We start from the raw sequence: 72089 nt of genomic DNA on the forward strand, positions 1-72089 counted from the left end.
CCAAAAAATTCAAAATTTCTAGCAACTTCCGGTTTTTTGTTTTCGGCGAATAAAGTATATGGGCCTATAAAACATAATGTATCACCTAGAGGACAACCTGATCGTTCATAATCACAATCATACAAACGCCTACCATAAACAGGAGCGCGGCAATTGACCAAAAACATTTCAATTTTACAGTTTACACTTTAGCGCCTAACCAAGGTGAATTAAAAGGATTCAGCTGTTTGTTTGTGGTAGATGCACTTGTGCACTTTACGTAGAAATGTCAATGGCTTATATTTGTTGAACAGAGGAGCGGCAATCGAAAACCCAAAAAATTCAAAATTCCTTCCATGTTCCGGTTTTTTGTTTTCGGCGAATAAACTATATGGGCCAATAAAACATAATGTATCACCTAGAGGACAACCTGATCGTTCATAATCACAATCATACAAACGCCTATCATAAACAGGAGCGCGGCAATTGACCAAAAACATTTCAATTTTACATTTTACACTTTAGCGCCTAACCAGGGTGAATTAGAAGGATTAAGCGTTTGATTGTGGTAGATGCACTTGTGCACTTTACGTAGAAATGTCAATGGCTTATATATGTTGAACAGAGGAGCCGCAATCAAAAACCCAAAAAATTCAAAATTTCTAGCAACTTCCGGTTTTTTGTTTTCGGCGAATAAAGTATATGGGCCTATAAAACATAATGTATCACCTAGAGGACAACCTGATCGTTCATAATCACAATCATACAAACGCCTACCATAAACAGGAGCGCGGCAATTGACCAAAAACATTTCAATTTTACATTTTACACTTTAGCGCCTAACCAGGGTGAATTAAAAGGATTAAGCGTTTGATTGCGGTAGATGCACTTGTGCTCTTTACGTAAAGATGTCAATGGCTTATATATGTTGAACAGAGGAGCGGCAATCGGAAACCCAAAAAATTCAAAATTCCTACCATGTTCCGGTTTTTTGTTTTCGGCGAATAAACTATATGGGCCAATAAAACATAATGTATCACCTAGAGGACAGCCTGATCGTTCATAATCAAAATCATACAAACGCCTATCATAAACAGGAGCGCGGCAATTGACCAAAAACATTTCAATTTTACAGTTTACACTTTAGCGCCTAACCAGGGTGAATTAAAAGGATTAAGCGTTTGATTGTGGTAGATGCACTTGTGCACTTTACGTAGAAATGTCAATGGCTTATATATGTTGAACAGAGGAGCGGCAATCGAAAACCCAAAAAATTCAAAATTTCTAGCAACTTCCGGTTTTTTGTTTTCGGCGAATAAAGTATATGGGCCTATAAAACATAATGTATCACCTAGAGGACAACCTGATCGTTCATAATCACAACCATACACCCGCCTACCATAAACAGGAGCGCGGCAACTGACCAAAAACATTTCAATTTTACATTTTACACTTTAGCGCCTAACCAGGGTGAATTAAAAGGATTAAGCTGTTTGTTTGTGGTAGATGCACTTGTGCACTTTACGTAGAAATGTCAATGGCTTATATTTGTTGAACAGAGGAGCGGCAATCGAAAACCCAAAAAATTCAAAATTCCTATCAACTTCCGGTTTTTTGTTTTCGGCGAATAAAGTATATGGGCCTATAAAACATAATGTATCACCTAGAGGACAACCTGATCGTTCATAATCACAATCATACAAACGCCTATCATAAATAGGAGCGCGGCAATTGACCAAAAACATTTCAGTTTTATATTTTACACTTTAGCGCCTAACCAGGGTGAATTAGAAGGATTAAGCGTTTGATTGTGGTAGATGCACTTGTGCACTTTACGTAGAGATGTCAATGGCTTATATGTGTTGAACAGAAGAGTGGCAATCGAAAACCCAAAAAATTCAAAATTCCTAGCAACTTCCGGTTTCTTGTTTTCGGCGAATAAAGTATATGGGCCTATAAAACATAATGTATCACCTGGAGGACAACCTGATCGTTCATAATCACAACCATACACCCGCCTACCATAAACGGGAGCGCGACAATTGACCAAAAACATTTCAATTTTACATTTTACACTTTAGCGCCTAACCAGGGTGAATTAAAAGGATTAAGCTGTTTGTTTGTGATAGATGCACTTGTGCACTTTACGTAGAAATGTCAATGGCTTATATTTGTTGAACAGAGGAGCGGCAATCGAAAACCCAAAAAATTCAAAATTCCTATCAACTTCCGGTTTTTTGTTTTCGGCGAATAAACTATATGGGCCTATAAAACATAATGTATCACCTAGAGGACAACCTGATCGTTCATAATCACAACCATACACCCGCCTACCATAAACAGGGGCGCGGCAATTGACCAAAAACATTTCAATTTTACATTTTACACTTTAGCGCCTAACCAGGGTGAATTAAAAGGATTAAGCTGTTTGTTTGTGGTAGATGCACTTGCGCACTTTACGTAAAGATGTCAATGGCTTATATATGTTGAACAGAGGAGCGGCAATCGAAAACCCAAAAAATTCAAAATTTCTACCATGTTCCGATTTTTTGTTTTCGGCGAATAAACTATATGGGCCAATAAAACATAATGTATCACCTAGAGGACAACCTGATCGTTCATAATCACAATCATACAAACGCCTATCATAAATAGGAGCGCGGCAACTGACCAAAAACATTTCAATTTTATATTTTACACTTTAGCGCCTAACCAGGGTGAATTAGAAGGATTAAGCGTTTGATTGTGGTAGAAGCACTTGTGCACTTTACGTAGAGATGTCAATGGCTTATATGTGTTGAACAGAAGAGCGGCAATCGAAAACCCAAAAAATTCAAAATTCCTAGCAACTTCCGGTTTCTTGTTTTCGGCGAATAAAGTATATGGGCCTATAAAACATAATGTATCACCTGGAGGACAACCTGATCGTTCATAATCACAACCATACACCCGCCTACCATAAACAGGAGCGCGGCAATTGACCAAAAACATTTCAATTTTACATTTTACACTTTAGCGCCTAACCAGGGTGAATTAAAAGGATTAAGCTGTTTGTTTGTGGTAGATGCACTTGTGCACTTTACGTAAAGATGTCAATGGCTTATATATGTTGAACAGAGGAGCGGCAATCGAAAACCCAAAAAATTCAAAATTCCTACCATGTTCCGGTTTTTTGTTTTCGGCGAATAAACTATATGGGCCAATAAAACATAATGTATGACCTAGAGGACAACCTGATCGTTCATAATCACAATCATACAAACGCCTATCATAAACAGGAGCGCGGCAATTGACCAAAAACATTTCAATTTTACAGTTTACACTTTAGCGCCTAACCAGGGTGAATTAAAAGGATTAAGCGTTTGATTGTGGTAGATGCACTTGTGCACTTTACGTAGAAATGTCAATGGCTTATATATGTTGAACAGAGGAGCGGCAATCGAAAACCCAAAAAATTCAAAATTTCTAGCAACTTCCGGTTTCTTGTTTTCGGCGAATAAAGTATATGGGCCTATAAAACATAATGTATCACCTGGAGGACAACCTGATCGTTCATAATCACAACCATACACCCGCCTACCATAAACGGGAGCGCGACAATTGACCAAAAACATTTCAATTTTACATTTTACACTTTAGCGCCTAACCAGGGTGAATTAGAAGGATTAAGCGTTTGATTGTGGTAGATGCACTTGTGCACTTTACGTAGAGATGTCAATGGCTTATATGTGTTGAACAGAAGAGTGGCAATCGAAAACCCAAAAAATTCAAAATTCCTAGCAACTTCCGGTTTCTTGTTTTCGGCGAATAAAGTATATGGGCCTATAAAACATAATGTATCACCTGGAGGACAACCTGATCGTTCATAATCACAACCATACACCCGCCTACCATAAACGGGAGCGCGACAATTGACCAAAAACATTTCAATTTTACATTTTACACTTTAGCGCCTAACCAGGGTGAATTAAAAGGATTAAGCTGTTTGTTTGTGATAGATGCACTTGTGCACTTTACGTAGAAATGTCAATGGCTTATATTTGTTGAACAGAGGAGCGGCAATCGAAAACCCAAAAAATTCAAAATTCCTATCAACTTCCGGTTTTTTGTTTTCGGCGAATAAACTATATGGGCCTATAAAACATAATGTATCACCTAGAGGACAACCTGATCGTTCATAATCACAACCATACACCCGCCTACCATAAACAGGGGCGCGGCAATTGACCAAAAACATTTCAATTTTACATTTTACACTTTAGCGCCTAACCAGGGTGAATTAAAAGGATTAAGCTGTTTGTTTGTGGTAGATGCACTTGCGCACTTTACGTAAAGATGTCAATGGCTTATATATGTTGAACAGAGGAGCGGCAATCGAAAACCCAAAAAATTCAAAATTCCTACCATGTTCCGATTTTTTGTTTTCGGCGAATAAACTATATGGGCCAATAAAACATAATGTATCACCTAGAGGACAACCTGATCGTTCATAATCACAATCATACAAACGCCTATCATAAATAGGAGCGCGGCAACTGACCAAAAACATTTCAATTTTATATTTTACACTTTAGCGCCTAACCAGGGTGAATTAGAAGGATTAAGCGTTTGATTGTGGTAGAAGCACTTGTGCACTTTACGTAGAGATGTCAATGGCTTATATGTGTTGAACAGAAGAGCGGCAATCGAAAACCCAAAAAATTCAAAATTCCTAGCAACTTCCGGTTTCTTGTTTTCGGCGAATAAAGTATATGGGCCTATAAAACATAATGTATCACCTGGAGGACAACCTGATCGTTCATAATCACAACCATACACCCGCCTACCATAAACAGGAGCGCGGCAATTGACCAAAAACATTTCAATTTTACATTTTACACTTTAGCGCCTAACCAGGGTGAATTAAAAGGATTAAGCTGTTTGTTTGTGGTAGATGCACTTGTGCACTTTACGTAAAGATGTCAATGGCTTATATATGTTGAACAGAGGAGCGGCAATCGAAAACCCAAAAAATTCAAAATTCCTACCATGTTCCGGTTTTTTGTTTTCGGCGAATAAACTATATGGGCCAATAAAACATAATGTATGACCTAGAGGACAACCTGATCGTTCATAATCACAATCATACAAACGCCTATCATAAACAGGAGCGCGGCAATTGACCAAAAACATTTCAATTTTACAGTTTACACTTTAGCGCCTAACCAGGGTGAATTAAAAGGATTAAGCGTTTGATTGTGGTAGATGCACTTGTGCACTTTACGTAGAAATGTCAATGGCTTATATATGTTGAACAGAGGAGCGGCAATCGAAAACCCAAAAAATTCAAAATTTCTAGCAACTTCCGGTTTTTTGTTTTCGGCGAATAAAGTATATGGGCCTATAAAACATAATGTATCACCTAGAGGACAACCTGATCGTTCATAATCACAACCATACACCCGCCTACCATAAACAGGAGCGCGGCAACTGACCAAAAACATTTCAATTTTACATTTTACACTTTAGCGCCTAACCAGGGTGAATTAAAAGGATTAAGCTGTTTGTTTGTGGTAGATGCACTTGTGCACTTTACGTAGAAATGTCAATGGCTTATATTTGTTGAACAGAGGAGCGGCAATCGAAAACCCAAAAAATTCAAAATTCCTATCAACTTCCGGTTTTTTGTTTTCGGCGAATAAAGTATATGGGCCTATAAAACATAATGTATCACCTAGAGGACAACCTGATCGTTCATAATCACAACCATACACCCGCCTACCATAAACAGGAGCGCGGCAACTGACCAAAAACATTTCAATTTTACATTTTACACTTTAGCGCCTAACCAGGGTGAATTAAAAGGATTAAGCGTTTGATTGTGGTAGATGCACTTGTGCACTTTACGTAGAAATGTCAATGGCTTATATTTGTTGAACAGAGGAGCGGCAATCGAAAACCCAAAAAATTCAAAATTCCTATCAACTTCCGGTTTTTTGTTTTCGGCGAATAAAGTATATGGGCCTATAAAACATAATGTATCACCTAGAGGACAACCTGATCGTTCATAATCACAACCATACACCCGCCTACCATAAACAGGAGCGCGGCAATTGACCAAAAACATTTCAATTCTACATTTTACACTTTAGCGCCTAACCAGGGTGAATTAAAAGGATTAAGCTGTTTGTTTGTGGTAGATGCACTTGCGCACTTTACGTAAAGATGTCAATGGCTTATATATGTTGAACAGAGGAGCGGCAATCGAAAACCCAAAAAATTCAAAATTCCTACCATGTGCCGATTTTTTGTTTTCGGCGAATAAACTATATGGGCCAATAAAACATAATGTATCACCTAGAGGACAACCTGATCGTTCATAATCACAATCATACAAACGCCTATCATAAATAGGAGCGCGGCAATTGACCAAAAACATTTCAATTTTATATTTTACACTTTAGCGCCTAACCAGGGTGAATTAGAAGGATTAAGCGTTTGATTGTGGTAGATGCACTTGTGCACTTTACGTAGAGATGTCAATGGCTTATATGTGTTGAACAGAAGAGCGGCAATCGAAAACCCAAAAAATTCAAAATTCCTAGCAACTTCCGGTTTCTTGTTTTCGGCGAATAAAGTATATGGGCCTATAAAACATAATGTATCACCTGGAGGACAACCTGATCGTTCATAATCACAACCATACACCCGCCTACCATAAACGGGAGCGCGACAATTGACCAAAAACATTTCAATTTTACATTTTACACTTTAGCGCCTAACCAGGCTGAATTAAAAGGATTAAGCTGTTTGTTTGTGGTAGATGCACTTGTGCACTTTACGTAAAGATGTCAATGGCTTATATATGTTGAACAGAGGAGCGGCAATCGAAAACCCAAAAAATTCAAAATTCCTACCATGTTCCGGTTTTTTGTTTTCGGCGAATAAACTATATGGGCCAATAAAACATAATGTATCACCTAGAGGACAACCTGATCGTTCATAATCACAATCATACAAACGCCTATCATAAACAGGAGCGCGGCAATTGACCAAAAACATTTCAATTTTACAGTTTACACGTTAGCGCCTAACCAGGGTGAATTAAAAGGATTAAGCGTTTGATTGTGGTAGATGCACTTGTGCACTTTACGTAGAAATGTCAATGGCTTATATATGTTGAACAGAGGAGCGGCAATCGAAAACCCAAAAAATTCAAAATTTCTAGCAACTTCCGGTTTTTTGTTTTCGGCGAATAAAGTATATGGGCCTATAAAACATAATGTATCACCTAGAGGACAACCTGATCGTTCATAATCACAACCATACACCCGCCTACCATAAACAGGAGCGCGGCAACTGACCAAAAACATTTCAGTTTTACATTTTACACTTTAGCGCCTAACCAGGGTGAATTAAAAGGATTAAGCTGTTTGTTTGTGGTAGATGCACTTGTGCACTTTACGTAGAAATGTCAATGGCTTATATTTGTTGAACAGAGGAGCGGCAATCGAAAACCCAAAAAATTCAAAATTCCTATCAACTTCCGGTTTTTTGTTTTCGGCGAATAAAGTATATGGGCCTATAAAACATAATGTATCACCTAGAGGACAACCTGATCGTTCATAATCACAACCATACACCCGCCTACCATAAACAGGAGCGCGGCAATTGACCAAAAACATTTCAATTCTACATTTTACACTTTAGCGCCTAAACAGGGTGAATTAAAAGGATTAAGCTGTTTGTTTGTGGTAGATGCACTTGCGCACTTTACGTAAAGATGTCAATGGCTTATATATGTTGAACAGAGGAGCGGCAATCGAAAACCCAAAAAATTCAAAATTCCTACCATGTTCCGATTTTTTGTTTTCGGCGAATAAACTATATGGGCCAATAAAACATAATGTATCACCTAGAGGACAACCTGATCGTTCATAATCACAATCATACAAACGCCTATCATAAATAGGAGCGCGGCAATTGACCAAAAACATTTCAATTTTATATTTTACACTTTAGCGCATAACCAGGGTGAATTAGAAGGATTAAGCGTTTGATTGTGGTAGATGCACTTGTGCACTTTACGTAGAGATGTCAATGGCTTATATGTGTTGAACAGAAGAGCGGCAATCGAAAACCCAAAAAATTCAAAATTCCTAGCAACTTCCGGTTTCTTGTTTTCGGCGAATAAAGTATATGGGCCTATAAAACATAATGTATCACCTGGAGGACAACCTGATCGTTCATAATCACAACCATACACCCGCCTACCATAAACGGGAGCGCGGCAATTGACCAAAAACATTTCAATTTTCCATTTTGCACTTTAGCGCCTAACCAGGGTGAATTAAAAGGATTAAGCTGTTTGTTTGTGGTAGATGCACTTGTGCACTTTACGTAGAAATGTTAATGGCTTATATGTGTTGAACAGAGAAGCGGCAATCGAAAACCCAAAAAATTCAAAATTCCTATCAACTTCCGGTTTTTTGTTTTCGGCGAATAAAGTATATGGGCCTATAAAACATAATGTATCACCTAGAGGACAACCTGATCGTTCATAATCACAACCATACACCCGCCTATCATAAACAGGAGCGCGGCAATTGACCAAAAACATTTCAATTTTCCATTTTGCACTTTAGCGCCTAACCAGGGTGAATTAAAAGGATTAAGCTGTTTGTTTGTGGTAGATGCACTTGTGCACTTAATGTAAAGATGTCAATGGCTTATATATGTTGAACAGAGGAGCGGCAATCGAAAACCCAAAAAATTCAAAATTCCTACCATGTTCCGGTTTTTTGTTTTCGGCGAATAAACTATATGGGCCAATAAAGCATAATGTATCACCTAGAGGACAACCTGATCGTTCATAATCACAATCATACAAACGCCTATCATAAACAGGAGCGCGGCAATTGACCAAAAACATTTCAATTTTACATTTTACACTTTAGCGCCTAACCAGGGTGAATTAAAAGGATTAAGCGTTTGATAGTGGTAGATGCACTTGTGCACTTTACGTAGAAATGTCAATGGCTTATATGTGTTGAACAGAGGAGCGGCAATCGAAAACCCAAAAAATTCAAAATTCCTAGCAACTTCCGGTTTTTTGTTTTCGGCGAATAAAGTATATGGGCCTATAAAACATAATGTATCACCTAGAGGACAACCTGATCGTTCAAAATCACAACCATACACACGCCTACCATAAACAGGAGCGCGGCAATTGACCAAAATCATTTCAATTTTACATTTAACACTTTAGCGCCTAACCAGGGTGAATTAAAAGGATTAAGCTGTTTGTTTGTGGTAGATGCACTTGTGCACTTTACGTAGAAATGTCAATGGCTTATATGTGTTGAACAGAGGAGCGGCAATCGAAAACCCAAAAAATTCAAAATTCCTATCAACTTCCGGTTTTTTGTTTTCGGCGAATAAAGTATATGGGCCTATAAAACATAATGTATCACCTAGAGGACAACCTGATCGTTCATAATCACAACCATACACCCGCCTACCATAAACAGGAGCGCGGCAATTGACCAAAAACATTTCAATTTTACATTTTACACTTTAGCGCCTAACCAGGCTGAATTAAAAGGATTAAGCTGTTTGTTTGTGGTAGATGCACTTTTGCACTTTACGTAGAAATGTCAATGGCTTATATATGTTGAACAGAGGAGCGGCAATCGAAAACCCAAAAAATTCAAAATTCCTAGCAACTTCCGGTTTTTTGTTTTCGGCGAATAAAGTATATGGGCCTATAAAACATAATGTATCACCTAGAGGACAACCTGATCGTTCATAATCACAATCATACAAACGCCTACCATAATCAGGAGTGCGGAAATTGACCAAAAACATTTCAATTTTACATTTTACACGTTAGCGCCTAACCAGGGTGAATTAGAAGGATTAAGCTGTTTGTTTGTGGTAGATGCACTTGTGCACTTTACGTAAAGATGTCAATGGCTTATATATGTTGAACAGAGGAGCGGCAATCGAAAACCCAAAAAATTCAAAATTCCTTCCATGTTCCGGTTTTTTGTTTTCGGCGAATAAACTATATGGGCCAATAAAACATAATGTATCACCTAGAGGACAACCTGATCGTTCATAATCACAATCATACAAACGCCTACCATAATCAGGAGCGCGGCAATTGACCAAAAACATTTCAATTTTACATTTTACACGTTAGCGCCTAACCAGGGTGAATTAGAAGGATTAAGCGTTTGATTGTGGTAGATGCACTTGTGCACTTTACGTAAAGATGTCAATGGCTTATATATGTTGAACAGAGGAGCGGCAATCGAAAACCCAAAAAATTCAAAATTCCTTCCAAGTTCCGGTTTTTTGTTTTCGGCGAATAAACTATATGGGCCAATAAAACATAATGTATCACCTAGAGGACAACCTGATCGTTCATAATCACAATCATACAAACGCCTATCATAATCAGGAGCGCGGCAATTGACCAAAAACATTTCAATTTTACATTTTACACTTTAGCGCCTAACCAGGGTGAATTAGAAGGATTAAGCGTTTGATTGTGGTAGATGCACTTGTGCACTTTACGTAGAAATGTCAATGGCTTATATATGTTGAACAGAGGAGCGGCAATCGAAAACCCAAAAAATTCAAAATTTCTAGCAACTTCCGGTTTTTTGTTTTCGGCGAATAAAGTATATGGGCCTATAAAACATAATGTATCACCTAGAGGACAACCTGATCGTTCATAATCACAATCATACAAACGCCTACCATAAACAGGAGCGCGGCAATTGACCAAAAACATTTCAATTTTACATTTTACACTTTAGCGCCTAACCAGGGTGAATTAAAAGGATTAAGCGTTTGATTGCGGTAGATGCACATGTGCACTTTACGTAAAGATGTCAATGGCTTATATATGTTGAACAGAGGAGCGGCAATCGAAAACCCAAAACATTCAAAATTCCTACCATGTTCCGGTTTTTGTTTTCGGCGAATAAACTATATGGGCCAATAAAACATAATGTATCACCTAGAGGACAACCTGATCGTTTATAATCACAATCATACAAACGCCTATCATAAACAGGAGCGCGGCAACTGACCAAAAACATTTCAATTTTACATTTTACACTTTAGCGCCTAACCAGGGTGAATTAAAAGGATTAAGCTGTTTGTTTGTGGTAGATGCACTTGTGCACTTTACGTAGAAATGTCAATGGCTTATATTTGTTGAACAGAGGAGCGGCAATCGAAAACCCAAAAAATTCAAAATTCCTATCAACTTCCGGTTTTTTGTTTTCGGCGAATAAAGTATATGGGCCTATAAAAAATAATGTATCACCTAGAGGACAACCTGATCGTTCATAATCACAACCATACACCCGCCTACCATAAACAGGAGCGCGGCAATTGACCAAAAACATTTCAATTTTACATTTTACACTTTAGCGCCTAACCAGGGTGAATTAAAAGGATTAAGCTGTTTGTTTGTGGTAGATGCACTTGTGCACTTTACGTAAAGATGTCAATGGCTTATATGTGTTGAACAGAAGAGCGGCAATCGAAAACCCAAAAAATTCAAAATTCCTAGCAACTTCCGGTTTTTTGTTTTCGGCGAATAAAGTATATGGGCCTATAAAACATAATGTATCACCTGGAGGACAACCTGATCGTTCATAATCACAACCATACACCCGCCTACCATAAACAGGAGCGCGGCAACTGACCAAAAACATTTCAATTTTACATTTTACACTTTAGCGCCTAACCAGGGTGAATTAAAAGGATTAAGCTGTTTGTTTGTGGTAGATGCACTTGTGCACTTTACGTAAAGATGTCAATGGCTTATATATGTTGAACAGAGGAGCGGCAATCGAAAACCCAAAAAATTCAAAATTCCTACCATGTTCCGATTTTTTGTTTTCGGCGAATAAACTGTATGGGCCAATAAAACATAATGTATCACCTAGAGGACAACCTGATCGTTTATAATCACAATCATACAAACGCCTATCATAAACAGGAGCGCGGCAGTTGACCAAAAACATTTCAATTTTACAGTTTACACTTTAGCGCCTAACCAGGGTGAATTAAAAGGATTAAGCGTTTGATTGTGGTAGATGCACTTGTGCACTTTACGTAGAGATGTCAATGGCTTATATATGTTGAACAGAGGAGCGGCAATCGAAAACCCAAAAAATTCAAAATTCCTACCATGTTCCGGTTTTTTGTTTTCGGCGAATAAAGTATATGGGCCTATAAAACATAATGTATCACCTGGAGGACAACCTGATCGTTCATAATCACAACCATACACCCGCCTACCATAAACAGGAGCGCGGCAACTGACCAAAAACATTTCAATTTTACATTTTACACTTTAGCGCCTAACCAGGGTGAATTAAAAGGATTAAGCTGTTTGTTTGTGGTAGATGCACTTGTGCACTTTACGTAAAGATGTCAATGGCTTATATGTGTTGAACAGAAGAGCGGCAATCGAAAACCCAAAAAATTCAAAATTCCTAGCAACTTCCGGTTTTTTGTTTTCGGCGAATAAAGTATATGGGCCTATAAAACATAATGTATCACCTGGAGGACAACCTGATCGTTCATAATCACAACCATACACCCGCCTACCATAAACAGGAGCGCGGCAACTGACCAAAAACATTTCAATTTTACATTTTACACTTTAGCGCCTAACCAGGGTGAATTAAAAGGATTAAGCTGTTTGTTTGTGGTAGATGCACTTGTGCACTTTACGTAAAGATGTCAATGGCTTATATATGTTGAACAGAGGAGCGGCAATCGAAAACCCAAAACATTCAAAATTCCTACCATGTTCCGGTTTTTGTTTTCGGCGAATAAACTATATGGGCCAATAAAACATAATGTATCACCTAGAGGACAACCTGATCGTTTATAATCACAATCATACAAACGCCTATCATAAACAGGAGCGCGGCAGTTGACCAAAAACATTTCAATTTTACAGTTTACACTTTAGCGCCTAACCAATGTGAATTAAAACGATTAAGCGTTTGATTGTGGTAGATGCACTTGTGCACTTTACGTAGAGATGTCAATGGCTTATATATGTTGAACAGAGGAGCGGCAATCGAAATCCCAAAAAATTCAAAATTCCTACCATGTTCCGGTTTTTTGTTTTCGGCGAATAAAGTATATGGGCCTATAAAACATAATGTATCACCTGGAGGACAACCTGATCGTTCATAATCACAACCATACACCCGCCTACCATAAACAGGAGCGCGACAATTGACCAAAAACATTTCAATTTTACATTTTACACTTTAGCGCCTAACCAGGGTGAATTAGAAGGATTAAGCGTTTGATTGTGGTAGATGCACTTGTGCACTTTACGTAGAGATGTCAATGGCTTATATGTGTTGAACAGAAGAGTGGCAATCGAAAACCCAAAAAATTCAAAATTCCTAGCAACTTCCGGTTTCTTGTTTTCGGCGAATAAAGTATATGGGCCTATAAAACATAATGTATCACCTAGAGGACAACCTGATCGTTTATAATCACAATCATACACCCGCCTACCATAAACGGGAGCGCGACAATTGACCAAAAACATTTCAATTTTACATTTTACACTTTAGCGCCTAACCAGGGTGAATTAGAAGGATTAAGCGTTTGATTGTGGTAGATGCACTTGTGCACTTTACGTAGAGATGTCAATGGCTTATATGTGTTGAACAGAAGAGTGGCAATCGAAAACCCAAAAAATTCAAAATTCCTAGCAACTTCCGGTTTCTTGTTTTCGGCGAATAAAGTATATGGGCCTATAAAACATAATGTATCACCTGGAGGACAACCTGATCGTTCATAATCACAACCATACACCCGCCTACCATAAACGGGAGCGCGACAATTGACCAAAAACATTTCAATTTTACATTTTACACTTTAGCGCCTAACCAGGGTGAATTAAAAGGATTAAGCTGTTTGTTTGTGGTAGATGCACTTGTGCACTTTACGTAAAGATGTCAATGGCTTATATATGTTGAACAGAGGAGCGGCAATCGAAAACCCAAAAAATTCAAAATTCCTACCATGTTCCGGTTTTTTGTTTTCGGCGAATAAACTATATGGGCCAATAAAACATAATGTATCACCTAGAGGACAACCTGATCGTTCATAATCACAATCATACAAACGCCTATCATACACAGAAGCGCGGCAACTGACCAAAAACATTTCAGTTTTACATTTTACACTTTAGCGCCTAACCAGGGTGAATTAAAAGGATTAAGCTGTTTGTTTGTGGTAGATGCACTTGTGCACTTTACGTAAAGATGTCAATGGCTTATATATGTTGAACAGAGGAGCGGCAATCGAAAACCCAAAACATTCAAAATTCCTACCATGTTCCGGTTTTTGTTTTCGGCGAATAAACTATATGGGCCAATAAAACATAATGTATCACCTAGAGGACAACCTGATCGTTTATAATCACAATCATACAAACGCCTATCATAAACAGGAGCGCGGCAGTTGACCAAAAACATTTCAATTTTACAGTTTACACTTTAGCGCCTAACCAATGTGAATTAAAACGATTAAGCGTTTGATTGTGGTAGATGCACTTGTGCACTTTACGTAGAGATGTCAATGGCTTATATATGTTGAACAGAGGAGCGGCAATCGAAATCCCAAAAAATTCAAAATTCCTACCATGTTCCGGTTTTTGTTTTCGGCGAATAAACTATATGGGCCAATAAAACATAATGTATCACCTAGAGGACAACCTGATCGTTTATAATCACAATCATACACCCGCCTACCATAAACGGGAGCGCGACAATTGACCAAAAACATTTCAATTTTACATTTTACACTTTAGCGCCTAACCAGGGTGAATTAGAAGGATTAAGCGTTTGATTGTGGTAGATGCACTTGTGCACTTTACGTAGAGATGTCAATGGCTTATATGTGTTGAACAGAAGAGTGGCAATCGAAAACCCAAAAAATTCAAAATTCCTAGCAACTTCCGGTTTCTTGTTTTCGGCGAATAAAGTATATGGGCCTATAAAACATAATGTATCACCTGGAGGACAACCTGATCGTTCATAATCACAACCATACACCCGCCTACCATAAACGGGAGCGCGACAATTGACCAAAAACATTTCAATTTTACATTTTACACTTTAGCGCCTAACCAGGGTGAATTAAAAGGATTAAGCTGTTTGTTTGTGATAGATGCACTTGTGCACTTTACGTAGAAATGTCAATGGCTTATATTTGTTGAACAGAGGAGCGGCAATCGAAAACCCAAAAAATTCAAAATTCCTATCAACTTCCGGTTTTTTGTTTTCGGCGAATAAACTATATGGGCCTATAAAACATAATGTATCACCTAGAGGACAACCTGATCGTTCATATTCACAACCATACACCCGCCTACCATAAACAGGGGCGCGGCAATTGACCAAAAACATTTCAATTTTACATTTTACACTTTAGCGCCTAACCAGGGTGAATTAAAAGGATTAAGCTGTTTGTTTGTGGTAGATGCACTTGCGCACTTTACGTAAAGATGTCAATGGCTTATATATGTTGAACAGAGGAGCGGCAATCGAAAACCCAAAAAATTCAAAATTCCTACCATGTTCCGATTTTTTGTTTTCGGCGAATAAACTATATGGGCCAATAAAACATAATGTATCACCTAGAGGACAACCTGATCGTTCATAATCACAATCATACAAACGCCTATCATAAATAGGAGCGCGGCAACTGACCAAAAACATTTCAATTTTATATTTTACACTTTAGCGCCTAACCAGGGTGAATTAGAAGGATTAAGCGTTTGATTGTGGTAGAAGCACTTGTGCACTTTACGTAGAGATGTCAATGGCTTATATGTGTTGAACAGAAGAGCGGCAATCGAAAACCCAAAAAATTCAAAATTCCTAGCAACTTCCGGTTTCTTGTTTTCGGCGAATAAAGTATATGGGCCTATAAAACATAATGTATCACCTGGAGGACAACCTGATCGTTCATAATCACAACCATACACCCGCCTACCATAAACAGGAGCGCGGCAATTGACCAAAAACATTTCAATTTTACATTTTACACTTTAGCGCCTAACCAGGGTGAATTAAAAGGATTAAGCTGTTTGTTTGTGGTAGATGCACTTGTGCACTTTACGTAAAGATGTCAATGGCTTATATATGTTGAACAGAGGAGCGGCAATCGAAAACCCAAAAAATTCAAAATTCCTACCATGTTCCGGTTTTTTGTTTTCGGCGAATAAACTATATGGGCCAATAAAACATAATGTATGACCTAGAGGACAACCTGATCGTTCATAATCACAATCATACAAACGCCTATCATAAACAGGAGCGCGGCAATTGACCAAAAACATTTCAATTTTACAGTTTACACTTTAGCGCCTAACCAGGGTGAATTAAAAGGATTAAGCGTTTGATTGTGGTAGATGCACTTGTGCACTTTACGTAGAAATGTCAATGGCTTATATATGTTGAACAGAGGAGCGGCAATCGAAAACCCAAAAAATTCAAAATTTCTAGCAACTTCCGGTTTTTTGTTTTCGGCGAATAAAGTATATGGGCCTATAAAACATAATGTATCACCTAGAGGACAACCTGATCGTTCATAATCACAACCATACACCCGCCTACCATAAACAGGAGCGCGGCAACTGACCAAAAACATTTCAATTTTACATTTTACACTTTAGCGCCTAACCAGGGTGAATTAAAAGGATTAAGCTGTTTGTTTGTGGTAGATGCACTTGTGCACTTTACGTAGAAATGTCAATGGCTTATATTTGTTGAACAGAGGAGCGGCAATCGAAAACCCAAAAAATTCAAAATTCCTATCAACTTCCGGTTTTTTGTTTTCGGCGAATAAAGTATATGGGCCTATAAAACATAATGTATCACCTAGAGGACAACCTGATCGTTCATAATCACAACCATACACCCGCCTACCATAAACAGGAGCGCGGCAACTGACCAAAAACATTTCAATTTTACATTTTACACTTTAGCGCCTAACCAGGGTGAATTAAAAGGATTAAGCGTTTGATTGTGGTAGATGCACTTGTGCACTTTACGTAGAAATGTCAATGGCTTATATTTGTTGAACAGAGGAGCGGCAATCGAAAACCCAAAAAATTCAAAATTCCTATCAACTTCCGGTTTTTTGTTTTCGGCGAATAAAGTATATGGGCCTATAAAACATAATGTATCACCTAGAGGACAACCTGATCGTTCATAATCACAACCATACACCCGCCTACCATAAACAGGAGCGCGGCAATTGACCAAAAACATTTCAATTCTACATTTTACACTTTAGCGCCTAACCAGGGTGAATTAAAAGGATTAAGCTGTTTGTTTGTGGTAGATGCACTTGCGCACTTTACGTAAAGATGTCAATGGCTTATATATGTTGAACAGAGGAGCGGCAATCGAAAACCCAAAAAATTCAAAATTCCTACCATGTGCCGATTTTTTGTTTTCGGCGAATAAACTATATGGGCCAATAAAACATAATGTATCACCTAGAGGACAACCTGATCGTTCATAATCACAATCATACAAACGCCTATCATAAATAGGAGCGCGGCAATTGACCAAAAACATTTCAATTTTATATTTTACACTTTAGCGCCTAACCAGGGTGAATTAGAAGGATTAAGCGTTTGATTGTGGTAGATGCACTTGTGCACTTTACGTAGAGATGTCAATGGCTTATATGTGTTGAACAGAAGAGCGGCAATCGAAAACCCAAAAAATTCAAAATTCCTAGCAACTTCCGGTTTCTTGTTTTCGGCGAATAAAGTATATGGGCCTATAAAACATAATGTATCACCTGGAGGACAACCTGATCGTTCATAATCACAACCATACACCCGCCTACCATAAACGGGAGCGCGACAATTGACCAAAAACATTTCAATTTTACATTTTACACTTTAGCGCCTAACCAGGCTGAATTAAAAGGATTAAGCTGTTTGTTTGTGGTAGATGCACTTGTGCACTTTACGTAAAGATGTCAATGGCTTATATATGTTGAACAGAGGAGCGGCAATCGAAAACCCAAAAAATTCAAAATTCCTACCATGTTCCGGTTTTTTGTTTTCGGCGAATAAACTATATGGGCCAATAAAACATAATGTATCACCTAGAGGACAACCTGATCGTTCATAATCACAATCATACAAACGCCTATCATAAACAGGAGCGCGGCAATTGACCAAAAACATTTCAATTTTACAGTTTACACGTTAGCGCCTAACCAGGGTGAATTAAAAGGATTAAGCGTTTGATTGTGGTAGATGCACTTGTGCACTTTACGTAGAAATGTCAATGGCTTATATATGTTGAACAGAGGAGCGGCAATCGAAAACCCAAAAAATTCAAAATTTCTAGCAACTTCCGGTTTTTTGTTTTCGGCGAATAAAGTATATGGGCCTATAAAACATAATGTATCACCTAGAGGACAACCTGATCGTTCATAATCACAACCATACACCCGCCTACCATAAACAGGAGCGCGGCAACTGACCAAAAACATTTCAGTTTTACATTTTACACTTTAGCGCCTAACCAGGGTGAATTAAAAGGATTAAGCTGTTTGTTTGTGGTAGATGCACTTGTGCACTTTACGTAGAAATGTCAATGGCTTATATTTGTTGAACAGAGGAGCGGCAATCGAAAACCCAAAAAATTCAAAATTCCTATCAACTTCCGGTTTTTTGTTTTCGGCGAATAAAGTATATGGGCCTATAAAACATAATGTATCACCTAGAGGACAACCTGATCGTTCATAATCACAACCATACACCCGCCTACCATAAACAGGAGCGCGGCAATTGACCAAAAACATTTCAATTCTACATTTTACACTTTAGCGCCTAAACAGGGTGAATTAAAAGGATTAAGCTGTTTGTTTGTGGTAGATGCACTTGCGCACTTTACGTAAAGATGTCAATGGCTTATATATGTTGAACAGAGGAGCGGCAATCGAAAACCCAAAAAATTCAAAATTCCTACCATGTTCCGATTTTTTGTTTTCGGCGAATAAACTATATGGGCCAATAAAACATAATGTATCACCTAGAGGACAACCTGATCGTTCATAATCACAATCATACAAACGCCTATCATAAATAGGAGCGCGGCAATTGACCAAAAACATTTCAATTTTATATTTTACACTTTAGCGCATAACCAGGGTGAATTAGAAGGATTAAGCGTTTGATTGTGGTAGATGCACTTGTGCACTTTACGTAGAGATGTCAATGGCTTATATGTGTTGAACAGAAGAGCGGCAATCGAAAACCCAAAAAATTCAAAATTCCTAGCAACTTCCGGTTTCTTGTTTTCGGCGAATAAAGTATATGGGCCTATAAAACATAATGTATCACCTGGAGGACAACCTGATCGTTCATAATCACAACCATACACCCGCCTACCATAAACGGGAGCGCGGCAATTGACCAAAAACATTTCAATTTTCCATTTTGCACTTTAGCGCCTAACCAGGGTGAATTAAAAGGATTAAGCTGTTTGTTTGTGGTAGATGCACTTGTGCACTTTACGTAGAAATGTTAATGGCTTATATGTGTTGAACAGAGAAGCGGCAATCGAAAACCCAAAAAATTCAAAATTCCTATCAACTTCCGGTTTTTTGTTTTCGGCGAATAAAGTATATGGGCCTATAAAACATAATGTATCACCTAGAGGACAACCTGATCGTTCATAATCACAACCATACACCCGCCTATCATAAACAGGAGCGCGGCAATTGACCAAAAACATTTCAATTTTCCATTTTGCACTTTAGCGCCTAACCAGGGTGAATTAAAAGGATTAAGCTGTTTGTTTGTGGTAGATGCACTTGTGCACTTAATGTAAAGATGTCAATGGCTTATATATGTTGAACAGAGGAGCGGCAATCGAAAACCCAAAAAATTCAAAATTCCTACCATGTTCCGGTTTTTTGTTTTCGGCGAATAAACTATATGGGCCAATAAAGCATAATGTATCACCTAGAGGACAACCTGATCGTTCATAATCACAATCATACAAACGCCTATCATAAACAGGAGCGCGGCAATTGACCAAAAACATTTCAATTTTACATTTTACACTTTAGCGCCTAACCAGGGTGAATTAAAAGGATTAAGCGTTTGATAGTGGTAGATGCACTTGTGCACTTTACGTAGAAATGTCAATGGCTTATATGTGTTGAACAGAGGAGCGGCAATCGAAAACCCAAAAAATTCAAAATTCCTAGCAACTTCCGGTTTTTTGTTTTCGGCGAATAAAGTATATGGGCCTATAAAACATAATGTATCACCTAGAGGACAACCTGATCGTTCAAAATCACAACCATACACACGCCTACCATAAACAGGAGCGCGGCAATTGACCAAAATCATTTCAATTTTACATTTAACACTTTAGCGCCTAACCAGGGTGAATTAAAAGGATTAAGCTGTTTGTTTGTGGTAGATGCACTTGTGCACTTTACGTAGAAATGTCAATGGCTTATATGTGTTGAACAGAGGAGCGGCAATCGAAAACCCAAAAAATTCAAAATTCCTATCAACTTCCGGTTTTTTGTTTTCGGCGAATAAAGTATATGGGCCTATAAAACATAATGTATCACCTAGAGGACAACCTGATCGTTCATAATCACAACCATACACCCGCCTACCATAAACAGGAGCGCGGCAATTGACCAAAAACATTTCAATTTTACATTTTACACTTTAGCGCCTAACCAGGCTGAATTAAAAGGATTAAGCTGTTTGTTTGTGGTAGATGCACTTTTGCACTTTACGTAGAAATGTCAATGGCTTATATATGTTGAACAGAGGAGCGGCAATCGAAAACCCAAAAAATTCAAAATTCCTAGCAACTTCCGGTTTTTTGTTTTCGGCGAATAAAGTATATGGGCCTATAAAACATAATGTATCACCTAGAGGACAACCTGATCGTTCATAATCACAATCATACAAACGCCTACCATAATCAGGAGTGCGGAAATTGACCAAAAACATTTCAATTTTACATTTTACACGTTAGCGCCTAACCAGGGTGAATTAGAAGGATTAAGCTGTTTGTTTGTGGTAGATGCACTTGTGCACTTTACGTAAAGATGTCAATGGCTTATATATGTTGAACAGAGGAGCGGCAATCGAAAACCCAAAAAATTCAAAATTCCTTCCATGTTCCGGTTTTTTGTTTTCGGCGAATAAACTATATGGGCCAATAAAACATAATGTATCACCTAGAGGACAACCTGATCGTTCATAATCACAATCATACAAACGCCTACCATAATCAGGAGCGCGGCAATTGACCAAAAACATTTCAATTTTACATTTTACACGTTAGCGCCTAACCAGGGTGAATTAGAAGGATTAAGCGTTTGATTGTGGTAGATGCACTTGTGCACTTTACGTAAAGATGTCAATGGCTTATATATGTTGAACAGAGGAGCGGCAATCGAAAACCCAAAAAATTCAAAATTCCTTCCAAGTTCCGGTTTTTTGTTTTCGGCGAATAAACTATATGGGCCAATAAAACATAATGTATCACCTAGAGGACAACCTGATCGTTCATAATCACAATCATACAAACGCCTATCATAATCAGGAGCGCGGCAATTGACCAAAAACATTTCAATTTTACATTTTACACTTTAGCGCCTAACCAGGGTGAATTAGAAGGATTAAGCGTTTGATTGTGGTAGATGCACTTGTGCACTTTACGTAGAAATGTCAATGGCTTATATATGTTGAACAGAGGAGCGGCAATCGAAAACCCAAAAAATTCAAAATTTCTAGCAACTTCCGGTTTTTTGTTTTCGGCGAATAAAGTATATGGGCCTATAAAACATAATGTATCACCTAGAGGACAACCTGATCGTTCATAATCACAATCATACAAACGCCTACCATAAACAGGAGCGCGGCAATTGACCAAAAACATTTCAATTTTACATTTTACACTTTAGCGCCTAACCAGGGTGAATTAAAAGGATTAAGCGTTTGATTGCGGTAGATGCACATGTGCACTTTACGTAAAGATGTCAATGGCTTATATATGTTGAACAGAGGAGCGGCAATCGAAAACCCAAAACATTCAAAATTCCTACCATGTTCCGGTTTTTGTTTTCGGCGAATAAACTATATGGGCCAATAAAACATAATGTATCACCTAGAGGACAACCTTGATCGTTTATAATCACAATCATACAAACGCCTATCATAAACAGGAGCGCGGCAACTGACCAAAAACATTTCAATTTTACATTTTACACTTTAGCGCCTAACCAGGGTGAATTAAAAGGATTAAGCTGTTTGTTTGTGGTAGATGCACTTGTGCACTTTACGTAGAAATGTCAATGGCTTATATTTGTTGAACAGAGGAGCGGCAATCGAAAACCCAAAAAATTCAAAATTCCTATCAACTTCCGGTTTTTTGTTTTCGGCGAATAAAGTATATGGGCCTATAAAAAATAATGTATCACCTAGAGGACAACCTGATCGTTCATAATCACAACCATACACCCGCCTACCATAAACAGGAGCGCGGCAATTGACCAAAAACATTTCAATTTTACATTTTACACTTTAGCGCCTAACCAGGGTGAATTAAAAGGATTAAGCTGTTTGTTTGTGGTAGATGCACTTGTGCACTTTACGTAAAGATGTCAATGGCTTATATGTGTTGAACAGAAGAGCGGCAATCGAAAACCCAAAAAATTCAAAATTCCTAGCAACTTCCGGTTTTTTGTTTTCGGCGAATAAAGTATATGGGCCTATAAAACATAATGTATCACCTGGAGGACAACCTGATCGTTCATAATCACAACCATACACCCGCCTACCATAAACAGGAGCGCGGCAACTGACCAAAAACATTTCAATTTTACATTTTACACTTTAGCGCCTAACCAGGGTGAATTAAAAGGATTAAGCTGTTTGTTTGTGGTAGATGCACTTGTGCACTTTACGTAAAGATGTCAATGGCTTATATATGTTGAACAGAGGAGCGGCAATCGAAAACCCAAAAAATTCAAAATTCCTACCATGTTCCGATTTTTTGTTTTCGGCGAATAAACTGTATGGGCCAATAAAACATAATGTATCACCTAGAGGACAACCTGATCGTTTATAATCACAATCATACAAACGCCTATCATAAACAGGAGCGCGGCAGTTGACCAAAAACATTTCAATTTTACAGTTTACACTTTAGCGCCTAACCAGGGTGAATTAAAAGGATTAAGCGTTTGATTGTGGTAGATGCACTTGTGCACTTTACGTAGAGATGTCAATGGCTTATATATGTTGAACAGAGGAGCGGCAATCGAAAACCCAAAAAATTCAAAATTCCTACCATGTTCCGGTTTTTTGTTTTCGGCGAATAAAGTATATGGGCCTATAAAACATAATGTATCACCTGGAGGACAACCTGATCGTTCATAATCACAACCATACACCCGCCTACCATAAACAGGAGCGCGGCAACTGACCAAAAACATTTCAATTTTACATTTTACACTTTAGCGCCTAACCAGGGTGAATTAAAAGGATTAAGCTGTTTGTTTGTGGTAGATGCACTTGTGCACTTTACGTAAAGATGTCAATGGCTTATATGTGTTGAACAGAAGAGCGGCAATCGAAAACCCAAAAAATTCAAAATTCCTAGCAACTTCCGGTTTTTTGTTTTCGGCGAATAAAGTATATGGGCCTATAAAACATAATGTATCACCTGGAGGACAACCTGATCGTTCATAATCACAACCATACACCCGCCTACCATAAACAGGAGCGCGGCAACTGACCAAAAACATTTCAATTTTACATTTTACACTTTAGCGCCTAACCAGGGTGAATTAAAAGGATTAAGCTGTTTGTTTGTGGTAGATGCACTTGTGCACTTTACGTAAAGATGTCAATGGCTTATATATGTTGAACAGAGGAGCGGCAATCGAAAACCCAAAACATTCAAAATTCCTACCATGTTCCGGTTTTTGTTTTCGGCGAATAAACTATATGGGCCAATAAAACATAATGTATCACCTAGAGGACAACCTGATCGTTTATAATCACAATCATACAAACGCCTATCATAAACAGGAGCGCGGCAGTTGACCAAAAACATTTCAATTTTACAGTTTACACTTTAGCGCCTAACCAATGTGAATTAAAACGATTAAGCGTTTGATTGTGGTAGATGCACTTGTGCACTTTACGTAGAGATGTCAATGGCTTATATATGTTGAACAGAGGAGCGGCAATCGAAATCCCAAAAAATTCAAAATTCCTACCATGTTCCGGTTTTTTGTTTTCGGCGAATAAAGTATATGGGCCTATAAAACATAATGTATCACCTGGAGGACAACCTGATCGTTCATAATCACAACCATACACCCGCCTACCATAAACAGGAGCGCGGCAACTGACCAAAAACATTTCAATTTTACATTTTACACTTTAGCGCCTAACCAGGGTGAATTAAAAGGATTAAGCTGTTTGTTTGTGGTAGATGCACTTGTGCACTTTACGTAAAGATGTCAATGGCTTATATGTGTTGAACAGAAGAGCGGCAATCGAAAACCCAAAAATTTCAAAATTCCTATCAACTTCCGGTTTTTTGTTTTCGGCGAATAAAGTATATGGGCCTATAAAACATAATGTATCACCTAGAGGACAACCTGATCGTTCATAATCACAACCATACACCCGCCTACCATAAACAGGAGCGCGGCAACTGACCAAAAACATTTCAATTTTACATTTTACACTTTAGCGCCTAACCAGGGTGAATTAAAAGGATTAAGCTGTTTGTTTGTGGTAGATGCACTTGTGCACTTTACGTAGAAATGTCAATGGCTTATATTTGTTGAACAGAGGAGCGGCAATCGAAAACCCAAAAAATTCAAAATTCCTATCAACTTCCGGTTTTTTGTTTTCGGCGAATAAAGTATATGGGCCTATAAAACATAATGTATCACCTAGAGGACAACCTGATCGTTCATAATCACAATCATACAAACGCCTATCATAAACAGGAGCGCGGCAATTGACCAAAAACATTTCAATTTTACAGTTTACACTTTAGCGCCTAACCAAGGTGAATTAAAAGGATTAAGCGTTTGATTGAGGTAGATGCACTTGTGCACTTTACGTAAAGATGTCAATGGCTTATATATGTTGAACAGAGGAGCGGCAATCGAAAACCCAAAAAATTCAAAATTCCTACCATGTTCCGATTTTTTGTTTTCGGCGAATAAACTATATGGGCCAATAAAACATAATGTATCACCTAGAGGACAACCTGATCGTTCATAATCACAATCATACAAACGCCTATCATAAATAGGAGCGCGGCAATTGACCAAAAACATTTCAGTTTTATATTTTACACTTTAGCGCCTAACCAGGGTGAATTAGAAGGATTAAGCGTTTGATTGTGGTAGATGCACTTGTGCACTTTACGTAGAGATGTCAATGGCTTATATGTGTTGAACAGAAGAGCGGCAATCGAAAACCCAAAAAATTCAAAATTCCTAGCAACTTCCGGTTTCTTGTTTTCGGCGAATAAAGTATATGGGCCTATAAAACATAATGTATCACCTGGAGGACAACCTGATCGTTCATAATCACAACCATACACCCGCCTACCATAAACGGGAGCGCGACAATTGACCAAAAACATTTCAATTTTACATTTTACACTTTAGCGCCTAACCAGGGTGAATTAAAAGGATTAAGCTGTTTGTTTGTGGTAGATGCACTTGTGCACTTTACGTAAAGATGTCAATGGCTTATATATGTTGAACAGAGGAGCGGCAATCGAAAACCCAAAAAATTCAAAATTCCTTCCAAGTTCCGGTTTTTTGTTTTCGGCGAATAAACTATATGGGCCAATAAAACATAATGTATCACCTAGAGGACAACCTGATCGTTCATAATCACAATCATACAAACGCCTATCATAATCAGGAGCGCGGCAATTGACCAAAAACATTTCAATTTTACATTTTACACTTTAGCGCCTAACCAGGGTGAATTAGAAGGATTAAGCTGTTTGTTTGTGGTAGATGCACTTGTGCACTTTACGTAGAAATGTCAATGGCTTATATTTGTTGAACAGAGGAGCGGCAATCGAAAACCCAAAAAATTCAAAATTCCTATCAACTTCCGGTTTTTTGTTTTCGGCGAATAAAGTATATGGGCCTATAAAACATAATGTATCACCTAGAGGACAACCTGATCGTTCATAATCACAATCATACAAACGCCTATCATAAACAGGAGCGCGGCAATTGACCAAAAACATTTCAATTTTACAGTTTACACTTTAGCGCCTAACCAAGGTGAATTAAAAGGATTAAGCGTTTGATTGAGGTAGATGCACTTGTGCACTTTACGTAAAGATGTCAATGGCTTATATATGTTGAACAGAGGAGCGGCAATCGAAAACCCAAAAAATTCAAAATTCCTACCATGTTCCGATTTTTTGTTTTCGGCGAATAAACTATATGGGCCAATAAAACATAATGTATCACCTAGAGGACAACCTGATCGTTCATAATCACAATCATACAAACGCCTATCATAAATAGGAGCGCGGCAATTGACCAAAAACATTTCAGTTTTATATTTTACACTTTAGCGCCTAACCAGGGTGAATTAGAAGGATTAAGCGTTTGATTGTGGTAGATGCACTTGTGCACTTTACGTAGAGATGTCAATGGCTTATATGTGTTGAACAGAAGAGCGGCAATCGAAAACCCAAAAAATTCAAAATTCCTAGCAACTTCCGGTTTCTTGTTTTCGGCGAATAAAGTATATGGGCCTATAAAACATAATGTATCACCTGGAGGACAACCTGATCGTTCATAATCACAACCATACACCCGCCTACCATAAACGGGAGCGCGACAATTGACCAAAAACATTTCAATTTTACATTTTACACTTTAGCGCCTAACCAGGGTGAATTAAAAGGATTAAGCTGTTTGTTTGTGGTAGATGCACTTGTGCACTTTACGTAAAGATGTCAATGGCTTATATATGTTGAACAGAGGAGCGGCAATCGAAAACCCAAAAAATTCAAAATTCCTTCCAAGTTCCGGTTTTTTGTTTTCGGCGAATAAACTATATGGGCCAATAAAACATAATGTATCACCTAGAGGACAACCTGATCGTTCATAATCACAATCATACAAACGCCTATCATAATCAGGAGCGCGGCAATTGACCAAAAACATTTCAATTTTACATTTTACACTTTAGCGCCTAACCAGGGTGAATTAGAAGGATTAAGCGTTTGATTGTGGTAGATGCACTTGTGCACTTTACGTAGAAATGTCAATGGCTTATATATGTTGAACAGAGGAGCGGCAATCGAAAACCCAAAAAATTCAAAATTTCTAGCAACTTCCGGTTTTTTGTTTTCGGCGAATAAAGTATATGGGCCTATAAAACATAATGTATCACCTAGAGGACAACCTGATCGTTCATAATCACAATCATACAAACGCCTACCATAAACAGGAGCGCGGCAATTGACCAAAAACATTTCAATTTTACATTTTACACTTTAGCGCCTAACCAGGGTGAATTAAAAGGATTAAGCGTTTGATTGCGGTAGATGCACATGTGCACTTTACGTAAAGATGTCAATGGCTTATATATGTTGAACAGAGGAGCGGCAATCGAAAACCCAAAACATTCAAAATTCCTACCATGTTCCGGTTTTTGTTTTCGGCGAATAAACTATATGGGCCAATAAAACATAATGTATCACCTAGAGGACAACCTGATCGTTTATAATCACAATCATACAAACGCCTATCATAAACAGGAGCGCGGCAACTGACCAAAAACATTTCAATTTTACATTTTACACTTTAGCGCCTAACCAGGGTGAATTAAAAGGATTAAGCTGTTTGTTTGTGGTAGATGCACTTGTGCACTTTACGTAGAAATGTCAATGGCTTATATTTGTTGAACAGAGGAGCGGCAATCGAAAACCCAAAAAATTCAAAATTCCTATCAACTTCCGGTTTTTTGTTTTCGGCGAATAAAGTATATGGGCCTATAAAAAATAATGTATCACCTAGAGGACAACCTGATCGTTCATAATCACAACCATACACCCGCCTACCATAAACAGGAGCGCGGCAATTGACCAAAAACATTTCAATTTTACATTTTACACTTTAGCGCCTAACCAGGGTGAATTAAAAGGATTAAGCTGTTTGTTTGTGGTAGATGCACTTGTGCACTTTACGTAAAGATGTCAATGGCTTATATGTGTTGAACAGAAGAGCGGCAATCGAAAACCCAAAAAATTCAAAATTCCTAGCAACTTCCGGTTTTTTGTTTTCGGCGAATAAAGTATATGGGCCTATAAAACATAATGTATCACCTGGAGGACAACCTGATCGTTCATAATCACAACCATACACCCGCCTACCATAAACAGGAGCGCGGCAACTGACCAAAAACATTTCAATTTTACATTTTACACTTTAGCGCCTAACCAGGGTGAATTAAAAGGATTAAGCTGTTTGTTTGTGGTAGATGCACTTGTGCACTTTACGTAAAGATGTCAATGGCTTATATATGTTGAACAGAGGAGCGGCAATCGAAAACCCAAAAAATTCAAAATTCCTACCATGTTCCGATTTTTTGTTTTCGGCGAATAAACTGTATGGGCCAATAAAACATAATGTATCACCTAGAGGACAACCTGATCGTTTATAATCACAATCATACAAACGCCTATCATAAACAGGAGCGCGGCAGTTGACCAAAAACATTTCAATTTTACAGTTTACACTTTAGCGCCTAACCAGGGTGAATTAAAAGGATTAAGCGTTTGATTGTGGTAGATGCACTTGTGCACTTTACGTAGAGATGTCAATGGCTTATATATGTTGAACAGAGGAGCGGCAATCGAAAACCCAAAAAATTCAAAATTCCTACCATGTTCCGGTTTTTTGTTTTCGGCGAATAAAGTATATGGGCCTATAAAACATAATGTATCACCTGGAGGACAACCTGATCGTTCATAATCACAACCATACACCCGCCTACCATAAACAGGAGCGCGGCAACTGACCAAAAACATTTCAATTTTACATTTTACACTTTAGCGCCTAACCAGGGTGAATTAAAAGGATTAAGCTGTTTGTTTGTGGTAGATGCACTTGTGCACTTTACGTAAAGATGTCAATGGCTTATATGTGTTGAACAGAAGAGCGGCAATCGAAAACCCAAAAAATTCAAAATTCCTAGCAACTTCCGGTTTTTTGTTTTCGGCGAATAAAGTATATGGGCCTATAAAACATAATGTATCACCTGGAGGACAACCTGATCGTTCCTAATCACAACCATACACCCGCCTACCATAAACAGGAGCGCGGCAACTGACCAAAAACATTTCAATTTTACATTTTACACTTTAGCGCCTAACCAGGGTGAATTAAAAGGATTAAGCTGTTTGTTTGTGGTAGATGCACTTGTGCACTTTACGTAAAGATGTCAATGGCTTATATATGTTGAACAGAGGAGCGGCAATCGAAAACCCAAAACATTCAAAATTCCTACCATGTTCCGGTTTTTGTTTTCGGCGAATAAACTATATGGGCCAATAAAACATAATGTATCACCTAGAGGACAACCTGATCGTTTATAATCACAATCATACAAACGCCTATCATAAACAGGAGCGCGGCAGTTGACCAAAAACATTTCAATTTTACAGTTTACACTTTAGCGCCTAACCAGGGTGAATTAAAACGATTAAGCGTTTGATTGTGGTAGATGCACTTGTGCACTTTACGTAGAGATGTCAATGGCTTATATATGTTGAACAGAGGAGCGGCAATCGAAAACCCAAAAAATTCAAAATTCCTACCATGTTCCGGTTTTTTGTTTTCGGCGAATAAAGTATATGGGCCTATAAAACATAATGTATCACCTGGAGGACAACCTGATCGTTCATAATCACAACCATACACCCGCCTACCATAAACAGGAGCGCGGCAACTGACCAAAAACATTTCAATTTTACATTTTACACTTTAGCGCCTAACCAGGGTGAATTAAAAGGATTAAGCTGTTTGTTTGTGGTAGATGCACTTGTGCACTTTACGTAAAGATGTCAATGGCTTATATGTGTTGAACAGAAGAGCGGCAATCGAAAACCCAAAAAATTCAAAATTCCTATCAACTTCCGGTTTTTTGTTTTCGGCGAATAAAGTATATGGGCCTATAAAACATAATGTATCACCTAGAGGACAACCTGATCGTTCATAATCACAACCATACACCCGCCTACCATAAACAGGAGCGCGGCAACTGACCAAAAACATTTCAATTTTACATTTTACACTTTAGCGCCTAACCAGGGTGAATTAAAAGGATTAAGCTGTTTGTTTGTGGTAGATGCACTTGTGCACTTTACGTAGAAATGTCAATGGCTTATATTTGTTGAACAGAGGAGCGGCAATCGAAAACCCAAAAAATTCAAAATTCCTATCAACTTCCGGTTTTTTGTTTTCGGCGAATAAAGTATATGGGCCTATAAAACATAATGTATCACCTAGAGGACAACCTGATCGTTCATAATCACAATCATACAAACGCCTATCATAAACAGGAGCGCGGCAATTGACCAAAAACATTTCAATTTTACAGTTTACACTTTAGCGCCTAACCAAGGTGAATTAAAAGGATTAAGCGTTTGATTGAGGTAGATGCACTTGTGCACTTTACGTAAAGATGTCAATGGCTTATATATGTTGAACAGAGGAGCGGCAATCGAAAACCCAAAAAATTCAAAATTCCTATCAACTTCCGGTTTTTTGTTTTCGGCGAATAAACTATATGGGCCTATAAAACATAATGTATCACCTAGAGGACAACCTGATCGTTCATAATCACAATCATACAAACGCCTATCATAAATAGGAGCGCGGCAATTGACCAAAAACATTTCAGTTTTATATTTTACACTTTAGCGCCTAACCAGGGTGAATTAGAAGGATTAAGCGTTTGATTGTGGTAGATGCACTTGTGCACTTTACGTAGAGATGTCAATGGCTTATATGTGTTGAACAGAAGAGCGGCAATCGAAAACCCAAAAAATTCAAAATTCCTAGCAACTTCCGGTTTCTTGTTTTCGGCGAATAAAGTATATGGGCCTATAAAACATAATGTATCACCTGGAGGACAACCTGATCGTTCATAATCACAACCATACACCCGCCTACCATAAACGGGAGCGCGACAATTGACCAAAAACATTTCAATTTTACATTTTACACTTTAGCGCCTAACCAGGGTGAATTAAAAGGATTAAGCTGTTTGTTTGTGATAGATGCACTTGTGCACTTTACGTAGAAATGTCAATGGCTTATATTTGTTGAACAGAGGAGCGGCAATCGAAAACCCAAAAAATTCAAAATTCCTATCAACTTCCGGTTTTTTGTTTTCGGCGAATAAACTATATGGGCCTATAAAACATAATGTATCACCTAGAGGACAACCTGATCGTTCATAATCACAACCATACACCCGCCTACCATAAACAGGAGCGCGGCAATTGACCAAAAACATTTCAATTTTACATTTTACACTTTAGCGCCTAACCAGGGTGAATTAAAAGGATTAAGCTGTTTGTTTGTGGTAGATGCACTTGCGCACTTTACGTAAAGATGTCAATGGCTTATATATGTTGAACAGAGGAGCGGCAATCGAAAACCCAAAAAATTCAAAATTCCTACCATGTTCCGATTTTTTGTTTTCGGCGAATAAACTATATGGGCCAATAAAACATAATGTATCACCTAGAGGACAACCTGATCGTTCATAATCACAATCATACAAACGCCTATCATAAATAGGAGCGCGGCAATTGACCAAAAACATTTCAATTTTACATTTTACACTTTAGCGCCTAACCAGGGTGAATTAAAAGGATTAAGCTGTTTGTTTGTGGTAGATGCACTTGTGCACTTTACGTAAAGATGTCAATGGCTTATATGTGTTGAACAGAAGAGCGGCAATCGAAAACCCAAAAAATTCAAAATTCCTAGCAACTTCCGGTTTTTTGTTTTCGGCGAATAAAGTATATGGGCCTATAAAACATAATGTATCACCTAGAGGACAACCTGATCGTTCATAATCACAATCATACAAACGCCTATCATAATCAGGAGCGCGGCAATTGACCAAAAACATTTCAATTTTACATTTTACACTTTAGCGCCTAACCAGGGTGAATTAGAAGGATTAAGCGTTTGATTGTGGTAGATGCACTTGTGCACTTTACGTAGAAATGTCAATGGCTTATATATGTTGAACAGAGGAGCGGCAATCGAAAACCCAAAAAATTCAAAATTTCTAGCAACTTCCGGTTTTTTGTTTTCGGCGAATAAAGTATATGGGCCTATAAAACATAATGTATCACCTAGAGGACAACCTGATCGTTCATAATCACAATCATACAAACGCCTACCATAAACAGGAGCGCGGCAATTGACCAAAAACATTTCAATTTTACATTTTACACTTTAGCGCCTAACCAGGGTGAATTAAAAGGATTAAGCGTTTGATTGCGGTAGATGCACATGTGCACTTTACGTAAAGATGTCAATGGCTTATATATGTTGAACAGAGGAGCGGCAATCGAAAACCCAAAACATTCAAAATTCCTACCATGTTCCGGTTTTTGTTTTCGGCGAATAAACTATATGGGCCAATAAAACATAATGTATCACCTAGAGGACAACCTGATCGTTTATAATCACAATCATACACCCGCCTATCATAAACAAGAGCGCGGCAACTGACCAAAAACATTTCAATTTTACATTTTACACTTTAGCGCCTAACCAGGGTGAATTAAAAGGATTAAGCTGTTTGTTTGTGGTAGATGCACTTGTGCACTTTACGTAGAAATGTCAATGGCTTATATTTGTTGAACAGAGGAGCGGCAATCGAAAACCCAAAAAATTCAAAATTCCTATCAACTTCCGGTTTTTTGTTTTCGGCGAATAAAGTATATGGGCCTATAAAAAATAATGTATCACCTAGAGGACAACCTGATCGTTCATAATCACAACCATACACCCGCCTACCATAAACAGGAGCGCGGCAATTGACCAAAAACATTTCAATTTTACATTTTACACTTTAGCGCCTAACCAGGGTGAATTAAAAGGATTAAGCTGTTTGTTTGTGGTAGATGCACTTGTGCACTTTACGTAAAGATGTCAATGGCTTATATGTGTTGAACAGAAGAGCGGCAATCGAAAACCCAAAAAATTCAAAATTCCTAGCAACTTCCGGTTTTTTGTTTTCGGCGAATAAAGTATATGGGCCTATAAAACATAATGTATCACCTGGAGGACAACCTGATCGTTCATAATCACAACCATACACCCGCCTACCATAAACAGGAGCGCGGCAACTGACCAAAAACATTTCAATTTTACATTTTACACTTTAGCGCCTAACCAGGGTGAATTAAAAGGATTAAGCTATTTGTTTGTGGTAGATGCACTTGTGCACTTTACGTAAAGATGTCAATGGCTTATATATGTTGAACAGAGGAGCGGCAATCGAAAACCCAAAAAATTCAAAATTCCTACCATGTTCCGATTTTTTGTTTTCGGCGAATAAACTGTATGGGCCAATAAAACATAATGTATCACCTAGAGGACAACCTGATCGTTTATAATCACAATCATACAAACGCCTATCATAAACAGGAGCGCGGCAGTTGACCAAAAACATTTCAATTTTACAGTTTACACTTTAGCGCCTAACCAGGGTGAATTAAAAGGATTAAGCGTTTGATTGTGGTAGATGCACTTGTGCACTTTACGTAGAGATGTCAATGGCTTATATATGTTGAACAGAGGAGCGGCAATCGAAAACCCAAAAAATTCAAAATTCCTACCATGTTCCGGTTTTTTGTTTTCGGCGAATAAAGTATATGGGCCTATAAAACATAATGTATCACCTGGAGGACAACCTGATCGTTCATAATCACAACCATACACCCGCCTACCATAAACAGGAGCGCGGCAACTGACCAAAAACATTTCAATTTTACATTTTACACTTTAGCGCCTAACCAGGGTGAATTAAAAGGATTAAGCTGTTTGTTTGTGGTAGATGCACTTCTGCACTTTACGTAAAGATGTCAATGGCTTATATGTGTTGAACAGAAGAGCGGCAATCGAAAACCCAAAAAATTCAAAATTCCTAGCAACTTCCGGTTTTTTGTTTTCGGCGAATAAAGTATATGGGCCTATAAAACATAATGTATCACCTGGAGGACAACCTGATCGTTCATAATCACAACCATACACCCGCCTACCATAAACAGGAGCGCGGCAACTGACCAAAAACATTTCAATTTTACATTTTACACTTTAGCGCCTAACCAGGGTGAATTAAAAGGATTAAGCTGTTTGTTTGTGGTAGATGCACTTGTGCACTTTACGTAGAAATGTCAATGGCTTATATGTGTTGAACAGAGGAGCGGCAATCGAAAACCCAAAAAATTCAAAATTCCTATCAACTTCCGGTTTTTTGTTTTCGGCGAATAAAGTATATGGGCCTATAAAACATAATGTATCACCTAGAGGACAACCTGATCGTTCATAATCACAATCATACAAACGCCTATCATAAACAGGAGCGCGGCAATTGACCAAAAACATTTCAATTTTACAGTTTACACTTTAGCGCCTAACCAAGGTGAATTAAAAGGATTAAGCGTTTGATTGTGGTAGATGCACTTGTGCACTTTACGTAAAGATGTCAATGGCTTATATATGTTGAACAGAGGAGCGACAATCGAAAACCCAAAAAATTCAAAATTCCTACCATGTTCCGATTTTTTGTTTTCGGCGAATAAACTGTATGGGCCAATAAAACATAATGTATCACCTAGAGGACAACCTGATCGTTTATAATCACAATCATACAAACGCCTATCATAAACAGGAGCGCGGCAGTTGACCAAAAACATTTCAATTTTACAGTTTACACTTTAGCGCCTAACCAGGGTGAATTAAAAGGATTAAGCGTTTGATTGTGGTAGATGCACTTGTGCACTTTACGTAGAGATGTCAATGGCTTATATATGTTGAACAGAGGAGCGGCAATCGAAAACCCAAAAAATTCAAAATTCCTACCATGTTCCGGTTTTTTGTTTTCGGCGAATAAAGTATATGGGCCTATAAAACATAATGTATCACCTGGAGGACAACCTGAACGTTCATAATCACAACCATACACCCGCCTACCATAAACAGGAGCGCGGCAACTGACCAAAAACATTTCAATTTTACATTTTACACTTTAGCGCCTAACCAGGGTGAATTAAAAGGATTAAGCTGTTTGTTTGTGGTAGATGCACTTGTGCACTTTACGTAAAGATGTCAATGGCTTATATGTGTTGAACAGAAGAGCGGCAATCGAAAACCCAAAAAATTCAAAATTCCTAGCAACTTCCGGTTTTTTGTTTTCGGCGAATAAAGTATATGGGCCTATAAAACATAATGTATCACCTGGAGGACAACCTGATCGTTCATAATCACAACCATACACCCGCCTACCATAAACAGGAGCGCGGCAACTGACCAAAAACATTTCAATTTTACATTTTACACTTTAGCGCCTAACCAGGGTGAATTAAAAGGATTAAGCTGTTTGTTTGTGGTAGATGCACTTGTGCACTTTACGTAGAAATGTCAATGGCTTATATGTGTTGAACAGAGGAGCGGCAATCGAAAACCCAAAAAATTCAAAATTCCTATCAACTTCCGGTTTTTTGTTTTCGGCGAATAAAGTATATGGGCCTATAAAACATAATGTATCACCTAGAGGACAACCTGATCGTTCATAATCACAATCATACAAACGCCTATCATAAACAGGAGCGCGGCAATTGACCAAAAACATTTCAATTTTACAGTTTACACTTTAGCGCCTAACCAAGGTGAATTAAAAGGATTAAGCGTTTGATTGTGGTAGATGCACTTGTGCACTTTACGTAAAGATGTCAATGGCTTATATATGTTGAACAGAGGAGCGGCAATCGAAAACCCAAAAAATTCAAAATTCCTACCATGTTCCGATTTTTTGTTTTCGGCGAATAAACTATATGGGCCAATAAAACATAATGTATCACCTAGAGGACAACCTGATCGTTCATAATCACAATCATACAAACGCCTATCATAAATAGGAGCGCGGCAATTGACCAAAAACATTTCAGTTTTATATTTTACACTTTAGCGCCTAACCAGGGTGAATTAGAAGGATTAAGCGTTTGATTGTGGTAGATGCACTTGTGCACTTTACGTAGAGATGACAATGGCTTATATGTGTTGAACAGAAGAGCGGCAATCGAAAACCCAAAAAATTCAAAATTCCTAGCAACTTCCGGTTTCTTGTTTTCGGCGAATAAAGTATATGGGCCTATAAAACATAATGTATCACCTGGAGGACAACCTGATCGTTCATAATCACAACCATACACCCGCCTACCATAAACGGGAGCGCGACAATTGACCAAAAACATTTCAATTTTACATTTTACACTTTAGCGCCTAACCAGGGTGAATTAAAAGGATTAAGCTGTTTGTTTGTGATAGATGCACTTGTGCACTTTACGTAGAAATGTCAATGGCTTATATTTGTTGAACAGAGGAGCGGCAATCGAAAACCCAAAAAATTCAAAATTCCTATCAACTTCCGGTTTTTTGTTTTCGGCGAATAAACTATATGGGCCTATAAAACATAATGTATCACCTAGAGGACAACCTGATCGTTCATAATCACAACCATACACCCGCCTACCATAAACAGGAGCGCGGCAATTGACCAAAAACATTTCAATTTTACATTTTACACTTTAGCGCCTAACCAGGGTGAATTAAAAGGATTAAGCTGTTTGTTTGTGGTAGATGCACTTGCGCACTTTACGTAAAGATGTCAATGGCTTATATATGTTGAACAGAGGAGCGGCAATCGAAAACCCAAAAAATTCAAAATTCCTACCATGTTCCGATTTTTTGTTTTCGGCGAATAAACTATATGGGCCAATAAAACATAATGTATCACCTAGAGGACAACCTGATCGTTCATAATCACAATCATACAAACGCCTATCATAAATAGGAGCGCGGCAATTGACCAAAAACATTTCAATTTTATATTTTACACTTTAGTGCCTAACCAGGGTGAATTAGAAGGATTAAGCGTTTGATTGTGGTAGATGCACTTGTGCACTTTACGTAGAGATGTCAATGGCTTATATATGTTGAACAGAGGAGCGGCAATCGAAAACCCAAAAAATTCAAAATTCCTACCATGTTCCGGTTTTTTGTTTTCGGCGAATAAAGTATATGGGCCTATAAAACATAATGTATCACCTGGAGGACAACCTGATCGTTCATAATCACAACCATACACCCGCCTACCATAAACAGGAGCGCGGCAATTGACCAAAAACATTTCAATTTTACATTTTACACTTTAGCGCCTAACCAGGGTGAATTAAAAGGATTAAGCGTTTGATTGCGGTAGATGCACTTGTGCACTTTACGTAAAGATGTCAATGGCTTATATATGTTGAACAGAGGAGCGGCAATCGAAAACCCAAAAAATTCAAAATTCCTACCATGTTCCGGTTTTTTGTTTTCGGCGAATAAACTATATGGGCCAATAAAACATAATGTATCACCTAGAGGACAACCTGATCGTTCATAATCACAATCATACAAACGCCTATCATAAACAGGAGCGCGGCAATTGACCAAAAACATTTCAATTTTACAGTTTACACTTTAGCGCCTAACCAGGGTGAAATAAAAGGATTAAGCGTTTGATTGTGGTAGATGCATTTGTGCACTTTACGTAGAAATGTCAATGGCTTATATATGTTGAACAGAGGAGCGGCAATCGAAAACCCAAAAAATTCAAAATTTCTAGCAACTTCCGGTTTTTTGTTTTCGGCGAATAAAGTATATGGGCCTATAAAACATAATGTATCACCTAGAGGACAACCTGATCTTTCATAATCACAATCATACACCCGCCTACCATAAACAGGAGCGCGGCAACTGACCAAAAACATTTCAATTTTACATTTTACACTTTAGCGCCTAACCAGGGTGAATTAAAAGGATTAAGCTGTTTGTTTGTGGTAGATGCACTTGTGCACTTTACGTAGAAATGTCAATGGCTTATATTTGTTGAACAGAGGAGCGGCAATCGAAAACCCAAAAAATTCAAAATTCCTATCAACTTCCGGTTTTTTGTTTTCGGCGAATAAAGTATATGGGCCTATAAAACATAATGTATCACCTAGAGGACAACCTGATCGTTCATAATCACAACCATACACCCGCCTACCATAAACAGGAGCGCGGCAATTGACCAAAAACATTTCAATTTTACATTTTACACTTTAGCGCCTAACCAGGGTGAATTAAAAGGATTAAGCTGTTTGTTTGTGGTAGATGCACTTGCGCACTTTACGTAAAGATGTCAATGGCTTATATATGTTGAACAGAGGAGCGGCAATCGAAAACCCAAAAAATTCAAAATTCCTACCATGTTCCGATTTTTTGTTTTCGGCGAATAAACTATATGGGCCAATAAAACATAATGTATCACCTAGAGGACAACCTGATCGTTCATAATCACAATCATACAAACGCCTATCATAAATAGGAGCGCGGCAATTGACCAAAAACATTTCAATTTTATATTTTACACTTTAGCGCCTAACCAGGGTGAATTAGAAGGATTAAGCGTTTGATTGTGGTAGATGCACTTGTGCACTTTACGTAGAGATGTCAATGGCTTATATATGTTGAACAGAGGAGCGGCAATCGAAAACCCAAAAAATTCAAAATTTCTAGCAACTTCCGGTTTCTTGTTTTCGGCGAATAAAGTATATGGGCCTATAAAACATAATGTATCACCTGGAGGACAACCTGATCGTTCATAATCACAACCATACACCCGCCTACCATAAACGGGAGCGCGACAATTGACCAAAAACATTTCAATTTTACATTTTACACTTTAGCGCCTAACCAGGGTGAATTAAAAGGATTAAGCTGTTTGTTTGTGATAGATGCACTTGTGCACTTTACGTAGAAATGTCAATGGCTTATATTTGTTGAACAGAGGAGCGGCAATCGAAAACCCAAAAAATTCAAAATTCCTATCAACTTCCGGTTTTTTGTTTTCGGCGAATAAACTATATGGGCCTATAAAACATAATGTATCACCTAGAGGACAACCTGATCGTTCATAATCACAACCATACACCCGCCTACCATAAACAGGAGCGCGGCAATTGACCAAAAACATTTCAATTTTACATTTTACACTTTAGCGCCTAACCAGGGTGAATTAAAAGGATTAAGCTGTTTGTTTGTGGTAGATGCACTTGCGCACTTTACGTAAAGATGTCAATGGCTTATATATGTTGAACAGAGGAGCGGCAATCGAAAACCCAAAAAATTCAAAATTCCTACCATGTTCCGATTTTTTGTTTTCGGCGAATAAACTATATGGGCCAATAAAACATAATGTATCACCTAGAGGACAACCTGATCGTTCATAATCACAATCATACAAACGCCTATCATAAATAGGAGCGCGGCAATTGACCAAAAACATTTCAATTTTATATTTTACACTTTAGTGCCTAACCAGGGTGAATTAGAAGGATTAAGCGTTTGATTGTGGTAGATGCACTTGTGCACTTTACGTAGAGATGTCAATGGCTTATATATGTTGAACAGAGGAGCGGCAATCGAAAACCCAAAAAATTCAAAATTCCTACCATGTTCCGGTTTTTTGTTTTCGGCGAATAAAGTATATGGGCCTATAAAACATAATGTATCACCTGGAGGACAACCTGATCGTTCATAATCACAACCATACACCCGCCTACCATAAACAGGAGCGCGGCAATTGACCAAAAACATTTCAATTTTACATTTTACACTTTAGCGCCTAACCAGGGTGAATTAAAAGGATTAAGCGTTTGATTGCGGTAGATGCACTTGTGCACTTTACGTAAAGATGTCAATGGCTTATATATGTTGAACAGAGGAGCGGCAATCGAAAACCCAAAAAATTCAAAATTCCTACCATGTTCCGGTTTTTTGTTTTCGGCGAATAAACTATATGGGCCAATAAAACATAATGTATCACCTAGAGGACAACCTGATCGTTCATAATCACAATCATACAAACGCCTATCATAAACAGGAGCGCGGCAATTGACCAAAAACATTTCAATTTTACAGTTTACACTTTAGCGCCTAACCAGGGTGAAATAAAAGGATTAAGCGTTTGATTGTGGTAGATGCATTTGTGCACTTTACGTAGAAATGTCAATGGCTTATATATGTTGAACAGAGGAGCGGCAATCGAAAACCCAAAAAATTCAAAATTTCTAGCAACTTCCGGTTTTTTGTTTTCGGCGAATAAAGTATATGGGCCTATAAAACATAATGTATCACCTAGAGGACAACCTGATCTTTCATAATCACAATCATACACCCGCCTACCATAAACAGGAGCGCGGCAACTGACCAAAAACATTTCAATTTTACATTTTACACTTTAGCGCCTAACCAGGGTGAATTAAAAGGATTAAGCTGTTTGTTTGTGGTAGATGCACTTGTGCACTTTACGTAGAAATGTCAATGGCTTATATTTGTTGAACAGAGGAGCGGCAATCGAAAACCCAAAAAATTCAAAATTCCTATCAACTTCCGGTTTTTTGTTTTCGGCGAATAAAGTATATGGGCCTATAAAACATAATGTATCACCTAGAGGACAACCTGATCGTTCATAATCACAACCATACACCCGCCTACCATAAACAGGAGCGCGGCAATTGACCAAAAACATTTCAATTTTACATTTTACACTTTAGCGCCTAACCAGGGTGAATTAAAAGGATTAAGCTGTTTGTTTGTGGTAGATGCACTTGCGCACTTTACGTAAAGATGTCAATGGCTTATATATGTTGAACAGAGGAGCGGCAATCGAAAACCCAAAAAATTCAAAATTCCTACCATGTTCCGATTTTTTGTTTTCGGCGAATAAACTATATGGGCCAATAAAACATAATGTATCACCTAGAGGACAACCTGATCGTTCATAATCACAATCATACAAACGCCTATCATAAATAGGAGCGCGGCAATTGACCAAAAACATTTCAATTTTATATTTTACACTTTAGCGCCTAACCAGGGTGAATTAGAAGGATTAAGCGTTTGATTGTGGTAGATGCACTTGTGCACTTTACGTAGAGATGTCAATGGCTTATATATGTTGAACAGAGGAGCGGCAATCGAAAACCCAAAAAATTCAAAATTCCTACCATGTTCCGGTTTTTTGTTTTCGGCGAATAAAGTATATGGGCCTATAAAACATAATGTATCACCTGGAGGACAACCTGATCGTTCATAATCACAACCATACACCCGCCTACCATAAACAGGAGCGCGGCAATTGACCAAAAACATTTCAATTTTACATTTTACACTTTAGCGCCTAACCAGGGTGAATTAAAAGGATTAAGCGTTTGATTGCGGTAGATGCACTTGTGCACTTTACGTAAAGATGTCAATGGCTTATATATGTTGAACAGAGGAGCGGCAATCGAAAACCCAAAAAATTCAAAATTCCTACCATGTTCCGGTTTTTTGTTTTCGGCGAATAAACTATATGGGCCAATAAAACATAATGTATCACCTAGAGGACAACCTGATCGTTCATAATCACAATCATACAAACGCCTATCATAAACAGGAGCGCGGCAATTGACCAAAAACTTTTCAATTTTACAGTTTACACTTTAGCGCCTAACCAGGGTGAAATAAAAGGATTAAGCGTTTGATTGTGGTAGATGCATTTGTGCACTTTACGTAGAAATGTCAATGGCTTATATATGTTGAACAGAGGAGCGGCAATCGAAAACCCAAAAAATTCAAAATTTCTAGCAACTTCCGGTTTTTTGTTTTCGGCGAATAAAGTATATGGGCCTATAAAACATAATGTATCACCTAGAGGACAACCTGATCGTTCATAATCACAATCATACACCCGCCTACCATAAACAGGAGCGCGGCAACTGACCAAAAATATTTCAATTTTACATTTTACACTTTAGCGCCTAACCAGGGTGAATTAAAAGGATTAAGCTGTTTGTTTGTGGTAGATGCACTTGTGCACTTTACGTAGAAATGTCAATGGCTTATATTTGTTGAACAGAGGAGCGGCAATCGAAAACCCAAAAAATTCAAAATTCCTATCAACTTCCGGTTTTTTGTTTTCGGCGAATAAAGTATATGGGCCTATAAAACATAATGTATCACCTAGAGGACAACCTGATCGTTCATAATCACAACCATACACCCGCCTACCATAAACAGGAGCGCGGCAATTGACCAAAAACATTTCAATTTTACATTTTACACTTTAGCGCCTAACCAGGGTGAATTAAAAGGATTAAGCGTTTGATTGCGGTAGATGCACTTGTGCACTTTACGTAAAGATGTCAATGGCTTATATATGTTGAACAGAGGAGCGGCAATCGAAAACCCAAAAAATTCAAAATTCCTACCATGTTCCGGTTTTTTGTTTTCGGCGAATAAAGTATATGGGCCTATAAAACATAATGTATCACCTGGAGGACAACCTGATCGTTCATAATCACAACCATACACCCGCCTACCATAAACAGGAGCGCGGCAATTGACCAAAAACATTTCAATTTTACATTTTACACTTTAGCGCCTAACCAGGGTGAATTAAAAGGATTAAGCGTTTGATTGCGGTAGATGCACTTGTGCACTTTACGTAAAGATGTCAATGGCTTATATATGTTGAACAGAGGAGCGGCAATCGAAAACCCAAAAAATTCAAAATTCCTACCATGTTCCGGTTTTTTGTTTTCGGCGAATAAACTATATGGGCCAATAAAACATAATGTATCACCTAGAGGACAACCTGATCGTTCATAATCACAATCATACAAACGCCTATCATAAACAGGAGCGCGGCAATTGACCAAAAACTTTTCAATTTTACAGTTTACACTTTAGCGCCTAACCAGGGTGAAATAAAAGGATTAAGCGTTTGATTGTGGTAGATGCATTTGTGCACTTTACGTAGAAATGTCAATGGCTTATATATGTTGAACAGAGGAGCGGCAATCGAAAACCCAAAAAATTCAAAATTTCTAGCAACTTCCGGTTTTTTGTTTTCGGCGAATAAAGTATATGGGCCTATAAAACATAATGTATCACCTAGAGGACAACCTGATCGTTCATAATCACAATCATACACCCGCCTACCATAAACAGGAGCGCGGCAACTGACCAAAAATATTTCAATTTTACATTTTACACTTTAGCGCCTAACCAGGGTGAATTAAAAGGATTAAGCTGTTTGTTTGTGGTAGATGCACTTGTGCACTTTACGTAGAAATGTCAATGGCTTATATTTGTTGAACAGAGGAGCGGCAATCGAAAACCCAAAAAATTCAAAATTCCTATCAACTTCCGGTTTTTTGTTTTCGGCGAATAAAGTATATGGGCCTATAAAACATAATGTATCACCTAGAGGACAACCTGATCGTTCATAATCACAACCATACACCCGCCTACCATAAACAGGAGCGCGGCAATTGACCAAAAACATTTCAATTTTACATTTTACACTTTAGCGCCTAACCAGGGTGAATTAAAAGGATTAAGCTGTTTGTTTGTGGTAGATGCACTTGCGCACTTTACGTAAAGATGTCAATGGCTTATATATGTTGAACAGAGGAGCGGCAATCGAAAACCCAAAAAATTCAAAATTCCTACCATGTTCCGATTTTTTGTTTTCGGCGAATAAACTATATGGGCCAATAAAACATAATGTATCACCTAGAGGACAACCTGATCGTTCATAATCACAATCATACAAACGCCTATCATAAATAGGAGCGCGGCAATTGACCAAAAACATTTCAATTTTATATTTTACACTTTAGCGCCTAACCAGGGTGAATTAGAAGGATTAAGCGTTTGATTGTGGTAGATGCACTTGTGCACTTTACGTAGAGATGTCAATGGCTTATATGTGTTGAACAGATGAGCGGCAATCGAAAACCCAAAAAATTCAAAATTCCTAGCAACTTCCGGTTTCTTGTTTTCGGCGAATAAAGTATATGGGCCTATAAAACATAATGTATCACCTGGAGGACAACCTGATCGTTTATAATCACAACCATACACCCGCCTACCATAAACGGGAGCGCGACAATTGACCAAAAACATTTCAATTTTACATTTTACACTTTAGCGCCTAACCAGGCTGAATTAAAAGGATTAAGCTGTTTGTTTGTGGTAGATGCACTTTTGCACTTTACGTAGAAATGTCAATGGCTTATATATGTTGAACAGAGGAGCGGCAATCGAAAACCCAAAAAATTCAAAATTCCTAGCAACTTCCGGTTTTTTGTTTTCGGCGAATAAAGTATATGGGCCTATAAAACATAATGTATCACCTAGAGGACAACCTGATCGTTCATAATCACAATCATACAAACGCCTATCATAAATAGGAGCGCGGCAATTGACCAAAAACATTTCAGTTTTATATTTTACACTTTAGCGCCTAACCAGGGTGAATTAGAAGGATTAAGCGTTTGATTGTGGTAGATGCACTTGTGCACTTTACGTAGAGATGACAATGGCTTATATGTGTTGAACAGAAGAGCGGCAATCGAAAACCCAAAAAATTCAAAATTCCTAGCAACTTCCGGTTTCTTGTTTTCGGCGAATAAAGTATATGGGCCTATAAAACATAATGTATCACCTGGAGGACAACCTGATCGTTCATAATCACAACCATACACCCGCCTACCATAAACGGGAGCGCGACAATTGACCAAAAACATTTCAATTTTACATTTTACACTTTAGCGCCTAACCAGGGTGAATTAAAAGGATTAAGCTGTTTGTTTGTGATAGATGCACTTGTGCACTTTACGTAGAAATGTCAATGGCTTATATTTGTTGAACAGAGGAGCGGCAATCGAAAACCCAAAAAATTCAAAATTCCTATCAACTTCCGGTTTTTTGTTTTCGGCGAATAAACTATATGGGCCTATAAAACATAATGTATCACCTAGAGGACAACCTGATCGTTCATAATCACAACCATACACCCGCCTACCATAAACAGGAGCGCGGCAATTGACCAAAAACATTTCAATTTTACATTTTACACTTTAGCGCCTAACCAGGGTGAATTAAAAGGATTAAGCTGTTTGTTTGTGGTAGATGCACTTGCGCACTTTACGTAAAGATGTCAATGGCTTATATATGTTGAACAGAGGAGCGGCAATCGAAAACCCAAAAAATTCAAAATTCCTACCATGTTCCGATTTTTTGTTTTCGGCGAATAAACTATATGGGCCAATAAAACATAATGTATCACCTAGAGGACAACCTGATCGTTCATAATCACAATCATACAAACGCCTATCATAAATAGGAGCGCGGCAATTGACCAAAAACATTTCAATTTTATATTTTACACTTTAGCGCCTAACCAGGGTGAATTAGAAGGATTAAGCGTTTGATTGTGGTAGATGCACTTGTGCACTTTACGTAGAGATGTCAATGGCTTATATATGTTGAACAGAGGAGCGGCAATCGAAAACCCAAAAAATTCAAAATTCCTACCATGTTCCGGTTTTTTGTTTTCGGCGAATAAAGTATATGGGCCTATAAAACATAATGTATCACCTGGAGGACAACCTGATCGTTCATAATCACAACCATACACCCGCCTACCATAAACAGGAGCGCGGCAATTGACCAAAAACATTTCAATTTTACATTTTACACTTTAGCGCCTAACCAGGGTGAATTAAAAGGATTAAGCTGTTTGTTTGCGGTAGATGCACTTGTGCACTTTACGTAAAGATGTCAATGGCTTATATATGTTGAACAGAGGAGCGGCAATCGAAAACCCAAAAAATTCAAAATTCCTACCATGTTCCGGTTTTTTGTTTTCGGCGAATAAACTATATGGGCCAATAAAACATAATGTATCACCTAGAGGACAACCTGATCGTTCATAATCACAATCATACAAACGCCTATCATAAACAGGAGCGCGGCAATTGACCAAAAACATTTCAATTTTACAGTTTACACTTTAGCGCCTAACCAGGGTGAAATAAAAGGATTAAGCGTTTGATTGTGGTAGATGCATTTGTGCACTTTACGTAGAAATGTCAATGGCTTATATATGTTGAACAGAGGAGCGGCAATCGAAAACCCAAAAAATTCAAAATTTCTAGCAACTTCCGGTTTTTTGTTTTCGGCGAATAAAGTATATGGGCCTATAAAACATAATGTATCACCTAGAGGACAACCTGATCGTTCATAATCACAATCATACACCCGCCTACCATAAACAGGAGCGCGGCAACTGACCAAAAACATTTCAATTTTACATTTTACACTTTAGCGCCTAACCAGGGTGAATTAAAAGGATTAAGCTGTTTGTTTGTGGTAGATGCACTTGTGCACTTTACGTAGAAATGTCAATGGCTTATATTTGTTGAACAGAGGAGCGGCAATCGAAAACCCAAAAAATTCAAAATTCCTATCAACTTCCGGTTTTTTGTTTTCGGCGAATAAAGTATATGGGCCTATAAAACATAATGTATCACCTAGAGGACAACCTGATCGTTCATAATCACAACCATACACCCGCCTACCATAAACAGGAGCGCGGCAATTGACCAAAAACATTTCAATTTTACATTTTACACTTTAGCGCCTAACCAGGGTGAATTAAAAGGATTAAGCTGTTTGTTTGTGGTAGATGCACTTGCGCACTTTACGTAAAGATGTCAATGGCTTATATATGTTGAACAGAGGAGCGGCAATCGAAAACCCAAAAAATTCAAAATTCCTACCATGTTCCGATTTTTTGTTTTCGGCGAATAAACTATATGGGCCAATAAAACATAATGTATCACCTAGAGGACAACCTGATCGTTCATAATCACAATCATACAAACGCCTATCATAAATAGGAGCGCGGCAATTGACCAAAAACATTTCAATTTTATATTTTACACTTTAGCGCCTAACCAGGGTGAATTAGAAGGATTAAGCGTTTGATTGTGGTAGATGCACTTGTGCACTTTACGTAGAGATGTCAATGGCTTATATGTGTTGAACAGAAGAGCGGCAATCGAAAACCCAAAAAATTCAAAATTCCTAGCAACTTCCGGTTTCTTGTTTTCGGCGAATAAAGTATATGGGCCTATAAAACATAATGTATCACCTGGAGGACAACCTGATCGTTTATAATCACAACCATACACCCGCCTACCATAAACGGGAGCGCGACAATTGACCAAAAACATTTCAATTTTACATTTTACACTTTAGCGCCTAACCAGGCTGAATTAAAAGGATTAAGCTGTTTGTTTGTGGTAGATGCACTTTTGCACTTTACGTAGAAATGTCAATGGCTTATATATGTTGAACAGAGGAGCGGCAATCGAAAACCCAAAAAATTCAAAATTCCTAGCAACTTCCGGTTTTTTGTTTTCGGCGAATAAAGTATATGGGCCTATAAAACATAATGTATCACCTAGAGGACAACCTGATCGTTCATAATCACAATCATACAAACGCCTACCATAATCAGGAGTGCGGAAATTGACCAAAAACATTTCAATTTTACATTTTACACGTTAGCGCCTAACCAGGGTGAATTAGAAGGATTAAGCTGTTTGTTTGTGGTAGATGCACTTGTGCACTTTACGTAAAGATGTCAATGGCTTATATATGTTGAACAGAGGAGCGGCAATCGAAAACCCAAAAAATTCAAAATTCCTTCCATGTTCCGGTTTTTTGTTTTCGGCGAATAAACTATATGGGCCAATAAAACATAATGTATCACCTAGAGGACAACCTGATCGTTCATAATCACAATCATACAAACGCCTACCATAATCAGGAGCGCGGCAATTGACCAAAAACATTTCAATTTTACATTTTACACGTTAGCGCCTAACCAGGGTGAATTAGAAGGATTAAGCGTTTGATTGTGGTAGATGCACTTGTGCACTTTACGTAAAGATGTCAATGGCTTATATATGTTGAACAGAGGAGCGGCAATCGAAAACCCAAAAAATTCAAAATTCCTTCCATGTTCCGGTTTTTTGTTTTCGGCGAATAAACTATATGGGCCAATAAAACATAATGTATCACCTAGAGGACAACCTGATCGTTCATAATCACAATCATACAAACGCCTATCATAATCAGGAGCGCGGCAATTGACCAAAAACATTTCAATTTTACATTTTACACTTTAGCGCCTAACCAGGGTGAATTAGAAGGATTAAGCGTTTGATTGTGGTAGGTGCACTTGTGCACTTTACGTAGAAATGTCAATGGCTTATATATGTTAAACAGAGGAGCGGCAATCGAAAACCCAAAAAATTCAAAATTTCTAGCAACTTCCGGTTTTTTGTTTTCGGCGAATAAAGTATATGGGCCTATAAAACATAATTTATCACCTAGAGGACAACCTGATCGTTCATAATCACAATCATACAAACGCCTACCATAAACAGGAGCGCGGCAATTGACCAAAAACATTTCAATTTTACATTTTACACTTTAGCGCCTAACCAGGGTGAATTAAAAGGATTAAGCGTTTGATTGCGGTAGATGCACATGTGCACTTTACGTAGAGATGTCAATGGCTTATATATGTTGAACAGAGGAGCGGCAATCGAAAACCCAAAAAATTCAAAATTCCTACCATGTTCCGGTTTTTTGTTTTCGGCGAATAAAGTATATGGGCCTATAAAACATAATGTATCACCTAGAGGACAACCTGATCGTTCATAATCACAACCATACACCCGCCTACCATAAACAGGAGCGCGGCAACTGACCAAAAACATTTCAATTTTACATTTTACACTTTAGCGCCTAACCAGGGTGAATTAAAAGGATTAAGCTGTTTGTTTGTGGTAGATGCACTTGTGCACTTTACGTAGAAATGTCAATGGCTTATATTTGTTGAACAGAGGAGCGGCAATCGAAAACCCAAAAAATTCAAAATTCCTAGCAACTTCCGGTTTTATGTTTTCGGCGAATAAAGTATATGGGCCTATAAAACATAATGTATCACCTAGAGGACAACCTGATCGTTCATATTCACAATCATACCGCCTACCATAAACAGGAGCGCGGCAATTGACCAAAAACATTTCAATTTTACATTTTACACTTTAGCGCCTAACCAGGGTGAATTAAAAGGATTAAGCTGTTTGTTTGTGGTAGATGCACTTGTGCACTTTACGTAAAGATGTCAATGGCTTATATGTGTTGAACAGAAGAGCGGCAATCGAAAACCCAAAAAATTCAAAATTCCTAGCAACTTCCGGTTTTTTGTTTTCGGCGAATAAAGTATATGGGCCTATAAAACATAATGTATCACCTGGAGGACAACCTGATCGTTCATAATCACAACCATACACCCGCCTACCATAAACAGGAGCGCGGCAACTGACCAAAAACGTTTCAATTTTACATTTTACACTTTAGCGCCTAACCAGGGTGAATTAAAAGGATTAAGCTGTTTGTTTGTGGTAGATGCACTTGTGCACTTTACGTAGAAATGTCAATGGCTTATATATGTTGAACAGAGGAGCGGCAATCGAAAACCCAAAAAATTCAAAATTCCTACCATGTTCCGATTTTTTGTTTTCGGCGAATAAACTGTATGGGCCAATAAAACATAATGTATCACCTAGAGGACAACCTGATCGTTCATAATCACAATCATACAAACGCCTACCATAAACAGGAGCGCGGCAATTGACCAAAAACATTTCAATTTTACATTTTACACTTTAGCGCCTAACCAGGGTGAATTAAAAGGATTAAGCGTTTGATTGCGGTAGATGCACATGTGCACTTTACGTAAAGATGTCAATGGCTTATATGTGTTGAACAGAAGAGCGGCAATCGAAAACCCAAAAAATTCAAAATTCCTAGCAACTTCCGGTTTCTTGTTTTCGGCGAATAAAGTATATGGGCCTATAAAACATAATGTATCACCTGGAGGACAACCTGATCGTTTATAATCACAACCATACACCCGCCTACCATAAACGGGAGCGCGACAATTGACCAAAAACATTTCAATTTCACATTTTACACTTTAGCGCCTAACCAGGCTGAATTAAAAGGATTAAGCTGTTTGTTTGTGGTAGATGCACTTTTGCACTTTACGTAGAAATGTCAATGGCTTATATATGTTGAACAGAGGAGCGGCAATCGAAAACCCAAAAAATTCAAAATTCCTAGCAACTTCCGGTTTTTTGTTTTCGGCGAATAAAGTATATGGGCCTATAAAACATAATGTATCACCTGGAGGACAACCTGATCGTTTATAATCACAACCATACACCCGCCTACCATAAACGGGAGCGCGGCAATTGACCAAAAACATTTCAATTTTACATTTTACACTTTAGCGCCTAACCAGGCTGAATTAAAAGGATTAAGCTGTTTGTTTGTGGTAGATGCACTTGTGCACTTTACGTAGAGATGTCAATGGCTTATATGTGTTGAACAGAAGAGCGGCAATCGAAAACCCAAAAAATTCAAAATTCCTAGCAACTTCCGGTTTCTTGTTTTCGGCGAATAAAGTATATGGGCCTATAAAACATAATGTATCACCTGGAGGACAACCTGATCGTTTATAATCACAACCATACACCCGCCTACCATAAACGGGAGCGCGACAATTGACCAAAAACATTTCAATTTTACATTTTACACTTTAGCGCCTAACCAGGCTGAATTAAAAGGATTAAGCTGTTTGTTTGTGGTAGATGCACTTTTGCACTTTACGTAGAAATGTCAATGGCTTATATATGTTGAACAGAGGAGCGGCAATCGAAAACCCAAAAAATTCAAAATTCCTAGCAACTTCCGGTTTTTTGTTTTCGGCGAATAAACTGTATGGGCCAATAAAACATAATGTATCACCTAGAGGACAACCTGATCGTTCATAATCACAATCATACAAACGCCTACCATAAACAGGAGCGCGGCAATTGACCAAAAACATTTCAATTTTACATTTTACACTTTAGCGCCTAACCAGGGTGAATTAGAAGGATTAAGCGTTTGATTGTGGTAGATGCACTTGTGCACTTTACGTAGAAATGTCAATGGCTTATATATGTTGAACAGAGGAGCGGCAATCGAAAACCCAAAAAATTCAAAATTTCTAGCAACTTCCGGTTTTTTGTTTTCGGCGAATAAAGTATATGGGCCTATAAAACATAATGTATCACCTAGAGGACAACCTGATCGTTCATAATCACAATCATACAAACGCCTACCATAAACAGGAGCGCGGCAATTGACCAAAAACATTTCAATTTTACATTTTACACTTTAGCGCCTAACCAGGGTGAATTAAAAGGATTAAGCGTTTGATTGCGGTAGATGCACATGTGCACTTTACGTAAAGATGTCAATGGCTTATATATGTTGAACAGAGGAGCGGCAATCGAAAACCCAAAACATTCAAAATTCCTACCATGTTCCGGTTTTTGTTTTCGGCGAATAAACTATATGGGCCAATAAAACATAATGTATCACCTAGAGGACAACCTGATCGTTTATAATCACAATCATACAAACGCCTATCATAAACAGGAGCGCGGCAGTTGACCAAAAACATTTCAATTTTACAGTTTACACTTTAGCGCCTAACCAGGGTGAATTAAAAGGGTTAAGCGTTTGATTGTGGTAGATGCACTTGTGCACTTTACGTAGAGATGTCAATGGCTTATATATGTTGAACAGAGGAGCGGCAATCGAAAACCCAAAAAATTCAAAATTCCTACCATGTTCCGGTTTTTTGTTTTCGGCGAATAAAGTATATGGGCCTATAAAACATAATGTATCACCTAGAGGACAACCTGATCGTTCATAATCACAACCATACACCCGCCTACCATAAACAGGAGCGCGGCAACTGACCAAAAACATTTCAATTTTACATTTTACACTTTAGCGCCTAACCAGGGTGAATTAAAAGGATTAAGCTGTTTGTTTGTGGTAGATGCACTTGTGCACTTTACGTAGAAATGTCAATGGCTTATATTTGTTGAACAGAGGAGCGGCAATCGAAAACCCAAAAAATTCAAAATTCCTATCAACTTCCGGTTTTTTGTTTTCGGCGAATAAAGTATATGGGCCTATAAAAAATAATGTATCACCTAGAGGACAACCTGATCGTTCATAATCACAACCATACACCCGCCTACCATAAACAGGAGCGCGGCAATTGACCAAAAACATTTCAATTTTACAGTTTACACTTTAGCGCCTAACCAGGGTGAATTAAAAGGGTTAAGCGTTTGATTGTGGTAGATGCACTTGTGCACTTTACGTAGAGATGTCAATGGCTTATATATGTTGAACAGAGGAGCGGCAATCGAAAACCCAAAAAATTCAAAATTCCTATCAACTTCCGGTTTTTTGTTTTCGGCGAATAAAGTATATGGGCCTATAAAAAATAATGTATCACCTAGAGGACAACCTGATCGTTCATAATCACAACCATACACCCGCCTACCATAAACAGGAGCGCGGCAATTGACCAAAAACATTTCAATTTTACAGTTTACACTTTAGCGCCTAACCAGGGTGAATTAAAAGGATTAAGCGTTTGATTGCGGTAGATGCACATGTGCACTTTACGTAAAGATGTCAATGGCTTATATATGTTGAACAGAGGAGCGGCAATCGAAAACCCAAAACATTCAAAATTCCTACCATGTTCCGGTTTTTGTTTTCGGCGAATAAACTATATGGGCCAATAAAACATAATGTATCACCTAGAGGACAACCTGATCGTTTATAATCACAATCATACAAACGCCTATCATAAACAGGAGCGCGGCAGTTGACCAAAAACATTTCAATTTTACAGTTTACACTTTAGCGCCTAACCAGGGTGAATTAAAAGGGTTAAGCGTTTGATTGTGGTAGATGCACTTGTGCACTTTACGTAGAGATGTCAATGGCTTATATATGTTGAACAGAGGAGCGGCAATCGAAAACCCAAAAAATTCAAAATTCCTACCATGTTCCGGTTTTTTGTTTTCGGCGAATAAAGTATATGGGCCTATAAAACATAATGTATCACCTAGAGGACAACCTGATCGTTCATAATCACAACCATACACCCGCCTACCATAAACAGGAGCGCGGCAACTGACCAAAAACATTTCAATTTTACATTTTACACTTTAGCGCCTAACCAGGGTGAATTAAAAGGATTAAGCTGTTTGTTTGTGGTAGATGCACTTGTGCACTTTACGTAGAAATGTCAATGGCTTATATTTGTTGAACAGAGGAGCGGCAATCGAAAACCCAAAAAATTCAAAATTCCTATCAACTTCCGGTTTTTTGTTTTCGGCGAATAAAGTATATGGGCCTATAAAAAATAATGTATCACCTAGAGGACAACCTGATCGTTCATAATCACAACCATACACCCGCCTACCATAAACAGGAGCGCGGCAATTGACCAAAAACATTTCAATTTTACAGTTTACACTTTAGCGCCTAACCAGGGTGAATTAAAAGGATTAAGCGTTTGATTGCGGTAGATGCACATGTGCACTTTACGTAAAGATGTCAATGGCTTATATATGTTGAACAGAGGAGCGGCAATCGAAAACCCAAAACATTCAAAATTCCTACCATGTTCCGGTTTTTGTTTTCGGCGAATAAACTATATGGGCCAATAAAACATAATGTATCACCTAGAGGACAACCTGATCGTTTATAATCACAATCATACAAACGCCTATCATAAACAGGAGCGCGGCAGTTGACCAAAAACATTTCAATTTTACAGTTTACACTTTAGCGCCTAACCAGGGTGAATTAAAAGGGTTAAGCGTTTGATTGTGGTAGATGCACTTGTGCACTTTACGTAGAGATGTCAATGGCTTATATATGTTGAACAGAGGAGCGGCAATCGAAAACCCAAAAAATTCAAAATTCCTACCATGTTCCGGTTTTTTGTTTTCGGCGAATAAAGTATATGGGCCTATAAAACATAATGTATCACCTGGAGGACAACCTGATCGTTTATAATCACAACCATACACCCGCCTACCATAAACGGGAGCGCGACAATTGACCAAAAACATTTCAATTTTACATTTTACACTTTAGCGCCTAACCAGGCTGAATTAAAAGGATTAAGCTGTTTGTTTGTGGTAGATGCACTTTTGCACTTTACGTAGAAATGTCAATGGCTTATATATGTTGAACAGAGGAGCGGCAATCGAAAACCCAAAAAATTCAAAATTCCTAGCAACTTCCGGTTTTTTGTTTTCGGCGAATAAACTGTATGGGCCAATAAAACATAATGTATCACCTAGAGGACAACCTGATCGTTCATAATCACAATCATACAAACGCCTACCATAAACAGGAGCGCGGCAATTGACCAAAAACATTTCAATTTTACATTTTACACTTTAGCGCCTAACCAGGGTGAATTAGAAGGATTAAGCGTTTGATTGTGGTAGATGCACTTGTGCACTTTACGTAGAAATGTCAATGGCTTATATATGTTGAACAGAGGAGCGGCAATCGAAAACCCAAAAAATTCAAAATTTCTAGCAACTTCCGGTTTTTTGTTTTCGGCGAATAAAGTATATGGGCCTATAAAACATAATGTATCACCTAGAGGACAACCTGATCGTTCATAATCACAATCATACAAACGCCTACCATAAACAGGAGCGCGGCAATTGACCAAAAACATTTCAATTTTACATTTTACACTTTAGCGCCTAACCAGGGTGAATTAAAAGGATTAAGCGTTTGATTGCGGTAGATGCACATGTGCACTTTACGTAAAGATGTCAATGGCTTATATATGTTGAACAGAGGAGCGGCAATCGAAAACCCAAAACATTCAAAATTCCTACCATGTTCCGGTTTTTGTTTTCGGCGAATAAACTATATGGGCCAATAAAACATAATGTATCACCTAGAGGACAACCTGATCGTTTATAATCACAATCATACAAACGCCTATCATAAACAGGAGCGCGGCAGTTGACCAAAAACATTTCAATTTTACAGTTTACACTTTAGCGCCTAACCAGGGTGAATTAAAAGGGTTAAGCGTTTGATTGTGGTAGATGCACTTGTGCACTTTACGTAGAGATGTCAATGGCTTATATATGTTGAACAGAGGAGCGGCAATCGAAAACCCAAAAAATTCAAAATTCCTACCATGTTCCGGTTTTTTGTTTTCGGCGAATAAAGTATATGGGCCTATAAAACATAATGTATCACCTAGAGGACAACCTGATCGTTCATAATCACAACCATACACCCGCCTACCATAAACAGGAGCGCGGCAACTGACCAAAAACATTTCAATTTTACATTTTACACTTTAGCGCCTAACCAGGGTGAATTAAAAGGATTAAGCTGTTTGTTTGTGGTAGATGCACTTGTGCACTTTACGTAGAAATGTCAATGGCTTATATTTGTTGAACAGAGGAGCGGCAATCGAAAACCCAAAAAATTCAAAATTCCTATCAACTTCCGGTTTTTTGTTTTCGGCGAATAAAGTATATGGGCCTATAAAAAATAATGTATCACCTAGAGGACAACCTGATCGTTCATAATCACAACCATACACCCGCCTACCATAAACAGGAGCGCGGCAATTGACCAAAAACATTTCAATTTTACATTTTACACTTTAGCGCCTAACCAGGCTGAATTAAAAGGATTAAGCTGTTTGTTTGTGGTAGATGCACTTGTGCACTTTACGTAAAGATGTCAATGGCTTATATGTGTTGAACAGAAGACCGGCAATCGAAAACCCAAAAAATTCAAAATTCCTAGCAACTTCCGGTTTTTTGTTTTCGGCGAATAAAGTATATGGGCCTATAAAACATAATGTATCACCTGGAGGACAACCTGATCGTTCATAATCACAACCATACACCCGCCTACCATAAACAGGAGCGCGGCAACTGACCAAAAACATTTCAATTTTACATTTTACACTTTAGCGCCTAACCAGGGTGAATTAAAAGGATTAAGCTGTTTGTTTGTGGTAGATGCACTTGTGCACTTTACGTAGAAATGTCAATGGCTTATATATGTTGAACAGAGGAGCGGCAATCGAAAACCCAAAAAATTCAAAATTCCTACCATGTTCCGATTTTTTGTTTTCGGCGAATAAACTGTATGGGCCAATAAAACATAATGTATCACCTAGAGGACAACCTGATCGTTCATAATCACAATCATACAAACGCCTACCATAATCAGGAGCGCGGCAATTGACCAAAAACATTTCAATTTTACATTTTACACTTTAGCGCCTAACCAGGGTGAACTAAAAGGATTAAGCGTTTGATTGTGGTAGATGCACTTGTGCACTTTACGTAGAGATGTCAATGGCTTATATATGTTGAACAGAGGAGCGGCAATCAAAAACCCAAAAAATTCAAAATTCCCAGCAACTTCCGGTTTTTTGTTTTCGGCGAATAAAGTATATGGGCCTATAAAACATAATTTATCACCTAGAGGACAACCTGATCGTTCATAATCACAACCATACACCCGCCTACCATAATCAGGAGCGCGGCAACTGACCAAAAACATTTCAATTTTACATTTTACACTTTAGCGCCTAACCAGGGTGAATTAAAAGGATTAAGCTGTTTGTTTGTGGTAGATGCACTTGCGCACTTTACGTAGAAATGTCAATGGCTTATATGTGTTGAACAGAAGAGCGGCAATCGAAAACCCAAAAAATTCAAAATTCCTATCAACTTCCGGTTTTTTGTTTTCGGCGAATAAAGTATATGGGCCTATAAAACATAATGTATCACCTAGAGGACAACCTGATCGTTCATAATCACAATCATACAAAGGCCTGTCATAAGCAGGATCGCGACAATTGACCAAAAACATTTCAATTTTACATTTTATACTTAAGCACCTAACCAGGGTGAATTAGAAGGATTAAGCTGTTTGTTTGTGGTAGATGCACTTTTGCACTTTACGTAGAAATGTCAATGGCTTATATATGTTGAACAGAGGAGCGGCAATCGAAAACCCAAAAAATTCAAAAATCCTACCATGTTCCGGTTTTTTGTTTTCGGCGAATAAACTTTATGGGCCAATAAAACATAATGTATCACCTAGAGGACAACCTGATCGTTCATAATCACAATCATACAAAGGCCTGTCATAAGCAGGATCGCGACAATTGACCAAAAACATTTCAATTTTACATTTTACACTTAAGCACCTAACCAGGGTGAATTAGAAGGATTAGGCGTTTGATTGTGGTAGATGCACTTTTGCACTTTACGTAGAAATGTCAATGGCTTATATATGTTGAACAGAGGAGCGGCAATCGAAAACCCAAAAAATTCAAAATTCCTAGCAACTTCCGGTTTTTTGTTTTCGGCGAATAAAGTATATGGGCCTATAAAACATAATGTATCACCTAGAGGACAACCTGATCGTTCATAATCACAATCATACAAACGCCTACCATAATCAGGAGTGCGGCAATTGACCAAAAACATTTCAATTTTACATTTTACACGTTAGCGCCTAACCAGGGTGAATTAGAAGGATTAAGCTGTTTGTTTGTGGTAGATGCACTTGTGCACTTTACGTAAAGATGTCAATGGCTTATATATGTTGAACATAGGAGCGGCAATCGAAAACCCAAAAAATTCAAAATTCCTTCCATGTTCCGGTTTTTTGTTTTCGGCGAATAAACTATATGGGCCTATAAAACATAATGTATCACCTAGAGGACAAGCTGATCGTTCATAATCACAATCATACAAACGCCTACCATAATCAGCAGCGCGGCAATTGACCAAAAACATTTCAATTTTACATTTTACACGTTAGCGCCTAACCAGGGTGAATTAGAAGGATTAAGCGTTTGATTGTGGTAGATGCACTTGTGCACTTTACGTAAAGATGTCAATGGCTTATATATGTTGAACAGAGGAGCGGCAATCGAAAACCCAAAAAAATTAAAAATTCCTTCCATGTTCCGGTTTTTTGTTTTCGGCGAATAAAGTATATGGGCCTATAAAACATAATGTATCACCTAGAGGACAACCTGATCGTTCATAATCACAACCATACACCCGCCTACCATAAACAGGAGCGCGACAATTGACCAAAAACATTTCAATTTTACATTTTACACTTTAGCGCCTAACCAGGCTGAATTAAAAGGATTAAGCTGTTTGTTTGTGGTAGATGCACTTGTGCACTTTACGTAGAAATGTCAATGGCTTATATATGTTGAACAGAGGAGCGGCAATCGAAAACCCAAAAAATTCAAAATTTCTAGCAACTTCCGGTTTTTTGTTTTCGGCGAATAAAGTATATGGGCCAATAAAACATAATGTATCACCTAGAGGACAACCTGATCGTTCATAATCACAATCATACAAACGCCTACCATAATCAGGAGCGCGGCAATTGACCAAAAACATTTCAATTTTACATTTTACACGTTAGCGCCTAACCAGGGTGAATTAGAAGGATTAAGCGTTTGATTGTGGTAGATGCACTTGTGCACTTTACGTAAAGATGTCAATGGCTTATATAAGTTGAACAGAGGAGCGGCAATCGAAAACCCAAAAAAATTAAAAATTCCTTCCATGTTCCGGTTTTTTGTTTTCGGCGAATAAAGTATATGGGCCTATAAAACATAATGTATCACCTAGAGGACAACCTGATCGTTCATAATCACAACCATACACACGCCTACCATAATCAGGAGCGCGGCAATTGACCAAAAACATTTCAATTTTACATTTTACACTTTAGCGCCTAACCAGGCTGAATTAAAAGGATTAAGCTGTTTGTTTGTGGTAGATGCACTTGTGCACTTTACGTAGAAATGTCAATGGCTTATATGTGTTGAACAGAGGAGCGGCAATCGAAAACCCAAAAAATTCAAAATTCCTATCAACTTCCGGTTTTTTGTTTTCGGCGAATAAAGTATATGGGCCTATAAAACATAATGTATCACCTAGAGGACAACCTGATCGTTCATAATCACAACCATACACCCGCCTACCATAAACAGGAGCGCGGCAATTGACCAAAAACATTTCAATTTTACATTTTACACTTTAGCGCCTAACCAGGGTGAATTAAAAGGATTAAGCTGTTTGTTTGTGGTAGATGCACTTGTGCACTTTACGTAGAAATGTCAATGGCTTATATATGTTGAACAGAGGAGCGGCAATCGAAAACCCAAAAAATTCAAAATTCCTACCATGTTCCGATTTTTTGTTTTCGGCGAATAAACTGTATGGGCCAATAAAACATAATGTATCACCTAGAGGACAACCTGATCGTTCATAATCACAACCATACAAACGCCTACCATAAACAGGAGCGCGGCAATTGACCAAAAACATTTCAATTTTACATTTTACACTTTAGCGCCTAACCAGGGTGAATTAAAAGGATTAAGCGTTTGATTGCGGTAGATGCACATGTGCACTTTACGTAAAGATGTCAATGGCTTATATGTGTTGAACAGAAGAGCGGCAATCGAAAACCCAAAAAATTCAAAATTCCTAGCAACTTCCGGTTTCTTGTTTTCGGCGAATAAAGTATATGGGCCTATAAAACATAATGTATCACCTGGAGGACAACCTGATCGTTTATAATCACAACCATACACCCGCCTACCATAAACGGGAGCGCGACAATTGACCAAAAACATTTCAATTTTACATTTTACACTTTAGCGCCTAACCAGGCTGAATTAAAAGGATTAAGCTGTTTGTTTGTGGTAGATGCACTTGTGCACTTTACGTAGAAATGTCAATGGCTTATATATGTTGAACAGAGGAGCGGCAATCGAAAACCCAAAAAATTCAAAATTCCTACCATGTTCCGATTTTTTGTTTTCGGCGAATAAACTGTATGGGCCAATAAAACATAATGTATCACCTAGAGGACAACCTGATCGTTCATAATCACAATCATACAAACGCCTACCATAAACAGGAGCGCGGCAATTGACCAAAAACATTTCAATTTTACATTTTACACTTTAGCGCCTAACCAGGGTGAATTAAAAGGATTAAGCGTTTGATTGCGGTAGATGCACATGTGCACTTTACGTAAAGATGTCAATGGCTTATATGTGTTGAACAGAAGAGCGGCAATCGAAAACCCAAAAAATTCAAAATTCCTAGCAACTTCCGGTTTCTTGTTTTCGGCGAATAAAGTATATGGGCCTATAAAACATAATGTATCACCTGGAGGACAACCTGATCGTTTATAATCACAACCATACACCCGCCTACCATAAACGGGAGCGCGACAATTGACCAAAAACATTTCAATTTTACATTTTACACTTTAGCGCCTAACCAGGCTGAAATAAAAGGATTAAGCTGTTTGTTTGTGGTAGATGCACTTGTGCACTTTACGTAGAAATGTCAATGGCTTATATATGTTGAACAGAGGAGCGGCAATCGAAAACCCAAAAAATTCAAAATTTCTAGCAACTTCCGGTTTTTTGTTTTCGGCGAATAAAGTATATGGGCCAATAAAACATAATGTATCACCTAGAGGACAACCTGATCGTTCATAATCACAATCATACAAACGCCTACCATAATCAGGAGCGCGGCAATTGACCAAAAACATTTCAATTTTACATTTTACACGTTAGCGCCTAACCAGGGTGAATTAGAAGGATTAAGCGTTTGATTGTGGTAGATGCACTTGTGCACTTTACGTAAAGATGTCAATGGCTTATATAAGTTGAACAGAGGAGCGGCAATCGAAAACCCAAAAAAATTAAAAATTCCTTCCATGTTCCGGTTTTTTGTTTTCGGCGAATAAAGTATATGGGCCTATAAAACATAATGTATCACCTAGAGGACAACCTGATCGTTCATAATCACAACCATACACCCGCCTACCATAATCAGGAGCGCGGCAATTGACCAAAAACATTTCAATTTTACATTTTACACTTTAGCGCCTAACCAGGCTGAATTAAAAGGATTAAGCTGTTTGTTTGTGGTAGATGCACTTGTGCACTTTACGTAGAAATGTCAATGGCTTATATGTGTTGAACAGAGGAGCGGCAATCGAAAACCCAAAAAATTCAAAATTCCTATCAACTTCCGGTTTTTTGTTTTCGGCGAATAAAGTATATGGGCCTATAAAACATAATGTATCACCTAGAGGACAACCTGATCGTTCATAATCACAACCATACACCCGCCTACCATAAACAGGAGCGCGGCAATTGACCAAAAACATTTCAATTTTACATTTTACACTTTAGCGCCTAACCAGGGTGAATTAAAAGGATTAAGCTGTTTGTTTGTGGTAGATGCACTTGTGCACTTTACGTAGAAATGTCAATGGCTTATATATGTTGAACAGAGGAGCGGCAATCGAAAACCCAAAAAATTCAAAATTCCTACCATGTTCCGATTTTTTGTTTTCGGCGAATAAACTGTATGGGCCAATAAAACATAATGTATCACCTAGAGGACAACCTGATCGTTCATAATCACAATCATACAAACGCCTACCATAAACAGGAGCGCGGCAATTGACCAAAAACATTTCAATTTTACATTTTACACTTTAGCGCCTAACCAGGGTGAATTAAAAGGATTAAGCGTTTGATTGCGGTAGATGCACATGTGCACTTTACGTAAAGATGTCAATGGCTTATATGTGTTGAACAGAAGAGCGGCAATCGAAAACCCAAAAAATTCAAAATTCCTAGCAACTTCCGGTTTCTTGTTTTCGGCGAATAAAGTATATGGGCCTATAAAACATAATGTATCACCTGGAGGACAACCTGATCGTTTATAATCACAACCATACACCCGCCTACCATAAACGGGAGCGCGACAATTGACCAAAAACATTTCAATTTTACATTTTACACTTTAGCGCCTAACCAGGCTGAATTAAAAGGATTAAGCTGTTTGTTTGTGGTAGATGCACTTTTGCACTTTACGTAGAAATGTCAATGGCTTATATATGTTGAACAGAGGAGCGGCAATCGAAAACCCAAAAAATTCAAAATTCCTAGCAACTTCCGGTTTTTTGTTTTCGGCGAATAAAGTATATGGGCCTATAAAACATAATGTATCACCTGGAGGACAACCTGATCGTTTATAATCACAACCATACACCCGCCTACCATAAACGGGAGCGCGACAATTGACCAAAAACATTTCAATTTTACATTTTACACTTTAGCGCCTAACCAGGCTGAATTAAAAGGATTAAGCTGTTTGTTTGTGGTAGATGCACTTGTGCACTTTACGTAGAGATGTCAATGGCTTATATGTGTTGAACAGAAGAGCGGCAATCGAAAACCCAAAAAATTCAAAATTCCTAGCAACTTCCGGTTTCTTGTTTTCGGCGAATAAAGTATATGGGCCTATAAAACATAATGTATCACCTGGAGGACAACCTGATCGTTTATAATCACAACCATACACCCGCCTACCATAAACGGGAGCGCGACAATTGACCAAAAACATTTCAATTTTACATTTTACACTTTAGCGCCTAACCAGGCTGAATTAAAAGGATTAAGCTGTTTGTTTGTGGTAGATGCACTTTTGCACTTTACGTAGAAATGTCAATGGCTTATATATGTTGAACAGAGGAGCGGCAATCGAAAACCCAAAAAATTCAAAATTCCTAGCAACTTCCGGTTTTTTGTTTTCGGCGAATAAACTGTATGGGCCAATAAAACATAATGTATCACCTAGAGGACAACCTGATCGTTCATAATCACAATCATACAAACGCCTACCATAAACAGGAGCGCGGCAATTGACCAAAAACATTTCAATTTTACATTTTACACTTTAGCGCCTAACCAGGGTGAATTAGAAGGATTAAGCGTTTGATTGTGGTAGATGCACTTGTGCACTTTACGTAGAAATGTCAATGGCTTATATATGTTGAACAGAGGAGCGGCAATCGAAAACCCAAAAAATTCAAAATTTCTAGCAACTTCCGGTTTTTTGTTTTCGGCGAATAAAGTATATGGGCCTATAAAACATAATGTGTCACCTAGAGGACAACCTGATCGTTCATAATCACAATCATACAAACGCCTACCATAAACAGGAGCGCGGCAATTGACCAAAAACATTTCAATTTTACATTTTACACTTTAGCGCCTAACCAGGGTGAATTAAAAGGATTAAGCGTTTGATTGCGGTAGATGCACATGTGCACTTTACGTAAAGATGTCAATGGCTTATATATGTTGAACAGAGGAGCGGCAATCGAAAACCCAAAACATTCAAAATTCCTACCATGTTCCGGTTTTTGTTTTCGGCGAATAAACTATATGGGCCAATAAAACATAATGTATCACCTAGAGGACAACCTGATCGTTCATAATCACAACCATACACCCGCCTACCATAAACAGGAGCGCGGCAGTTGACCAAAAACATTTCAATTTTACAGTTTACACTTTAGCGCCTAACCAGGGTGAATTAAAAGGGTTAAGCGTTTGATTGTGGTAGATGCACTTGTGCACTTTACGTAGAGATGTCAATGGCTTATATATGTTGAACAGAGGAGCGGCAATCGAAAACCCAAAAAATTCAAAATTTCTAGCAACTTCCGGTTTTTTGTTTTCGGCGAATAAAGTATATGGGCCTATAAAACATAATGTGTCACCTAGAGGACAACCTGATCGTTTATAATCACAATCATACAAACGCCTATCATAAACAGGAGCGCGGCAGTTGACCAAAAACATTTCAATTTTACAGTTTACACTTTAGCGCCTAACCAGGGTGAATTAAAAGGGTTAAGCGTTTGATTGTGGTAGATGCACTTGTGCACTTTACGTAGAGATGTCAATGGCTTATATATGTTGAACAGAGGAGCGGCAATCGAAAACCCAAAAAATTCAAAATTCCTACCATGTTCCGGTTTTTTGTTTTCGGCGAATAAAGTATATGGGCCTATAAAACATAATGTATCACCTAGAGGACAACCTGATCGTTCATAATCACAACCATACACCCGCCTACCATAAACAGGAGCGCGGCAACTGACCAAAAACATTTCAATTTTACATTTTACACTTTAGCGCCTAACCAGGGTGAATTAAAAGGATTAAGCTGTTTGTTTGTGGTAGATGCACTTGTGCACTTTACGTAGAAATGTCAATGGCTTATATTTGTTGAACAGAGGAGCGGCAATCGAAAACCCAAAAAATTCAAAATTCCTATCAACTTCCGGTTTTTTGTTTTCGGCGAATAAAGTATATGGGCCTATAAAAAATAATGTATCACCTAGAGGACAACCTGATCGTTCATAATCACAACCATACACCCGCCTACCATAAACAGGAGCGCGGCAATTGACCAAAAACATTTCAATTTTACATTTTACACTTTAGCGCCTAACCAGGGTGAATTAAAAGGATTAAGCTGTTTGTTTGTGGTAGATGCACTTGTGCACTTTACGTAAAGATGTCAATGGCTTATATGTGTTGAACAGAAGACCGGCAATCGAAAACCCAAAAAATTCAAAATTCCTAGCAACTTCCGGTTTTTTGTTTTCGGCGAATAAAGTATATGGGCCTATAAAACATAATGTATCACCTGGAGGACAACCTGATCGTTCATAATCACAACCATACACCCGCCTACCATAAACAGGAGCGCGGCAACTGACCAAAAACATTTCAATTTTACATTTTACACTTTAGCGCCTAACCAGGGTGAATTAAAAGGATTAAGCTGTTTGTTTGTGGTAGATGCACTTGTGCACTTTACGTAGAAATGTCAATGGCTTATATATGTTGAACAGAGGAGCGGCAATCGAAAACCCAAAAAATTCAAAATTCCTACCATGTTCCGATTTTTTGTTTTCGGCGAATAAACTGTATGGGCCAATAAAACATAATGTATCACCTAGAGGACAACCTGATCGTTCATAATCACAATCATACAAACGCCTACCATAATCAGGAGCGCGGCAATTGACCAAAAACATTTCAATTTTACATTTTACACTTTAGCGCCTAACCAGGGTGAACTAAAAGGATTAAGCGTTTGATTGTGGTAGATGTACTTGTGCACTTTACGTAGAGATGTCAATGGCTTATATATGTTGAACAGAGGAGCGGCAATCAAAAACCCAAAAAATTCAAAATTCCCAGCAACTTCCGGTTTTTTGTTTTCGGCGAATAAAGTATATGGGCCTATAAAACATAATTTATCACCTAGAGGACAACCTGATCGTTCATAATCACAACCATACACCCGCCTACCATAATCAGGAGCGCGGCAACTGACCAAAAACATTTCAATTTTACATTTTACACTTTAGCGCCTAACCAGGGTGAATTAAAAGGATTAAGCTGTTTGTTTGTGGTAGATGCACTTGCGCACTTTACGTAGAAATGTCAATGGCTTATATGTGTTGAACAGAAGAGCGGCAATCGAAAACCCAAAAAATTCAAAATTCCTATCAACTTCCGGTTTTTTGTTTTCGGCGAATAAAGTATATGGGCCTATAAAACATAATGTATCACCTAGAGGACAACCTGATCGTTCATAATCACAATCATACAAAGGCCTGTCATAAGCAGGATCGCGACAATTGACCAAAAACATTTCAATTTTACATTTTATACTTAAGCACCTAACCAGGGTGAATTAGAAGGATTAAGCTGTTTGTTTGTGGTAGATGCACTTTTGCACTTTACGTAGAAATGTCAATGGCTTATATATGTTGAACAGAGGAGCGGCAATCGAAAACCCAAAAAATTCAAAAATCCTACCATGTTCCGGTTTTTTGTTTTCGGCGAATAAACTTTATGGGCCAATAAAACATAATGTATCACCTAGAGGACAACCTGATCGTTCATAATCACAATCATACAAAGGCCTGTCATAAGCAGGATCGCGACAATTGACCAAAAACATTTCAATTTTACATTTTACACTTAAGCACCTAACCAGGGTGAATTAGAAGGATTAGGCGTTTGATTGTGGTAGATGCACTTTTGCACTTTACGTAGAAATGTCAATGGCTTATATATGTTGAACAGAGGAGCGGCAATCGAAAACCCAAAAAATTCAAAATTCCTAGCAACTTCCGGTTTTTTGTTTTCGGCGAATAAAGTATATGGGCCTATAAAACATAATGTATCACCTAGAGGACAACCTGATCGTTCATAATCACAATCATACAAACGCCTACCATAATCAGGAGTGCGGCAATTGACCAAAAACATTTCAATTTTACATTTTACACGTTAGCGCCTAACCAGGGTGAATTAGAAGGATTAAGCTGTTTGTTTGTGGTAGATGCACTTGTGCACTTTACGTAAAGATGTCAATGGCTTATATATGTTGAACATAGGAGCGGCAATCGAAAACCCAAAAAATTCAAAATTCCTTCCATGTTCCGGTTTTTTGTTTTCGGCGAATAAACTATATGGGCCTATAAAACATAATGTATCACCTAGAGGACAAGCTGATCGTTCATAATCACAATCATACAAACGCCTACCATAATCAGGAGCGCGGCAATTGACCAAAAACATTTCAATTTTACATTTTACACGTTAGCGCCTAACCAGGGTGAATTAGAAGGATTAAGCGTTTGATTGTGGTAGATGCACTTGTGCACTTTACGTAAAGATGTCAATGGCTTAAATATGTTGAACAGAGGAGCGGCAATCGAAAACCCAAAAAAATTAAAAATTCCTTCCATGTTCCGGTTTTTTGTTTTCGGCGAATAAAGTATATGGGCCTATAAAACATAATGTATCACCTAGAGGACAACCTGATCGTTCATAATCACAACCATACACCCGCCTACCATAAACAGGAGCGCGACAATTGACCAAAAACATTTCAATTTTACATTTTACACTTTAGCGCCTAACCAGGCTGAATTAAAAGGATTAAGCTGTTTGTTTGTGGTAGATGCACTTGTGCACTTTACGTAGAAATGTCAATGGCTTATATATGTTGAACAGAGGAGCGGCAATCGAAAACCCAAAAAATTCAAAATTTCTAGCAACTTCCGGTTTTTTGTTTTCGGCGAATAAAGTATATGGGCCAATAAAACATAATGTATCACCTAGAGGACAACCTGATCGTTCATAATCACAATCATACAAACGCCTACCATAATCAGGAGCGCGGCAATTGACCAAAAACATTTCAATTTTACATTTTACACGTTAGCGCCTAACCAGGGTGAATTAGAAGGATTAAGCGTTTGATTGTGGTAGATGCACTTGTGCACTTTACGTAAAGATGTCAATGGCTTATATAAGTTGAACAGAGGAGCGGCAATCGAAAACCCAAAAAAATTAAAAATTCCTTCCATGTTCCGGTTTTTTGTTTTCGGCGAATAAAGTATATGGGCCTATAAAACATAATGTATCACCTAGAGGACAACCTGATCGTTCATAATCACAACCATACACCCGCCTACCATAATCAGGAGCGCGGCAATTGACCAAAAACATTTCAATTTTACATTTTACACTTTAGCGCCTAACCAGGCTGAATTAAAAGGATTAAGCTGTTTGTTTGTGGTAGATGCACTTGTGCACTTTACGTAGAAATGTCAATGGCTTATATGTGTTGAACAGAGGAGCGGCAATCGAAAACCCAAAAAATTCAAAATTCCTATCAACTTCCGGTTTTTTGTTTTCGGCGAATAAAGTATATGGGCCTATAAAACATAATGTATCACATAGAGGACAACCTGATCGTTCATAATCACAACCATACACCCGCCTACCATAAACAGGAGCGCGGCAATTGACCAAAAACATTTCAATTTTACGTTTTACACTTTAGCGCCTAACCAGGGTGAACTAAAATGATTAAGCTGTTTGTTTGTGGTAGATGCACTTGTGCACTTTACGTAAAGATGTCAATGGCTTATATATGTTGAACAGAGAAGCGGCAATCGAAAACCCAAAAAATTCAAAATTCCTACCATGTTCCGGTTTTTTGTTTTCGGCGAATAAACTATATGGGCCAATAAAACATAATGTATCACCTAGAGGCAAACCTGATCGTTCATAATCACAATCATACAAACGCCTATCACAAATAGGAGCGCGGCAATTGACCAAAAATATTTCAATTTTATATTTTACACTTTAGCGCCTAACCAGGGTGAATTAGAAGGATTAAACGTTTGATTGTGGTAGATGCACTTGTGCACTTTATGTAGAGATGTCAATGGCTTATATGTGTTGAACAGAAGAGCGGCAATCGAAAACCCAAAAAATTCAAAATTCCTAGCAACTTCCGGTTTTTTGTTTTCGGCGAATAAAGTATATGGGCCTATAAAACATAATGTATCACCTAGAGGACAACCTGATCGTTCATAATCACAACCATACACCCGCCTACCATAAACGGGAGCGCGACAATTGACCAAAAACATTTCAATTTTACATTTTACACTTTAGCGCCTAACCAGGCTGAATTAAAAGGATTAAGCTGTTTGTTTGTGGTAGATGCACTTGTGCACTTTACGTAGAAATGTCAATGGCTTATATGTGTTGAACAGAAGAGCGGCAATCGAAAACCTAAAAAATTCAAAATTCCTAGCAACTTCCGGTTTTTTGTTTTCGGCGAATAAAGTATATGGGCCAATAAAACATAATGTATCACCTAGAGGACAACCTGATCGTTCATAATCACTATCATACAAACGCCTATCATAAATAGGAGCGCGGCAACTGACCAAAAACATTTCAATTTTACATTTTACTCTTTAGCGCCTAACCAGGGTGAATTAAAAGGACTAAGCTGTTTGTTTGTGGTAGATGCACTTGTGCACTTTACGTAGAAATGTCAATGGCTTATATAAGTTGAACAGAGGAGCGGCAAACGAAAACCCAAAAAATTCAAAATTCCTACCATGTTCCGATTTTTTGTTTTCGGCGAATAAACTGTATGGGCCAATAAAACATAATGTATCACCTAGAGGACAACCTGATCGTTCATAATCACAATCATACAAACGCCTACCATAATCAGGAGCGCGGCAATTGACCAAAAACATTTCAATTTTACATTTTACACTTTAGCGCCTAACCAGGGTGAACTAAAAGGATTAAGCGTTTGATTGTGGTAGATGCACTTGTGCACTTTACGTAGAGATGTCAATGGCTTATATATGTTGAACAGAGGAGCGGCAATCAAAAACCCAAAAAATTCAAAATTCCCAGCAACTTCCGGTTTTTTGTTTTCGGCGAATAAAGTATATGGGCCTATAAAACATAATGTATCACCTAGAGGACAACCTGATCGTTCATAATCACAACCATACACCCGCCTACCATAATCAGCAGCGCGGCAACTGACCAAAAACATTTCAATTTTACATTTTACACTTTAGCGCCTAACCAGGGTGAATTAAAAGGATTAAGCTGTTTGTTTGTGGTAGATGCACTTGCGCACTTTACGTAGAAATGTCAATGGCTTATATGTGTTGAACAGAAGAGCGGCAATCGAAAACCCAAAAAATTCAAAATTCCTATCAACTTCCGGTTTTTTGTTTTCGGCGAATAAAGTATATGGGCCTATAAAACATAATGTATCACCTAGAGGACAACCTGATCGTTCATAATCACAACCATACACCCGCCTACCATAAACAGGAGCGCGGCAATTGACCAAAAACATTTCAATTTTACATTTTACACTTTAGCGCCTAACCAGGGTGAATTAAAATGATTAAGCTGTTTGTTTGTGGTAGATGCACTTGTGCACTTTACGTAAAGATGTCAATGGCTTATATATGTTGAACAGAGGAGCGGCAATCGAAAACCCAAAAAATTCAAAATTCCTACCATGTTCCGGTTTTTTGTTTTCGGCGAATAAACTATATGGGCCAATAAAACATAATGTATCACCTAGAGGCAAACCTGATCGTTCATAATCACAATCATACAAACGCCTATCATAAATGGGAGCGCGGCAATTGACCAAAAATATTTCAATTTTATATTTTACACTTTAGCGCCTAACCAGGGTGAATTAGAAGGATTAAACGTTTGATTGTGGTAGATGCACTTGTGCACTTTACGTAGAGATGTCAATGGCTTATATGTGTTGAACAGAAGAGCGGCAATCGAAAACCCAAAAAATTCAAAATTCCTAGCAACTTCCGGTTTTTTGTTTTCGGCGAATAAAGTATATGGGCCTATAAAACATAATGTATCACCTAGAGGACAACCTGATCGTTCATAATCACAACCATACACCCGTCTACCATAAACGGGAGCGCGACAATTGACCAAAAACATTTCAATTTTACATTTTACACTTTAGCGCCTAACCAGGCTGAATTAAAAGGATTAAGCTGTTTGTTTGTGGTAGATGCACTTGTGCACTTTACGTAGAAATGTCAATGGCTTATATATGTTGAACAGAGGAGCGGCAATCGAAAACCCAAAAAATTCAAAAATCCTACCATGTTCCGGTTTTTTGTTTTCGGCGAATAAAGTATATGGGCCAATAAAACATAATGTATCACCTAGAGGACAACCTGATCGTTCATAATCACAATCATACAAACGCCTACCATAATCAGGAGCGCGGCAATTGACCAAAAACATTTCAATTTTACATTTTACACGTTAGCGCCTAACCAGGGTGAATTAGAAGGATTAAGCGTTTGATTGTGGTAGATGCACTTGTGCACTTTACGTAAAGATGTCAATGGCTTATATAAGTTGAACAGAGGAGCGGCAATCGAAAACCCAAAAAAATTAAAAATTCCTTCCATGTTCCGGTTTTTTGTTTTCGGCGAATAAAGTATATGGGCCTATAAAACATAATGTATCACCTAGAGGACAACCTGATCGTTCATAATCACAACCATACACCCGCCTACCATAATCAGGAGCGCGGCAATTGACCAAAAACATTTCAATTTTACATTTTACACTTTAGCGCCTAACCAGGCTGAATTAAAAGGATTAAGCTGTTTGTTTGTGGTAGATGCACTTGTGCACTTTACGTAGAAATGTCAATGGCTTATATGTGTTGAACAGAGGAGCGGCAATCGAAAACCCAAAAAATTCAAAATTCCTATCAACTTCCGGTTTTTTTTTTTCGGCGAATAAAGTATATGGGCCTATAAAACATAATGTATCACCTAGAGGACAACCTGATCGTTCATAATCACAACCATACACCCGCCTACCATAAACAGGAGCGCGGCAATTGACCAAAAACATTTCAATTTTACGTTTTACACTTTAGCGCCTAACCAGGGTGAACTAAAATGATTAAGCTGTTTGTTTGTGGTAGATGCACTTGTGCACTTTACGTAAAGATGTCAATGGCTTATATATGTTGAACAGAGGAGCGGCAATCGAAAACCCAAAAAATTCAAAATTCCTACCATGTTCCGGTTTTTTGTTTTCGGCGAATAAACTATATGGGCCAATAAAACATAATGTATCACCTAGAGGCAAACCTGATCGTTCATAATCACAATCATACAAACGCCTATCATAAATAGGAGCGCGGCAATTGACCAAAAATATTTCAATTTTATATTTTACACTTTAGCGCCTAACCAGGGTGAATTAGAAGGATTAAACGTTTGATTGTGGTAGATGCACTTGTGCACTTTATGTAGAGATGTCAATGGCTTATATGTGTTGAACAGAAGAGCGGCAATCGAAAACCCAAAAAATTCAAAATTCCTAGCAACTTCCGGTTTTTTGTTTTCGGCGAATAAAGTATATGGGCCTATAAAACATAATGTATCACCTAGAGGACAACCTGATCGTTCATAATCACAACCATACACCCGCCTAC

The sequence above is a fragment of the Bactrocera oleae genome, chromosome 5 (genome assembly GCF_042242935.1).
Source record: "Bactrocera oleae isolate idBacOlea1 chromosome 5, idBacOlea1, whole genome shotgun sequence".
Lineage (NCBI taxonomy): Eukaryota > Metazoa > Arthropoda > Insecta > Diptera > Tephritidae > Bactrocera > Bactrocera oleae.